We start from the raw sequence: 72,089 nt of genomic DNA on the forward strand, positions 1-72,089 counted from the left end.
GAAGTTTATACACTTTGGCGCTCTCCCTGGTGCAGTGTACTTTAGGAACAAAGACATTAAACTCGTATTACTTTGTTCAAATTCCATGTATAAATACTGTAAAATAGGTTTTTGGATATTATTTCCCTAGTGATCTTTACTTGAAGTCATATGCCATAACAGTTCTACGTTCAAACTTGCAACATTACATTTAGCTTTAATACTGTATTAACAAAACAAAAGTTAATTGAGGTCATCTTAGATTTTACGTGAAGTATACTACAAACAAAAAATAAGGGAACATCCTAAAATTTGATAGTCGTATATAAACTGAAATGGGAAGTCTGTCTTCCACATGCACTAGGCTGTTGTGTTCGGGCGTTTGAATCAAACATGGTGCTGGTGTGTTTCAGCATCCTTGTTTTTCGCTGTTTTTAACAATGTTTCATTTCACTCAAACTCAACGAATATTGAATCAGTTGCTTCGCTGCATGTTCTAACATGTCGTTTAAAGTGCCCATTAAGCACACAAAAAGTTGCATTTACCTTAGTGTATAAATGACCTCACCACGTTTCAGTTTATATACGACTATCACATTTTAGGGTGTTCCCTTATTTTTTGTTTGTAGTATATATTGGAATAATCTGACACTGAAGCAATGTTTCAGTTGTCTCCACAAAACAGTAGCAAGTTACTGATGTCTCCTCAAGGAACCTCACGGCTTGAGGCCGACCTTGGTTTAGGCTTATTCACAGTAAAGTTTCATCACAGCTGAATGTGGAAATACAGTTGGGCAGGCTTAAGGCATTTATACTCCTCACAAAATATTAAGCAACAAGTATTTTCAGTGTAATGTCTTTATCAATCTCGATAGCGATTTTTGCCGACGCGTTACTTGAAAGGTAAATATTCAAAGAATACGTAACGTTTAGTGACTGTCAAATTGATTTATCTGATAACATTGACAAAATCACCCGAACACAACCACCCTCAGAAACAACATGCAAAGTGTGTGGCATGAATGTACTCCACTCTTCACGCATGCACCCTGATCGGTGTATACCTACCTGTAATCATTTCTCTGGCACAACAAGCGGGTCCTAACTTCATTTTTATGGATGATAATGCCCGTCCATGGATGATAATGTCCGAAAAAGAGTCGTTAATGATGTTGTTTAGATCAACATCACACATATGGACTTGCCTGCAAGGTCAACTGATCTTAATCCAACTGATCTTAATCCCACTGAACATGCTTGGGGCATTATTGGAAGTCCTGTTTACGGTCTCCATGTTCACCCCAGACTCTGGATGACCTTGAGCAGACGTTACAGAGAGATTGGCAGAACATTCCACAACAGTAACTTTAAAGGCTCATTTGGTCAATGCAAAGACGTGTACAGTAGAAGCTTGCACTTGTGCTCATGGTGGTCATACGCGTTACTGAACACTGCTTCACTGTCCAAAACTGACTTGAACCTTAATGTTAACATTTTGCTCCATCAATGCAGCACATTTTGCACGACTGTTTCACGGGTACATGCTTTTGATGATTTGTAAGTCTATTATTGTTCAATACCATTTCATTTCATTTTGTTAATCGTGTGTACATATGTTTCACCTTTTTATTGCATCATTCCATGATTTGCAATTTCAATAAATGAAAATGTACTGAGACTAACTACTTGTGTTGCTTAACTTTCTGTGAGGAGTATATGATTTTGGTGTAACCCACAAGCAAACAGAGCGCTGGTAATTAAACAAACGTAATTGGGGCCAATGCCTATTCAAGCAGTGCATCCAAGGGAAGTAACTATGCACAGTGAATTATTTCAATTTGTCATCGCATGAGGTTTCGCTTAAAATTTTCGTGTATGCAGTTGTAATGCTACGGACCCATAATACTGACAATTCATAGGTCTGGTTGTCCATGCCTCTATCTGGACATCCATTTATTACATCTTCCAGCTATGTTCAACATGATCCGGATCTGAGTGAGAGGGAGGGAGGAGTGAGCGAGCGAACGAACATGGTTTTACGCCACTATTTAGCAATATTCCAGCAATATCACAGCAGTGGCCACCAGAAATGGGCTTCACACTTTGTTCCAATGTGTGGGAATGGAACCCGGGTCTTCGGGCGTGACAAGTCAACACTTTAACTACTAGCCTTCCCCACTGTATCTTATCAGGATCTGATTGTATGCTAAGTATTGAATTACATTCATAATTAAGTAAAGTTATTTTCTCGTTTTAATTCAGTGACCCTGATTCTCAACCCTATCCAATAAAAAACAGAAAGTTGTCCAATCATAGTGTCAGTGTCTGTCAAATCCCAAGCAAATTCTGCAGGTCTTTGAAATGGAGCCTGTTCCATTATTGCTGGTTATCACTCATAATAAGCAGATCAATAACCAGAGATAAGTAATCGATCAATAATTGATTGTAATTGTAAACCCTACCACAAAACTCATATGGGCACACAATCACAACATTGCGCAAACAAAACTGGCCATAACTATCTTCGCCAGCATATTCACGGGTCAGTGTCACTGCACATTTTTAACATTCAAGGTGAGGTGAAATTGGTTTTAACATCCTGCTTGAGAATATTTCACTCATATGATGACATGCATGCGTGTGTATGTGTATGTGTATGTGTATGTGTATGTGAGGCTGCTTGTACTAGCCCCGTCTTTAGCTGGTTTTATAGTGCTAGCCCATTGATATACCATGCCCGCAGTGAAGCATGAATACCCCACGCAGACACATTATACTGACTCCGAGCCGACCAGTCCTTATTGTACCCATAAATGCCGAGCGCCGGGCAGGGACCAACAAGTACCATATTTTAATGTCTTTTGGTATGACACTGTCTGGGATCAAACCCGCGACCTTCCGCTCTCCAGGCGGACGCTCTAACCACTACACCACGGTGGCGGTCTTTTTGAACATTCAAAAGAGTAGAGACAACAAAAAACATGCTGTAATCCCCAAGATTTATTTTCACAGGAGCTTTTTACACGTCTTAATGTCAAGATGATAACAGCATCTGAAAAAAAGTAAAGAAAGAGATGAAAGACATTGTCCTGCAAGACATTCAGTTGAAATACATATACAGCACACTGATTAAGCTACATACCAAAGACTCATAATTCATGTACCGTATCATGTTTGTTTGTTACAGAAGTCTGTAAATAACTTAGTCTGGACCAGACAATCCAGTGAGTGATATGAGTATTAGTTAAGGCAACTGGGATACAATGACACTGCATCAACCAAGTGAGCCTAATGACCTGATCCTGTTAGTAACTAGTCTTGTACAACAAACATGGGTTGCTGAGGGCCAATTCTAACTCAGATCTTCAAGTGTCCATGTATAAATATGCACATCTTGGGATTGCCACACTCCAGCAAACATGTTTCATTTACTCATGCAGTTCAATTGACAATTTAATTGAAACTTGTTCGCTTAAATTTGAAGAAATCAGATTTAATAATATCAGATATTTACCAATGTGTTTATCCAAGAGCAAAACCCATGGCAGTGGAGTTCATTATCAGGAAGCATTGGGTGAGTGAGTGAGTTTAGTTTTATGCCGCTTTTAGCAATATTCCAGCAATATCACGGCTGGGGACACCAGAAATGGGCTTCACACAAAGTACCCATGTGGGGAATCGAACCCAGGTTTTCAGCATAACAACTGAACACTTTAACCACTAGGCTACCCTACGTGACAGTATCCTAGTAATCAAGCAAGTTAGATGTGGAGCATGCTGACCCACCTTCAACACACAATAGGTGGAGCTGGAGTTGCATCTGCTGAGGGCTTAGCTCCCTTCTGCTCACTGTAAGGTTGAGCTGGGGCGGGCTCATCCTTGGGCTCGACGATGCTGACGTGATCTGGGAGAGGGCGACGTGGTCCGATCTTTCCAGTTGGATCCCAGGGCAACATGATTTTTACCTTGATGCCCAACACACCTACGGAATACATGGAAGGAATGGAGATCAGTACAAACAGAAAACTTACTGATGTTTATCTGCCTCTTTAGTCACATCTGTATAAACCTTAAAATGAACCAATTCACTGCCCGTAATGAAGAGTTACTTCCCTTGTTTTGATTCCACAGAAATTCCAATTGTTGTTCCTGTTAAGCATTGCTCAATTTAAAGGGATAAGGATTACTGTGAGCATTTGTAATGTCAACTACGCCGGAAATAACAATCAGCTGTGTGCCTGTTTTGCTCAAATTTACAGGTGACTACAACTAAGTTAAAAACAAACCAATATTATAACTTTAAAGTTTAACCGAGACTGAGGTATCACAATGGGTTTTATTGCAAGGTATGATAAAATAGGTCACATGCAAACAAATCTGAACTGAAGACAAAAGTGAATTCCATTTCTTAGTGCATCAAAGGAGTGAGTGAGTTAAGTTTTATGCTGCTTTTCACAATATTCCAGCAATATCATGGAGGACACCAGAAATGGACTTCACACATTGTACCCATGTGGGGAATCGAACCCCGGGTCTTCAACGTGAAGAGTGAATCCTTCAAACACTAGGCTACCGCCCCATGCATCAAAGGAAAGCATACAGGGACACCTTACCTTGTCTGAGCAGGACGTGCCTGACAGCTGTGTCCACATAATCATTCAGAGGTTCACCACTGTGGATCATCAAACCATCAACGAACTTCATGGACTTTGCTCTCTGTCCTCTCAGTTTGCCGGATACGACCACCTCACATCCCTTGGCACCACTCTCCATGATGAATCGTAGTACACCATAGCACGCTCTACAACATGGAACAGGACATCCGTTAGAGATACATGCCAATACTGGATTCATAAACCTGTTTCATTTAAATAGCTCTCATAACTCAGGGATAGAAATGTATTAGTCTGAAGAATTCACAGTCAACTCATTAAGATACCTGGATTAATAAAGATGGTACTACGTGTTCTTTAAGGCTGCACCAATAAATAATAAGGCCAAGGGCAGGCAACCCAGTAGTCTGTCTACAGACCCTGAAGCAAATATATCCAAGAAAGCCCACGCAAGTCTAGAAAATGTGGCAAGTCTAGATTTCCTCAGCTTCAGGGTCTGTACCAATCTGCTGAATTCACAAGCCAGAATATGGCTTGTAATTATCAGTTGATATCTAGCTGTCACTAGTGTTGAATATTAACTCATGGGGAGCCTCCCCCACCACTCCCCAAGACCCCACACTGAGCCAAGACCTCCTGCTTCTGCCTGTGATTACACTAGAGACCTGATGACTGATGACTTATAAAATCTGAGTATTTTCTTTAACTGTTTCATTTTACACTGGCGAGGAGAGGGGATCATTTCGAAAAGTTTTCCATCTCAGGGTAAAAATGAATTGGAACTTTGATGAGGATGAAAGCAAATATACATAGCATTTGTCAAAATCAGAATACAGTGATTGAAAAGTACTTAAGTGGTGAAGATGTCTTGTATTGTTCTCCATCCAGGAGTGGAAAATCACTGACATTCGAAATTCTCCCTATTCATACAAGTCAGTAGAAAATACAAGCCATGCTACTGTTATTGTTGTGTCATCCTTGATTTGCATGATGAAGAGAAAAACAGAGAAATATAAATCATTAGGCTCAAAGCAGTGTACCTCAACGATGTAGGCATTTGTGACTTTATCCATAAACTTTGAAAAGATCTGATGGCATATTGTTTTCCCAGCAAGAAAGCGAAGTTCTTGGGAATATAAAACGTGTTCAGATCCGTCCGTGCATCCGTCACGCTTTGTCCAAAGCATATCTCCTAAACTATTTGTGATAGCTTAACCAAACTTGGTACACATGTCAACCATGATCCCTAGATGTGCCTTTTTGGGGTTAGACCCAGATATGATTTTTATTTTGAACTTGGCACATAGATAGGTCTGGCGATATACTGGTGCCTTTTGGTAGTTTTGGATTTCTGAAGAAAACATATTTTGCGTTTTCATGGCAACAAGTTTGACTTTGACTGAAATTGGTAGTAGTGCTCTTTTCTGGAGCAGAACTTAAAAAACCTTTCAATACTCTCCTTCCACTTTGTAATATAGTCACAGACTTGGTTGACACATATCATTGCATCACATTTGTGTAGATTGATGCTCATACTGTTGATTACTGGATTATCTGGTCCAGATTCTATTATTTACAGACAGCTGGAATATTGCTGAGTGTGGCATGAACCTAAACTCACTCACTCACTGCTATATACACACCAAAACATTTGACATAGTCTTAACTAACTGACATATACATGAAGAGTCATTGCGGGGGATATTGATGACTTTTTCCCCTTGTTACATTATATATATGCGACATCAATTAAACTTCCACATATAGTGCAGACACAACCTTTGGATTTTGGAGAATATATATAAATTTTGAATTTTTTTGGGTGAGATCCAGTTGTCCAGCCATATGAATATCAAGAGATGCTACCCTTAGCTGGTATCCCTGCTTGCTCTCAAAAAAGATTTGGCGACACTTGATACTCATTACCCCAAATCGGCCCACACCACTGACAGTAGACCTGGAGGCGGTGGGGGCAGTAAATACTCCTGTCACACACAATTAAAGCAGTAATGGGTGATAAGAACCTTTGTACATGTTGTGAAATTCCAAGAAATTATCCCTCTGCAGATTTGTTTAGTCTCTGAAAATGAAGAAAGTCTCAGGGCTCCTTTTCATTATATTATATATTTTTTTTTACTATGAACATTTTTCAGTAAAATATGTTCATTTCAGAGACTAGTTGTTAGTCTAGCAACCCAGTAATGGCATCATGAACATTGACCTGCACAACTAAAAGATGAAGACATGCATCAGACAGGTGATGGACATGTCAACCTCACCCACCTCTTATAGAGAGTAAAATGGTTCTTGAAGATACACTGTTATTTACTTTTCATTGATTAAAATAGATAATACTCAAATGATATTAACATTTCTAAATCTGTCCAGTTTTATTTGTTCAATCAAAGTGTTTATGAAAAGTGTTTTCAATAATTTAGCTCATGTCTTGTTTATGTAATCTGGAGTAAATTGATCATGATTCAAACAATAGCCCATCAAGCATCAGGAACTTATTTTGAATTCTCACTACTTGGACCAAAATACAATGAAATCCGAACCATATATTTCTACACCCATGTCTCTAGCATAAGGGACATCAGGCTAGGATATTATCATCAATGATTTGCAGTCGAAAGATGGTGTTAGCTTTGCATCATTTGTCCCTTAGTCTGTTATGAGAATGTGATCTGTGAATGGATGGAATTCACTTCTGATGTCAATTTCTGAAGTTAGCTGGAAATATTTTTCATCTTACCACAGAGATAAATTTATATGAACAATCCAAGTTCCCATTAAACACACAGAAACTGAAATGCATGTTTTGCTTCACAAAAGCTACTGTCCACAACATTTCTTTATACATATTTGACACTTGAATTTCAAATGCGAGTTTAATGGTATTAAATGGGCATGTGAAATGTCTTCTTCAACTTGTTAAAAATGTGAAGAGCCAATTGCATCCTGGTAATAGTTTCAGAATCTGTCTTAAGGTACAGGGACTTATGACCAATCAAAATGTGAGTGTGTGAGGGTTTTATTCTGATTTTGGCAATATTCCAGCAATATCATGATGGGGGACACTAGAAATGGGCTTCACAAATTGTATCCATGTGGGGATTCGAAGCCAGGTTTTCAGCATGACGAGTGGACACTTCACCATTAGGCTAACCCACTGCGCCATTCCAATCAAAGATGTACCAAACATTGAAATCAAGTGATGGGTGTTATAAATATAAGTGTTGGGAATATGTTTCAATCTCATTGATGATTGGTTCATTACAACCGATCAATCATCGAAAATAATTGGTTAGCGTCAATTATCAAATTTTCCTGGTTATGTTTGTTAATGCACAAAAGGTAAAGAAAAAAACATGTATTTTTTTTCGTTTTCTTTACAAATTGCACAAAATGCATTTGCAAATTCACATCTTTAAAGGATGACTAGCATGTTAGGAACATGATTTTCATGGAGTCTTTAAAATGAATTCAATCATGAATTAGAAGAGCTTGTAGTGCTAATGAAATCTAACATACAAAACCAACCATGTGAAAAATATTGTTATTGCAAACAAGTGTTCCAAAATTGATTGTGTTTGATTATGAGAAAACATGATCGATTGCTTGGTCGTTTTGTCATTGCGACCAATCTTCGATTATTTCAATTAATCGGACCACCACTAATAAATATTAGTTTGTTGTTTTCAGCCAGTCAGTTATTATCCACCTGTATCACTATCCTGCAGATAATATAGGCAGGGATAGACAAACCACTGTTTTTTATCACAAGTGTTTCAATTCAAGAAGGGTCCCAAGGCCAGCAGCTACTAATGGTTACCAAGTTCATAAAAATTGGTACTCCAGGTATTAACAATGAATTCATTATAATTCATAGGTTAGAATAGACCTCTCCCATTTCCCCGAGAGCATATATATATATTGTTATAAAACTTGTTGTGCTTTGTAACTTATTTCACTAGTAGAAACATCATCCCTATCTTTTACCATGAGTCTACATTCTGACAAAGAGGGACATCAGGCTAGAGTGGTGTCATCAACAATTGTTGCAGTCGAAAGATGGTGTTAGCTTTACATCATTTGTCCCTTGGTCAGATGTGACATTTGTAAAATATTTATATCCAGAGTCTTATATCTCCATTCCACTACCACAAATAACCTGGAGCCATTTGTTGCCATAGGTCCACCTATGAAGTGTTGTCAAAATATCCAATATCAGTAATATCACACAGATGTTTCTCAACTGCAAGTCAAAAGCTATCTTTAGAACTGTATTTGTGACTCCATGCGAATAGGTCCAGGAGTGAGCGAGTATGATTTTATGCATCTCAGCTGGAGACACCAGAAATGGTACCCATGTGGGGAATCAAACCCGGGTCTTCAACGTGATGAGCCAACGCTTAAACCACTAGGCTACCTCACCGCCCCAATAGGTCCAGGAGACATGTCAGGACAGAATGGGTGTATAATACAATGCAAGACTGAGTACGGTGCCTTTTCAAATGTTATTCAAGATTTGTATGATGCAATAGTTTACCTTCTGACGGCAAGTCCTCCGATCAGCTTGTATCGAAGTGACTCGCACTGAGCGATGGCGCACAAACCACGGGTAGCAACTTTCTCTGCATACAACTACAAAAAGAGTTCAGAAAATGAATTATGATAACACAATATTTACTTCAATAAACACACATGATAAATTCTTCGGTGAAAACAATCAATTCAGAATTCAAATAATATAGCCAATGATTTAATGTTTATTTAAAAACACTATTGATTCAGACGTGTTTTACAAACTAACTCGGAAGTGAATGTTCTCATATACTCTCGAAAGCAGTATTTAAGCCACAGCATTGCAACCTGTACATTCAGGCCAGATAAGCCTGTCATTGTGAGTGAGTATGGTTTTACGTCGCTTTTAGCAATTTTCCAGCAAACTTTTTTTACCGGTTAAAAAGTCAAAGGACCGGTATATTTATGGCAAACAAGTCCTGGGGACCGGCAATTACTTCACCTGGTTAAATGATTTTCTCCAAATAGACAATAAAAATTCCCAGCAACTTTTCAGATTTAAGGAAACTGCCTTGTACATTCGATCTGCACCATATGCGATATGCGTATGGAATTTCGTGTCTATTTTTAGTAACAACCCCTAGCAATTATTGTCATTCGCTGGACACCTCGCTTAGCCTCGACCCAGATGAGAGGCATTTTGGCGTGAGGCTATAATGTATCAGATAGCAATACTCTATCGGGCTTGACGATAGGGAATGGATAATTAACCCATTCAGCACTGCACCGTAGGCCAGGCAGTAGTCGCATCAAAATGACATATAAATTTAAGAACCTAACTAACGTATGATTCATTTATTAAATCTATCACTTTTCACAACGCCTGAAAACACCTATTATGATACATTTCAAATGACCATATATTATCGACAGAATTAGAGTTATGAACTAATTTTCGCACTGTTATTGAAAAAAAAGAAGAATTCTCGGACACATGCTTCGGTAAAGTTGTCAAACGAAACATAACTAATTCCATATTTTTGTGTGATCGTGCAATGTAACTCAAGTGACATCTCGGCTTTTGTTGCCTCGAACTTACCGTTCATACACAATGTTTAATGCTAAAATATATGCTTAAAGCATTTTTGTCACAGGTCATAACCTAGCACAATACGTCCACAAAGTTCCATACTATATGTACAGGTGAGGATTTTTAGCGCAACACATTCAGATTAGAATGAATTTACCCGTAACTTTCGTCTGAATCACAGTTTTTGTTTACGAGGCCGGTATCCATTGCTGAAATATGATTGGCTGCCTTAAGCTACGTACATGATTTTGACCAATCATGATCCTCATTCAGACTGTCAAAACAGCGTCATTAGAAACCAATCTTTATCCAATAAATTCGCTTCTTACAACTGTGAAAATACTCTTGGCAAGGGTAAAGTGATATTGTTGATGTTCAGAGCTTACGAACGATACCCGCCATCAAACGAATTGCCTTACATGTTATTTGTACGAAGCATCTAAAACTGAGGTATTTCCTGCTGTTGTATCACGTTACCAAGCGGAAAGCCACTGATATCGTGAAATAGACGACCATACACATTATTTGAGAACCCTTCTTATAATGATTTTCCGATTACATAAAAAATAAAATAAAAAGGGGTAAAGGCTTGCATTTTCCTTGATAAACATAGGCTTCTGTACACGATTACCGCATAAAGAGAGGAAAGAGAGAGAGGAGAAGGGTGTCAATTTTGTACTTAAGGATATATATTACAAATTTAAGCTTAAAAATTATGGGAAGGGACAGGGTCATTGATGTTGTACATGAATGAAAGGCAAAGAGGGGTGGGTTGGTCATGTTCCTATCTTTATTAACATGGAAAAGAAGTGGACTGGTAAAAATAATAAGGAACTGGTTTGAGGTTTAGCAGTCCCATGGACTGGTAAATTTGAAAATCACCGGAAACACTGTGCGTGCATGATACGCTTGTAATCTTATATATGTTGTACTTATTGAGTTTTAGGCGTACATTACGCCTCTTATCTATAGCCCTGACTTACCTCAACAGTCCCTTCGGGGAAGTTGAACCTCTTCTGGACCACTGAGGTGAGTTCTCGGATCCTCCTGCCCTTCTCCCCCAACACGTTCTGTGTCCTGGTGGCCAGGATGATGATCTCAGTCCTGGTAGGGGTCACACGGACCTCCACTCCACTGTAGCCATCCTCGGCCAGCTCACGAGTCAGGAACTCATTCAACTCGGCCTTGAATATTCCATCAGCCACAAACTAGAAACAAAATGAGGGTTCAGATGAAATGCTAATTGTAATATTTAATCCATTCAGGATGTCGGCCTCCTCACAAATTTGCTAATTTAGTCTTACAAAACTGGGTTCAGAAAAAAAATATCACATCCTACAGAAAGGAACATCCAGGGCTTACTACAAACTAAGCAAAAAGGAAAGCTTCAGGCCATTACAAGGTGCAAGTGTCAGGGAAGCCGTCATGTAAGTGATGGATACTTTGGTTTTGACAAGGCACTTGGTTCCTTATCAAGTCACACAAAATAACAAAAGGGACATCAGGCTAGAAGGGTATCATCAACAATTGTTGCAGTCGAAGATGGTGTTAGCTTAGCATCATGTGTCCCCTTTGTAGAGCTTCACAAACATTTGTGCATGCACTGAGATTGATGTGTCAGGACATTTTCTGGATTAACTTCTGAATCATACTTATATATTAGTAACAAATTTGACAATGCCTCCAGGCACAATTTGTATTTGAAAATCTTAAACCAGAAAAATACCCTTAAAATATGCAGAGCCTGCTATGAGTACATCTCCAAATAGATTATATGCAAATAAATCACAGTATTCACAAGTAGGGCTGTGTGTATTAGAAACTAACCAGCCTCTGACACTAATCCAAATACAGGTTAATAATTACAGCAAACACATATCTCAGTGATATATGAAGTTAAATGTATGCAGAGGTCATCCGAAAGACAAAAATTTTGATCAACGGACATACTTTACATCAAATATGCATTTTATTAATGTATAATTATGTTATAAATCGATTCCTAATCTAAAAAGATCATCTGTTTATCTCAAGACGACATGTTCTTAAAAGCCCTGCACTAATTACTGATAATGATTTCACTGTTAGAAAGAAAATTGGCAACACCGAGACACAACAATATTAACTGCAGAAGGAATATCCATGAACACATACTGACAAAGAGGGACATCAGGCTAGAGTGGTGTCATCAACAATTGTTGCAGTCGAAAAGATGGTGTTAGCTTTACATCATTTGTCCCTTAGTCACATGTGAAAATATCATTAGATGTTTGGAAGGATCTTATCTTCTAATAAAAACTGAGCTTTACAGGATGTCCAGTAACAGCTCAAAGAGTTGCTGAGTTCTTCATTCTGTTACCCACTTCCAGTTTAGTCATGGTTTCTTGTTTGTTTTGACGATTGTTTCAAATGATTGAAGAGCAGATACCCCAGTGTAATGTAACAATAGTACAACTAGTCAAATAGAAACTAACCTCAAGCATTCATTACACCAAGTAGCTGCTGTGTACAACAAACACATTTCTTTGATCAAATTTGAAATATTTGAAACCTCTTTCAAGTAACTAAATGGAAATCTCAGGCGATAAAACAAGCCAGCTACTTCTGAACTAAGAATTATTCAAGATAAACGACCACTTTTTTCAAATCACATGGGAAAAGCACTGACAATTTAACTATCACGTGTATCAACTTTCGCGTATGTGAATGGGATGCAGCAATTTCAACACCGCATTATTTTAATGTTTACTCATCTGTTGTTTTCTGCTACGGTTTAAAAAGCAAACTAGCAATTTAAATATAACTATGAATCCATACTACCAGAATCTCACTATGTCATGGGTATGTAACTGAACATTTACTAAAAGCCACCTGCGTCTTCGTGTGGTTAATAGATTATCCTTTTTGGACAAGGATAGTTTCGATTTATAACATACTTGTACAATAATACAATGCATATTTGATCTAATTTAATAACTCTAAGTCTAATATGATAAGTAAAATATGGTTGCAACGTCGGATGCACGAAATTAGGATACAGCAGCGATTATGTGGATGACAATAAGTGTTATTAGCACAGTTGGTCGGGTATTACTACATTTGTACAATTGACAACTACTGATACATAGTGAAACATCACATAATTAACACGGACATATCAACAGCAGTATTATCACGTTAAGTGTACTGCTGTAAACACGATATCGCCCATGCCCCGTAGTACGGTAGCTTTACAAATCGACTAACATCTCATTACTAAACGACCGAACACACGTAAAACTTCTAATTTATGTAGAGCGATGAATAAAGTTTAAGTATGTATGTTTATTTGGATATACAAATACTCAGATTACTATATAATACTGGTCGAACCTTCCTTTTCTTGGAAACTTGGTGTGCCATTTTGGCTGGCAATGTGAAAAGGAAGTTGGGGAAATGCGCGCGCAATACGGAAGTATAAATTACTATCGCTGGGCTCAAAAGGAAATAGTAAAGAAATAGTGTCTTAAATATTGCGTAATATGATGATTTGAACACTTTAATAATACTGTGATTATTCTATATTTGCTTTGAATACTATCACCTATAACCATCATAAGGTTATCAAAAGATGATATTGAAAAATAATTCCCGGTATCTTCGTCCCTTTTTTTGCGGATACACGATACCAGGAAGTTAAACTGTGTCATGTGATAAGTCAAACTCATGGATGTTAAATATTTACAGTTTCTTTTGCCAGTTTATTTTGTTTATACAGTGTCAGTGGCATTTGCCTGGCATGACACATACTATGAGCAGTTTGTACATTTTATGCACACATACAAGAAGGCCTATGATGCAAAGTCACCAGAATTTTGGCATCGATTTGAAATTTTCAAGGTTTTCTGCTTTTCAAATTTGATCCTGTTGCCGTAGTGTTGGTTCATTATGCTGATCAAGACTGTTTATCTGTGTGTTTATTTGTCTATAGTTGTGATACCTAAATGTCTGAATTCACCAAATCAAAGCCTTCGACGTATATTTTACCAATCTCACCAAGACATTTTCAAGCAATTTAGAATAAATCTTCCTCTTGCTTCATTACGGATGTTAATTAATTTTTGATTCAATAGGAGATAACATGTGAAGAAGTCAGGTAGTGTAGACTAGTAGTAGTGCAACTACTCTGAACTATTTTGTAAATATGCAAACTGTTATATGGTGCGCAAGGACCTGACACTTTATTGATGTTTTAATGTTTTAGAATTAAATTCCTAATTCCCTAATTTAAGATTCATGCTAGATCTATCAGTATAAAAATGATTTTAATAGACAGTAGCTAAGACTCCAGGTTTCCGTAATAGCATATATAAGTGTGTGAAACATTTTGAAGCATATTGTTCATCAGAAATCACTAATGTAATGGGAAGCTGTCAGATATTGGGAGATTGGTGATTGAAACATAATAACTATTGGTATGGTATGTATAGTGATTAGTTTCATGTATATCATATGGCATTTTAAAAACTTTGAGGATGCATGTATATCATAGGCATACTAGTGTGCAGCAGTGTGGCTAAAACAAATCTGCTATGACCTTGGTAACATAGCTAAACAAAACTGAGACTTTTAACTTGATGACATGTAACTTGTAAGTTTTGATTTGGTACCACACATATTGTTTTTTTCAGAATAATTTGAAACATTCTGCTGAGCTGAATAAGGCCCACCAAAATGAAACAGCTGTTTATGGGGTCAACAAGTTTTCAGATCTCACACAAGAGGAATTTGAAAGTGAGTGTCTAGCTTGCATTAGTTATAGCCACACTAGTAGTAGTATAGAGGGAATAGTGGATCCAGGACCATAGGTACACCCAGCCTAGAAGCTCCATACTAGGCAATTGGCTCCCACAGCCACAAAAAATTAGTGTTTTTCACAAAACTATATCGGACCACTTTTCGTCTCTCAACGCAAGTGCACTCGAATTAGAGATATATATGCGGGTGTATGGATAGACCCATCTGGATATCTCTAATTTGACTGCACTTGCGTCGGAAGACGAAAAGTGGTCCGATTTTGTTTAGTGGCTGTGGGAGCCGAATTGGCTAGTATGGAGCTTCTAGGCTGGGTGTACCTATGCGGTCCTGTTCCACTATTCCCTATACTACTACTCTAGTCGCTGACTTTGGGTTGAATCTCACCCTTTATTTACTCCCCAGTTTTATTAATACCCTGATTGGATGTAGCAAAGGTGGTAGATCCGTAATTTGTATCCGTTCAAGCCTGTAAAATCATCTTGAAATTTTAATTCTTAATCCTTATCATGCTTACAGTACATCTGTGACTCCATCTATGTGGTATTTGTTGTCAATCACATGTTGATCTGTTTGATTGGCATTTTAGAAGTTGATGGATAATAGGAATGGCATGATACTGTATATGACAACATCTAATTTTGATGCAACTTGGTGATTCTAATGCCGTGAAGCCCCATTTCTGGTGTTCCCTGCCATGATATTGCTGGAATATTGCTAAAAGCGGCCTAAAAATAAACTCACTCACTCACTCACTAATGCCGTTGTCAAGTACATGTTGTTGTTTTTGTTAATCTGCTGCTATCACAACTTACATATACCTCTTGCCACTTATTCAGCTTGAAAACAGTTTGAGAATCTGCATTAAACATAGGTCATGCAATAAACCTGAAGTTGTTAACTGTGTAAGTAAACGTACATATTTTCTGTTTTAGTCGCTAATCAGTAAAAGATGTAATGTGTATGCGAAACTGCTTAACATTTTGAATGCCAGTCAGTTATTATATATCTGTGTTAAAGTATGGGAGTTATGGTCACCTCACCCCAGAGGCCGTCTTGTAGGTGAGGGTTCTGGGTCATGTTGTGCTTTTATTCCTCATAGTCCCCCCAAAAGTAATGCAAGAAAATTAAATTCAAAACTAGCTGTGGTAGTACTTATAACTGAGCAGAGCAAATTTGGCCTATTGATTTAAAACTAACTCTTAGTCTCTGAATATATGTAATTTTGATTGAAAGAAACGATTCCTTTTAAATTGATATGGAGTCCCAGTCTGAATGGAGATTCAGAGCGTGAGGAAATCTAGGCTTGTTTCATTTAGAGCTTTAGCATTGCTGGGAGGGCTGCATCAGAAGGGAAATAATGCAGGGTTCAGGGACTGTTAGCAGGGTTAAGTGGACCCGCATCCACGCCTTGGCCCGATAGTTATTTACCTCCCTTTGCTGGCTCCTCATTCTCACACTCGAGCCCGACGGGTCATACCGAAGCATGCCAGTTAAAATATGATACTTGTTGGTCCCTGTCTGGAAATAATTTTGACGATCTGAAACTTTACAAAACATGTAAAGAACTTAATGGGTATAACAAGGACTGAAGTGAAAGTCAGTATAATGTGTCTGAGTGGGGTATTCATGCTTCACTGCGGCATGGTATCTCAGTGGGCTAGCACTATAAAACCAGCTTCAGTCTGGGCTAGAACAAGCAGTCGCGTATACATGAAACGCATGCATGTTGTCATATGGGAGGGCTGGGAATATTCTCAATGATGCACATAAAACCCAATTTCACCTCAGGGTTAAGTGGTTGAAGAAAATGCCATAGAACAATTGTCTTCTTGTCTGTCTCTTGACAACAGAGAGCCAGTTTCAACACAGTAATGCTACAACCAGATTTCAGTTTACCATAGTGTAGTTAAATTGAAAATGTAGATTTTTGATGTTGAAAAACAATTGTTAGAGATGTTCTGCAGAACATTGACATGACTGTTACAGAACAATACCTGAGAGGACTGAAGTCTTCAAGTCTCCATGGCGATAGGATCAAGGTTGATGTTGCAGTACCTTCACTGAAGTTGCTGAAGAAAGCTGGTCCCCAGTATGTGGACTGGTAAGAGTACATGTTGTGAAGATGTACATGTATGTCTAGAATGCGTCTCTGTTGCTATGACCAAAACACGTTAAAATATGGTACTTGTTGGTCCCTGCCTGGCTTCGGCATTAATGGGTACAACAAGGACTGGTCGGACTTCGGAGTCAGTATAAGGTGTCTGAGTGGGGTATTCATGCTTAACTGTGGCATGGTATCTCAGTGGGCTAGCACTATGAAACCAGCTTCAGTCTGGGCTAGTACAAGCAGCTGCACATACACATACACACATGCATGCACATTGTCATATGAGCGAAATATTCTCAAGCCGCGACGATAAAACCAAATTTCACCTCACCTCACCTCACCTGACCTCACCTCTGTTGCTATGCAGTCATCTTGATTTTCTTATGCTGTCTGTGTCCATTTTACAGCCTTAAGTTATGCCTCTGACAATAATGTTGTTATGATGCCACATCTCAGTAATGTATCATGATACGAGGCACACAATATGATACATAGATTTACAACTCTTGTGTCACAATACATATGTGTCACAATACCCCTGTACCACAATACACCTGTACATGACTGATGTGAGTGAGTGAGTCAGTGAGTATGGTTTTACACCGCTTTTAGCAATATTCCAGCAACATCACAGCGGGGAACACCTGAAATGGGCTTCACACACTGTGCCCATGTGGGGAATCGAACCCGGGCCTTCGGCGTGACGAGCCAACGCTTTAACCACTAGGCTACCCCACCGCCCCTGACTGATGTGAAAACATGGGAAATATGACAGAAAGTATTGAAGAATCAGTTAATGCAGATTCACTTGGATTTTCTAACAGTTAGATAGCAGAATTTGTGCACTGCCCCCAAGTCTATATGTTTCTCCCATTGAAAACTAGTGATTAAGGGTTGTGAATGTGATTCGCAAAGGGCGTGAATATGAACTTATGAAATAAAAGTACTGTATCGGGATACAAATGATATCACACACATATCATTGTATTGTGGCCTCACTGTTAATACTCCTCTTTGTGATGCTGCTTTTGCCAATGGTAATGATACAGATTATTGATGAATTAGCAGTCTGGACATTTAACGTGATCAATTTTTTTTTGTCCGTTATTTTTTTGTCCGCAGTAAGCACATATCCTAATTTAAACAACAGATTATCATGATTATATCACTGCTCTAGTATGCATAATATGAATTAATTTGCCTCAGAGATCATTTGAATTTGAATAACATGTCATAAAGAGATTGTACAGTCCAAATACATGGGTCCTTAACGATCGAAATAAGCATCAATATCACGTACATGTATTTGTACAAAACTCCTTCTTGTGAACCCTTTAAAATTCAACCTGTAATGCTGTGCATGATCAAGACATTCCTCTGTCCGTCTTAATGCATCTCTTCAACTGTGAGGATACTGGGTAAGAACTGCCTCCCAGTAACCTGTGCTGATTGTAAGAGGTGACCGTGGATTGGAGTGTTTGTTTAGTTTTATGCCACTTTTAGCAATATTCCAGCAATATCATTGTGAGGGGTACACACCAGAAATGGGCTTCACACATTGTGCCCATGTAGGGAATCGAACCTGGGGTCTTCTGCGTGATGAGCGAAAGGTTTATCTACTAAGCTACCCTACCACGCCCAGTGGATTTGAAGGTTCAGCTCAGTGATTTGGTTGGTCAAGTTTCATAATACCATGACAACGTGGATCCTTACTAATAGAATCAATCATTTGATTGTCTGATCTTCATTTGATTATTTATAGGCTGCCACCACATGACTGGAATATTGTTGAGTGCAATGTAATTAAAATACCCCCAAACTTCATCTTTCCAGCTTATAGTTGATAAAGCAGTCTCCTGATTTTGCTCATAGGAGAACCTATTAAAAAGGCATTAAATACTTGGAGCAATAAGGAAGGATAACAAAATATGGATGAACAACTCCTTTATTGTGTTTCTATATTTTAAGTACCCAAAGAAATATAACCTAGCATTGTGTAATTTTAATTACAGTTTTTATGTAAAATATATATAATCAACACTAAGGTTATAGGGACCCTCATGAGCGTGGTAAGCAGAAGTTGTTCGCACATGGAATGGGGTAAAATCACGGAAGCCATTTAAATTCACACATTTTACCGATGTTACTGTAAACTAGCAGTCAATGGAAAGCGAGGTGGTAATCAGTTCGTGATTGTTGAATGGGGTAAAATAAGCAAGCCAGTTTGTTGCTACAATAAATATGATATTTAGAAAAGCAAAATATATTATGCATTTTCTGTCAATTACACTTCGTTTCGATCCGTGAGTAGACACAATATGATTGTGAATTCTTTGAATAATGTAGACCAAAGTTATAATTATCGGTAACTGACAGTTGTCTGTGGTCTGTGTTTACATGATTAGGACCCCATCGTGGGGGATCGACTTATGCACGAAACATACCATTTTGACACTGATTTTAAGGGTCAAGTTTGGGGGTCGTCTTATCCATGGGGTCTTCTTATAGATGGTCATATCATGGTATCATGTAACGCTTATTGGGGTGGTGGGGTAGCCTGATGGTTAAAGTGTTCACTCATCAAGCCGAGGACCCGGGTTCGATTCCCACATGGGTACATTGTGTGGAACCCATTTCTGGTGTGCCCTGAGGCGATACTGCTGGGATATTGCTAAAAGCGTCATAAAACCAAACTCCCTCTCTCATTTGATTTTTTAACTAGTGTAGAGGGAAACTAGCGTTATACATTTGTTGCAGGCGAAACAAGAGCATCATCTCCCCGATCAAGGATCAGAAGTCATGTGGAGCCTGCTGGTAGGTCACGTTGACCTGGGATATCATCCTTCTATCATGTGTGACAGTCATGACAGCCAACCTCGAGTGGAGTCACTGTTATTAATATTGACAGTTCACGGTTCACAATTCACAATAACAATCTTATCACAACATATTTTTGTTATGCATCGTCATCGGTGATAATCCAGATGCAGTGTTTGTAAGAGGCGACAAACATGATCGGATGGTCTTGCTGATTTGATTCATGCATGTCATCATTTGCAAGTTGCGTAGATCCATGTTTACGATGTCAGACACTTAACTGACCCAGATTTATTTACAAACTGTAAACATATGGCTGTAATGTTGACAAGCGCAGGGTTAAACAACAAACAAAAAAATCTTGTTGTGATGCTTTGCACACATCAAGACATCCCACGGAAAAGAAATAACAACTTTTAAGTGATCCACACCTGTACAAGTTCCGAAGTCATTGCCTGTGAATCTGTTGTTTTAGTTCAAAGTGGAAATATGTATGGTTGACATTGCCCATCTGTAGGTCATAGCAGTATCCTTTTCATTACAATAATTATCTGACACAACCTTACATTCTAAAAGAAAGAAAATACATCACAATAAATAATATGAAAATATTCTAAAGACGTAAGCTTAACTGGCAATTTATTCTGTAGCAGGAAATGATCTCTGTCTATGGTCAAATTAACCTTTTTCATCAATATATATTTTTTTGATTCAAATGACTCCTAACATGCAAAATCTGACTATTTTGTAAACATTTCAACTAATGAATGATTCTTTTGAACCAATTATGTTTATAACAATTTGTGTGATATTAAGTGATTGTCAACAGCAAGGCAATTTGTACAAAAACACTGCCCTGAAATCCACAAGTTTTACTCCCTACCACAAGTTTGTTGTCCTTTAAATATTTTCCTTGTGTGTGTCTTCCCTCCAGGGCCTTCAGTGCTACTGAGACTGTGGAGAGCATGTACGCCAAGACCACTGGTCAACCTGTCCCTGTCCTGTCCGTACAGGAAGTCATAGACTGCTCGGAGAACAATGGCTGCCAGGGGTGACACTTGTTCTGCTCTGAACTGGATGACGAAAGTATGTAAGACTCTCTTCCTTGGTGAGACTAAGATCCAATCACAGTTCAAGTCAGTTGTTATTTGATATGGGAGTGAGTGAGTTTAGTTTTACGCCACACTCAGCAGTTTTCCTATATGGCGGCGGTCTGTAAATAATCGAGTCTGGGCCAGATGACCCAGTGATCAACACCATGAGCATCGATCTACGCAATTGGGATACGATGACATGTGTTAACCAAGTCAGGGAGCCTGACCATCCGATTCCGTTAGTCGACTCATACGACAAGCATGGGTTACTGATGATTAATTCTAATTGGATCTTCATGGATTGTTTGATATGTAGTCATTTAGATCTGGCATGGATATTTGCAAACCTGTAGACTGAAAAGTGAATGACAGTTGTCCACAAATAGGGCTTCTCTGGATTAGAACTGGGGCGGTATTCATAAAGCTTCTAAGAATTTTCTTAACAGTTAAGAATTCTTAAATCCACTAAGAATTCTTAAGTTTCCATAACAACGTTCTTAACTTGTAAGAAAAAACTTAGACAAGTCATTTTGTTCTTAGTTTTCTTCTTAACTTTAAGAAACCTCATGAGGACACCTAACTAGTTCAGAAAATTCTTAGTTATCCAATATGGCGGCTCATGGAAACGCAAACTTTCACACTAGGAAGAATGTTTTGGATATGTACACTGATAGAGAGTTATTACGACATTATCGTCTTGACAGAAGAGGGATAGAGTTTGTGACAGGCTTGATATCGGATGAAATCGACGCTGTTACCTTTAGAAACCGGTCCTTATCAGCCCTATACAAAGTGCTTGTAACATTGAGGTTTTTGGCTACAGGCAAAATGCAGCTTTGCAATGCAGATGACATGGATATTTCACAACCAACCGTAAGTCGGACTGTAGCACAGACTTTAGCTGCTCTAAATGCACCTCATACTGTGCAGAGATTCGTTTCATGATGCTCATGATGTCAATCACTGGACTGTCTGGTCCAATCTTAATTATTTGCAGTCTTCAGCAACCCATGCTTGCTGTAAGAGGCAACTATCAGGATTCGGTGGTCAGGCATGCTGATTTTCTTGATACATATTATTGTAGCATAGCATAGATCAATGCTAATGATGTCAGTTACTGAATTGTTTGATCCGAACTTGACTTTCGTATTTGCAGTCTTCAGAAACCAATGTTTATAGTAAGAGGCAACTAACGGGATTGGGTGCATATTATTGTTGCGTAGATCAATGCTAATGATGTCAATCACAGGATTGACTGGTCCAGACTATATTGTTTAGTCTTCAACAACCCAGAGGTGTGGTAAGAGGCACTTATGGGATCTTTAGGTCAGGCTCACTGACTTAGTTGATGTAGGTCATCATGTTTCAATTGCATATGTATGTGCTCATGATGTCAGTCATTGGATTGTTTGGTCCAGACTTATTTACAGAACTTTGCCAAAGACTTAATGCTGAATGTGGCACAAGAATTTAACAAACAATGTCTCTCTAAACTACTTAACCTTGAAGGTCAGGGTTAGAATATCGATCTTCAGTAACCCATGCTTGTCGTAAGAGGCGACAAACGGAATCGGGTGGTCAGGCTCGCTGACTTTGTTGACACATGTCATCGGTTCCCAATTGCGCAGTGTAAAACTAAACTCACTCACTCTAAACTACTCACACCTGCCATAGATCTAAGTAATACACATATGCTTCCTGTTTGGTCAGACCATGAACTTACCACTCATTCATTTTGTAATTTAATACTTCTCAAGAAGCACTGATAATCTTTTCCTTCAACTTTGCTCTGACACTTTAAAAATTAAAATCTGTATGATGAAAATTCGAAATGTTTCAATATCAGTTTTAAACATGTTCTGTTATTTTTGCCTGCCAGTATAACAAGACGATAGTTTATGAGACAGACTACCCCCTTGTGGACAAAACACAAGTTTGTCACCTTGGCAACAGCACATCACCCGGGAGTTAGAGTCGCCAGTTCCACTTGTCAACAGTAAGAGTTTATATCTCATTTGTTTTATGTTTGGTTTTGCTAACCAATCAGCTTGGTCAAATACATAGTTTCATAATGCAGTGGGTTCAGGGAGGCCATTTTTTAAAAGTAATACTTGTTGCAGTTTGACTATGATATACCAACAAAGTTTTTGTGACCTTGAGCAGGGGGACCTCATTGGTGACTTGTCAAATAGCGCCGTACACTAATAAAATCTGATAATATCAGATGCAAGAAAGTACTTTGTATATGTATATTTTATATATATCTTTATTAAAATTTGCACCAGAGTTTGTGGGGTAGCGTCGTAGTGGTTAAAGCATTTCCTTGTCACGCCAAAGACACGGGTTCGATTCCCCACATGGTTGCAATGTGTGAAGCCATTTTCTGGTGTCCCCTGCCGTACTACTGCTGGATTATTTCTCTAGCAGTGTAAAACCATACTTGCTCACTATAATTTGTACCAAAGAAGATTATTATCCCCCGCAACGTGTTTTGCGGGGGTATTAAAATGGACTCTGTCTGTCCCTCCGTCTGTGTGTCCGTGCACATTTGTCTTTTTTGGGGCATAACTCTATAACCGTTCAATGTTTCTTCACCAAATTTGGCACTTAGATACATTTGGTGATGAACTGGTGCCTTTTAGTAGTTTTGGATTTCTGAATAATATGTTTTTTGCATTTCAATGGCAACAAGTTTGACTTAGACCGAAATTGGTGGTAATGCTCTTTTCCGGAGAAGAACTTTAAAACCCTTCACTATTTCCTCACCAAACGTGGCACATCGATAGCTCTGGTGGGGTACTGGTGCCTTTTGGTAGTTCTGGATTTCTGAATAAAGTTTTATTGGCGTTTCCATGGCAACAAGTTTCACTTTGACTGAAATTGGTGGTAGTGCTCTTTTCCGGAGCAGAACTTAAAAACTGTTTACTGTTTCATCACCAAGTTTCATACATAGGTAGGTCTAGTGGTGTACTGGTGCCTTTTGGTAGTTTTGGATTTCTGAATAAAATATTTTTGGGGGGTTTCCATGGCAACAATTTTGGCTTCAACTGAATTTGGTGGTAGTGCTCCTTTCTGGAGCAGAACTTTGAAACCTTTCAGTGCTCTCATTCCACTTAGCTCTATACACGCCAAAACATAACTGGTAGACTTATTCATGAAGAGTATTTTGCCATTGCGGGGGATATTGATGACTTTGTCTTCTTGTTACCTTTGTTTGTTTCCATATTTATGTTTCATGTACACTTATTGGGGTGGTGGGGTATCCTAGTGGTTAAAACATTCGTTTATCCCGCCAAAGACCTGGGTTCGATTCCCCACACGGGTACAATGGTGTCCCGAGCCGTGATATTGCTGGAATATTGTTGAAGGCGGCATAACGCTAAACTCACTCATATACGCTCGTTATTAATGTAAAGTAGAGGTAGTATTTCAGTATTATAGATGGTATATGTGAGGAAAAGGATATTGTTATACAAGCCTTCAGCAAGTATTCTGCATCTGTATAATATATGTAGTGTATAAGTTGTTATTATGTTGGGGCAGTGGGGTAGTATAGTGGTTCAACCGTCGGCTCGTCATGCCGAAGACCCGGGTTGGATTCCCCACTTGGGTACAATGCGTGAAGCCCTGGTTTCTCCCACTGTAATATTGCTGGAAGCAGCATAAAACCATATTCACTTACTCACTCTGATGATCCCAGTCTCCCAGGAAACGAAGACAAGATGGTACAGATGCTGAGTACAGTTGGACCGCTGACTGTGACGGTAGACGCATCTACATGGAACAACTACATCGGGGGCATCATCAGGTTTCACTGCTCCAACGTCAACAACCATGCTGTACAGATTGTGGGTTACGACCTTCGGGGTAAACTTGCAATTTTGAAGTATTTGCATTACATGCAAGAGTTGTCCTTTTCTATGGTAACTAAGTAAGAAGTATAAGCAGGGAATCACAAATATTATTTAAAAAATTTAAATTCTTTCATGTTTGTAACAAAGCATGACAACTGTAGGATTCTTTGTCAAAGGATTATGTTATTCCATGAACGCAGTATGTCTTAGGTCTTGTATGTTCACTTTGTTCTGCAATTACTTGTGAATACATACCACGCCATTGTATAGTACTCATGAATACACAATGTCTTTTGACCCATGCAGATCCGGGTTAGAATTGGTCTTTAGTAACCCATGCTTGTCGTAAGAGGCGACTAACGGGATCGGGTGGTTAGACTTGCTGACTTGGTTGACACATGTCATCGTATCCCAATTGCTCATGATGTTGATAACTGTTTGGCTGGTCCAGACTCGATTATTTACAGACTGCCGCCATGTAGCTAGATTATTGCTGAGTGTTTGGTATTACACTTTTCTTCGACTGTCTGTAAACATGCCAGCACTTTTAATTTGAGTTGCATCTGCTTTTCAAGGCTACGCTATCAGAGTGGGGTACTTAACTGCCAGTGAATAAAGTCAGCAATCTAAACTGATCAACCAATGGGGCTTCTATGAAAATATAAGGCCAACAGCTGGTTATCTGGATTATGTTCTTGGTGGAAAGTGTTCCCAATGTACAGGAATTTTATTTTTTCTTATCGGTTATTTTGAGTTATATTTCAAGCCATGCTCATCTTGGCATGGAGAGGGAAGCCAGTTATAGGGAAAATATACATTTAGTGCGGCTTTACGTGGGTACTGGGATCATTTCATACTTCTTGTTCAAAACAAAAACAGATATCGTCTTCGATCTTGGTTGTTGCTTTATTTCGACTGCCATCATTTTCTACACATCTCTAATTACGTCATCATTTCTTGCACACACAGAAACTATTTCTAAACAAAAATGAGACTAATCATCATTGTGACAGTGGTTGTCTGCTGACTGATGTAAATGTAACAAAATATAATGGTGTTAGATTACATTATAAGATAAAATAATGAGGGTCTATTTTTACATACAGCAGAAAGTCCTTACATCAGAAATATTACCTACCTAACTTGCAAAACAAGCTTATAGACTATTAGTCATTTTATGTTTACTGAAGCACTCGTAAAATATTCACAAAGTGAATAAAAATAAAATCTCACTGTATAACACAGTGTATGCTCTGATCAGTGTGTGATGGGACTGCATTGTGAAAACAAATGTTTCTCACTTGATGTTGTTTGCATCATGTAGATGTACCACAGCCTTGTTGTGGGGTAGCCTTGTGGTTAAGTGTTTGCTAGTCATGTCGAAGACCTGGGTTCGATTTCCTACGTGGCACAATATGTGAAACCCATTTGTATCTACTCCACACATTGCCCCAGTTTCTGGCATTAGTAGGACTCACATAACATTCATGCACAGCATGGTTCCTTTCATTTCTGAGTTACTCATCGTCTTGTTTCTTAAGCTGGTTTCTTATGCATGGTCATTACACTGCATATTGATGAAGCCTTAGTTGACCAGGGATGAAAATTTTCCTCGGATCCGCGGAATTCCGGGAATTTCATAAGGCCAAGGGTCATTTTGTGAATCGTCTTAATCAGATAGATGCTAAACCCCTGGCTAGTTTTCAGAGTTTTTCTCAAAACTTCATTCTCATCCCTGGTTGACAAAAGGATGCAGTGTACACATATTAAACAAAATACTGATGTTTTGATGCAGCCCTGTTTGTGATCAGAAGGATGATCAGATGATCAGAAATTGAGATAACGAAACACCATGGAATGGAGGCAGGAGGAGGTGATCAGTGTGGTGGGTGTGTGGTGGTGGTGGGAGATGAGGGGAGAAGAAGGGGAGAAAGTGAATTGTTGACAATGAAACACCAGTCAAATTATGCAACTCATGAGCGATTGCGTTGATTGATTTCGGCCACGGCAACTACTGAAGCGAAGTGTTGTCTGCTACTGTGTGATCATGTGACATGACCTAACACCAAGGGAGACAACTGGAACAACACTACTCTAGATGTTTTTACAAAAAAAATTTCAATTTCTGCAGCTTGGAGATCAAATTCAGTCCAATTCAAAACAAATGTGCTTTTCCCGATTATTTAGCACAATGTCATACTTTGCTTACACTACCCTCTCTATCCACGTATCACAGCTACCTGGTATATGATCTCTGAGTAAATATAAACCATTTTTCCAGGAGATGTGCCTTTCTACATTGTGAGAAACTCCTGGGGAACTGACTTTGGTGATAACGGCTACCTGTACATCAAGATTGGAGACAACTTGTGTGGTAAGCTTGTCCGAAGCTAATATTTTCTGTGGAAACCATTCAGCATTTTGAACAGGTAGGGACTGCTTCCATAACATGAAGCTACAGTGGGGATTCTTTTGCAACCATAGCTGTCGTACTCAATGGGTCATCACCAAGGTACACCAATTTACATAATTAAGGATTCACTGACTTTTCTCAATGTGACACACTTTGCATTGTGAGTTCATGTAGCAATACAAATTGATAAAGGTATTTATGGGAGTGCCTGAAATAATTGTGAAATACTATTTCTATTTAGATAAACCCATTTCTAGTGTCCTCGGCTGTGATATTGCTGGAATATCGCTAAAAGCGGCGTAAAACCCAACTCACTCACTCACTATTTAGGTACAAGAGGTCTTAGGTCACATTAATTAAGGGACAAGGGCTGGTGCGGGTCCAAATTTTCTACCCGGGTACCCCACCCCCTATTACCCTACTCTACCTGGATACCCGTTATGTTAATTCCTGACATCATATTTGCAAGAAATGGCAATATTTTCTTCAGCTCGGAGGTTAAAATTTCGAACTTTTCAAATTTTTAAACTTATCCTATCTCACGACTTGCACCTCTCTCTCTTCATCCGACCATGAGTGGAAACGAATTTAAACTTTGCTCCAGGCCTTCCTTGTCCCTGTCCCCGTGCTGTGCATGCCTTCCTGCCTTAGCCATGCTCACTAGGCCGTGACAGCACGTGGCATGCGCAGTCCTCACCCACGTGATCACCTTCCATACTCATTCTCTTTCTTGTCACTCCACAGAGTGGACGTGAATTTTTTTTTTTCGTCTGATAATTGCTCAACATGGTTAAGCCTGTTCAGGCCAGAAACGAAGTTTTGCGCTCAGCGTAATAAAGTTTTTTTCAGCTTGGGACCCACACACATCGTGTGTTGATTTTGTGGGTTGTTGTGATTAGGACAAACGTTGTCCTAAGTGTTCAGGACTTGTCTAATGAGGATTTTAAAGCTTACAAACGTGCTTGTGCCAGACGTTTGGCAGAGAGGGCCAGGAAAGCGTATGCGGGATCTGGTCCATTTCCCTCTAAAAACAATGTTTACATCGCCCCACCCTACCTGCTCGCCGTTCTAAATCTCCGTCTCTCCTAACGAAGATTTTATGGACGCTTCGTCTGATTCCTAATTGTCTGAGAATGTTAAAGGCGCTTTGGGACGCTTTCCTCGCCTAGCTCCAGTTCTCATGGGCATGCAAGGTCGGTAATGACTGATATTTCCTCTACACAAGACCGGCGATCTACTTCATCTCAGATCCGCTTCTCTTCGGACCGTTCAAAGTCCTCGAAAACTTCTAAATCCAAGCATTCATCATCGGCGTGGATCGGGTGTGGTTGAAATATAACATTTCTCCTCTTCGTGCGGTTTCATCCCACCGAAACAATTCACCCACACGAAAGTCACCGTCTGGTTCGATTCGATTTCCTCTTCTACTGCTGGGAAGTGTCGAGATCTCCACGCTGAGGTCTCGGTCCTTCCGATGTACCAGTCCTTCACCACCTCGATTCTTTCACCAATCAGGGAATGCAAGTGTTGGTTCACTAGATCGGAACCATTCACCTAGCCGAGGTCATTGCTGGGTCCTTCACGATGTCACCAGACCATAATCGAATGGGTTCACCTGACCAACTGATTCACGTAATCGAATGGGGTTCACCAGGACGAACCGTTCACGTTCACATTCCCGACTCAGTTCACCTCAACATAGGTTTCAGTTCGACTCACCATCTCATAGTCCTATCAATTCACCACAGCGTTTTGATCCAGTTCACCTAACCGGTCGGCGGTTTGTTTTGTCCAGTGATTCGTCGTTTGTTTTTGTCAGTGATTCTCGTAGTCGGTCTCATTCACCTCAGGTGAATCAGGATATCCCGTCTTGTCAGTCTAGAGCTAGTGAGCACTTGTGGTCAGCACCTTTACGTGATAGTTCCCCTCATTAACATCGTTCTGTGCGGGTGGTTTCACCTGCTAGGCTGCGTTATGGTTCAGTGGATCGGCGTTAACCTTCACGCCATGTCACTTCTACTTTGCCTCGGTCATAGGTTATTGCTGAGTCTTGGAATTCTGCGCTTGATCCCTCTCCAGCACCGGGTAGAGACACCATGCTTCTTGCTGTTGACCCTAAATAGCGTAATTTTGCGCACACTGTAACAATATTTACTTCTTCGGATCCCCCCTCGTCATGTGTGGGTTGTACTGACCTGTGTTCCTGGAGCAAATGTTGTCGGGAATATGCCCCCTTATCAAGGACGTTTTTAGAGCATGTAGACATGCTTGCTCCCGTTGGCTGGCAGACAGAGCTCGTTACACTTCAACAGTTGATCACCCGACAAACCCCCGCTTTTAACGACCGGTGTTAACTGCTCGTCATCGGGAGATTCCCATGTCTAACGGTGATAATTTTATTGGCGCATCATTAGATGTCTTCTCGTGGTTCCGCCTCATCAAAACGCTCTGTGTTGCCAGCTGACTCACACATCCGATCTACATCGTCAAATCGCCGAACCGATTCACCACACCGAATCGGTTCGCCATACCGAATGGATTCACCAGACCGAACCGTTTCGCCATACCGAATGGATTCACCACACCGAATCGGTTCGTCATACCGAATGGTCTCACCAGACCGAACCGTTTCACCACGGCGTATGTGGAATACGACATCGACTCAGTTTCTTATCGCCGAAACGGTTCACATCATCGATTCAATTCACAGCACCGAAACGATTCACCTCGGCCAGAACATTTCACCTCGCCTCACCAGTTCATCTGAGCGTTCTAGATCTCTCCATCAGCTGAGATCATTTAAACATTTCGGATTACCAAACCGATACAGATCACAGTCACGATCCAGATCATAACGCCGATCCAGATCTCGGACTGATTCAGATCACGTCAACATTCCGGTTCACCACCCTGAACCGATTTACCAGCCCGACTCGTACCGTTTCACCAGGCCGAAAAGCTCCTTATCGACGAACCAGTTCACCTGGCCGTTCAAGTTCACTGAATTGTCAGCATTTATCGAACTGTCAGCTTTCGTCAATAATCCGTTCCTCAAACCTTGCCAGCAATTGAGCTTATTCATGAATTGGGTGATTCACCACTCGTGTTATTTCCAACACGGCGCATCTTACCAGCCTATCAGAGCCTATGCCAAATGTGTCTGGGATGCCTCCCAAGACACTTAACCCACATCGAACCTCGTCTTTGTTTTCATGGTTCGGGCTACGCCAGTCGCCTATAAGAGGCAGGAATGGTTTTGGTTGATTCGACACACATGATCGCATGGTTCGCCGACCACCTACAGCTACCTAGAGCAAGATACCAGATGTTCAATTGATTGCATTCAACATGAAGGATCGGGACTTGTCAACATTGGTTTTCCACATCCTCAACGAGGTTCGTGAACTTGCATCTAGATTGGGCCAAATTTGTCGAACTTTGATGATTAGAGTGACTATGAAGTGCCCTTGCAGACTTGTCTTGGTCCCACGAATCGGATACCAAGTCCAGCCTTTAAATGTTAGTAACAATGAACGCTGCCATTCCCCTTTAAGAGTGAATGTGTCGGGATTTTGACAGCCAGTCGAGAGAGACTGCTTATCGAGGGTGACAGACAGAAGCACCCGTGAACGGTTTGACTAGTTCAAGCACAGAGTTCAGAGGTCACTGCAGTTATGCAAGGACTGTCACCAGGCAGCGATCTACTACCTTTATACCTCCACTTGGCGCACCATTATTTTGTTCCGCCAACCGAAACGTTCCTGAGGTCACCGATCGTACGAATTTCTACAATTCGTTTACAATGTGAACGTTCCTGTAGATTGACTGACAATCTCCTTTCCCCGAACATACTACATTGAGCACTCCGTCAGAACTGACGTAGTTGCTCGACTTCTTGAACGTTCTTATAACAGGAGATATCTTTTTGTCAGAGGCAAGAGTGGTTAGACCTCTCATTTCCCTCGACCTGCGAGGGCCGTAGGGTAGCCTAGTGGTTAAAGCGTTGGCTCGTCACGCCGAAGACCCCGGTTCGATCCCCACATGGGCACAATGTGCTAAGCCCATTTCTGGTTTCCCTGCCGTGATGTTGCTGGATTATTGCTAAAAGCGGTGTAAAACTAAACTCAGTCAGTCAGTCAGTCAGTCAGTCAGTCAGTCCCTCGACCTGTGAGACGCCTACCTTCACATCCGGATACATCCAGACTATCGGAAGTATCTTCGATTTACTTTCAAGGGGCGTCATTGATACCAATGGAGGGTCCTGCTGTATGGGTATATGTGCAGCCCCGTGGCTTTTTACTCAGATACCCATTCCGATAACAAGCTACCTGCATTGTCGAAGCGTGACATTTGACAACAATATCGACGACTGTGTTCAAGCCCAGCAGGATCCAGTCGTCCTTCCTTTCCACAGACAGTTCATCATCAAGTTGCTCATGCAATTAGGATGGCTGCTAAATTCGGAGCAATCAGGGGTAACACCGACCCGATGATTTCTTTTTATTGGGACAATATTCAATACGACAGGTCATGATGTTTGTGCCCCAGGAGAGGTGGGACAAGATTCAGTGCAACGCACCACTAGTGTTGGTCCAACCCACACCTTTTCGCCAGTGGCAGAAGTTACTAGGGTGGTTGGCGTCGGCACAAGCGCTGACTTACAGGGGCCAGCTGCAGCTTGCCCTCTTCAGATGGTTCTGTGCCCATACATCGGGGACGACAACCCCAGGGAGTTGATTCTTCTTCCCTCACAACTACATTCAGTCTTTCGTTGGTGGCTCAACAAGTGGAATGTTTGTGTTGGAGTCTCTAGGGTGCCCTTCATACCGACTCAACACCTATTCGTTGGCACATCTTGCAAGCTGGGGCGCTCACTTTCTCCATCAAGAGGCCTAGCAGTGGTCATCAGGAGAAAGGGCCCTTCATCACAACGAATTGGAATTCAGCACTGTCATTATCGCCTGTTCGGCACTCAGGACAACCATCAGCTTCAGCGCAGATGATCACCAGTTGCGATCGTTTCTGCTTTGTGTACAATCTGAATAAAATTCTGAATTTTATTTCTGATTTGTGTCTTTGATTCTTCTGGGACTTGTGAGTTTTCCGATTCAATTACCCTTTCACCCTCCATGGGACGGTGTCTGTGGGGTTGTTTCGAAGCAGGGGCTGGCCCGATACTGGTCGTCAGACCTTGGAAATCGTGGTTATGCGACTGATTACACTCGCTAAGCTGCGTCCTTTCACTTTCGTGAAGGTAGTGACTGAACACCACATTGCTCTAGAATCCCGGTCCCTGGAGCACTTGTGTTTAGTAAGTCAATGGGTTCGAACTGACCATCGCAGGTCTCGCTTTGGAGACGCTGGAGGGTCGCCACCTCACTTACTGTCCTCTGCTCCACGAAGTAATTACGTCAGTGAAGTGAGTCATTCCCGGAGTGTTACACTTCATAGCGTTCATGCTCCTACGTACCTATACACATCTATGTGATCTTACTGTGGTAAGTAGTGGAAGTCATAAGATGATGTTGTGGTACTGAACGTTAAAATTGTGAGATTTTCCGATTCAATTACCCTTTCACCCTCCTTGGGACGGTGTCTGTGGGGGTTGTTTCGAAGCAGGGGCTGGCCCGATACTAGTAGTTAGACTTTTATTACGGGGGTACCTTGGAAATCGTGGCGATGCGACTGATTACACTCGCTAAGCTGCGTCCTTTCACTTTGTGAAGGTAGTGACTGAACACCACATTGCTCGGGAATCCCGGTCCCTGGGAGCACTTGTGCTTAGTAAGTCAATGGGTTCGCACTAACCCTAAAACGTAGTAACTTTGGTAGTTATTGGCCTGCCTTGTAGTTGCTTCCTACGGTTGTTTTGGCATAACGCTTAGCTGTTATTGCTTGAACTTCGGGTAATCTATGACCCACCTTCCTACCGTGGGATAAGTGCAAGTCGTGAGATAGGATAAGTTTAAACATTTCGAAATTTTAACTATAAATTGTATATTTATATACTTATCCTATCTCACGACTTGCACCTCTCTCTCTTCATCCGACCATGAGTGGAAATGAATTAAAACTTTGCTCCAGGCCTTCCTTGTCCCTGTCCCCGTGCTGTGCATGCCTTCCTGCCTTAGCCATGCTCACTAGGCCGTGACAGCACGTGGCATGCGCAGTCCTCACCCACGTGATCACCTTCCATACTCATTCTCGATCTTGGAGCCATAAAAGGACAACAACGGAACGGTGGTAATCTAAGTAGTGGGGAGGTAGGGTGGGACTTTATCGCGTGAGATAGGATAAGTATATAAATATACAATTTATAGTTAAAATTTCCAATATCTTAACCATGTATTATATTCAAATAAAGTGACTGTAAATTATGTCTAAATCTTCAAAGACAATGCAACCTTTTAATCATGAAAGAGTAACATATTACATTGTATAATCTATTAGTCACATGATCATAACGGGTCCGGGTACTGAGACGGGTACCAACTCATTACCCACCTGTCCCAGATATCTGGGTTACCCGTCCCAGCCCTATAAGGGACCACTTCAAGAGTTTACTGTTGCCTAAAATTCATAATACTTAAGTTTAAAGGTGTTTGGGGGCTTTAATGATGATGCAAGATTTCCCTCTGAGAAACTCAACATACCTGTTGTTACAGTGATCTAAATAGTAACTCATGTAGGCAAAGGATCTACTCCTATTTCACCAACCCGCTTTTACTATAAGATCATGTATGGAGGAAAAGTGGAGAGAAAAGTGTTTAACTGGTCATGCAAGCTTTTAACTGTTACATGATAGTGACGTCATAATGCCAAACTTTCTGTTGCCACCTCAATATTTTACAATATCATGACAATATTTTACATATCAAGCAGTTTTGACCAAATTTGTCAACCAAACAAAACATTAGGCTCGTGGATAATTTAAATTCAATTTCTGTGTCCTAGGGATTAGTATTATTTTTCAATTGTATATTTTTAATTGTTAATTTTATCTATTTAGTAGTCATGACAGAGTTACCTCCCTTTCGTTTTGTTTACATTTGGCATCGTCTGTTTGGTTTGTAATAAATAGATCACACAACTCGTGGATGTTCAATATGGAAAATATTCAAACTCAATATTTTCAATTGTTTTGATTTATTCACTTGTTCACTCATGAATACATCAAAACATAAAAATATTGAGTTGAAATATTTTCCATATTCAACACACACTTGTTTTTGTAATCTCTATGTATATATCATACATCATGATATATACACCCAATCTATGGCAAGTACTGTAGAAACAACATGGGTCTGGTAGTCGCTACAGTTTTTATCTCAGATTGTTTGACTGTGACGTATTACCTGATTATCTCCCTTGGTGAAAGTGCCGTCTTGTCCACAGTGTGAAAGATAATTCACATATTGTCTATTAATTTGTAGACTTGACACACAGTTCTAGACATGAATACTTTGTCACACAAATCATGTGCAAATTGTTGCTAAAAACAAAATTCTAGCTTGCCAATGAAAATGCTTTTGACCCTGTTTTTAAGCCTTGTGTAAACTGAGACCCACTTTCTCTGTAATATCACTGATCTTTAATGCCTACAGTTTTATAATACTTTATGTTAGAGTCATCCTACATATTATGTGTTTTATGAATCACTTGATTTAAAGCATGAGGTTGGATAAAGGATCTTCTTGTTCTCATGGAAATGTCAAACTTTGAATTTTTTGTTGGAAAATTATTTGACATATTCTCACATAGCTGGCAGTTTTACTATTCACTTGCACGTTTTGGATTTCTGAAAGTGTGAAAAGACATGTTTTTCAATTCAGAAGATAATTTTACTTGGTGTGTAAGATTGCTCATTTTCGATATTGAAAAATAATCTTTCTGAATTGCTCTTAAATCTTAAGGTTTGCCTATTCCCAAGCATGCATGGATTGAAGTAGACATAGTTTAATTAGGAGATAAACATACTGTGTGGAAAAATCAGAGGTATGTAACGAAATTATAATAGCTCTAAATTTGATTTAAAACTGAACGCGTAGCACACGGAAAATCAGTGAGCTGTATAACGTGATTATATACCTCTGAATGAATTTTATTAACCAATCACAATCAAGTATTTACTGAAGTCATGATAGAATTCTTATTCATCTGGACAAATGAATAATTTTCATGGAAAAGCTTTTCCTCTTTTTGTTGCATCTCCAGGGCCGTCATATAAGATGCTATATTGAAAGAGGCTACCATAAAATATGTTGTGTTCAATGCAAATGGGTAATCCTCACCAGTAAATTACAAGCCATTTCAGGGCTACAGATAAGGGGCGTACAGGCGTGATGTACGCCTCAAAATCAATTAAGTACGACATAATATAAGATTTCAAGCTTATCGTGTATGCACATAAATACCTTTTGTACGTCTATCATTTAATTTCCGTGCGTATCGTGCAAATGGAAATCTGTTTCGGATAAATACTTGTCAAGTTCTTTTGCGAAACACGATTTGACACATGAGGAAACCCCAACAGTAGGAATCACTTGCGTTGCCATGCAACAATATGCGTCACTATTTTTCGATTGGCTAAAAACTACACTGTTCCTATTTATATCCAGTCGGACCTGACATTTCGCGCATCACACGGTCGCTCAGTTATTTCTCACGCGTCTTCAAATACAAATACATGGTTGGAAATAGTGATCGATGAATCGTCCAGACAAACCACATCACCAACTCGCTCACACAAAAACATGTCAGTACTCCTTCAAAATTCTCAGTACACCTCCACTTGCAATATGATGTGTAAGTACACTTGCACCCCCAAAAGTTATCTGGAGCCCTGCCATTTGATTCATTATGCCTGAATAGAGCAGGAAATTTGAGGTGTATGTATTAACATGAAAATATAATAAAGTTTTGTTCCTGTGTTATAGATTGATTGGAAATCAAGTGTCCAAACTAAGTAGTTTGTGTTACCAAGCCTTGTAAGATATCAAGCATCAAACTGAATAATTTGATGGCAGTCATTCAATTTACGTTATGGTTGTGGTTTGGGTCCCTGGATGTGACCTGGCTGATTGTGTGTTATTGTACCTTCATTGCTCCTGCCTATACATTCAAATACAGTGGAAGCCCTCTAAAACGGCATCTGATGCCTTAAACTCATTGACATTTAATTCTGTAGCAAACTGAATTGCTTTCTCTTTCAAAATAGGACCAGAAATAGGCCGAGATACGTGATGCTGATTTAGAGAGCGTTAATTACTGTCCAAACAGTCAATTGGGCGGCCTTTGTTATGCTGAAATATGGAATAGACTGACAACTGATTAGAGGGCGTGTAAATGATCATAAATTAACTAGCTTCTGCTGGGACCAAATTCTAGTGCCGATATTAAGAGCATGCCGGATTGGGGGGCTGCCGGTTTAGGGAGCTTCCACTGTACTGGCTTGCTGGCAACAGACCGCTGTGATTTACAGGTATCATAATGCTCATCCACATATTTTATGTGTTGCTCATCTATAACCTCAGCCAGCGATAGAGTGGGAGGGTGAATAGAAAATAGAAATAAAAAATAAAATGTTTGACACTTATTGTGGAACTTGTTCCATGAAATTTAGAAATTTAGATATTTTTTATAAAAATTAATTTTATTATGTGTATTGATCCAATTTACTTTGGAACCTAACTTTAAAAAAATGCAGATGATGAAATATGAAGCTGACCTATTTAATTAGTGAGTATAGGACATAATATAGGACATAAATTTCTACAGCAGCATGAAAAATTAAGATGAAAAACGTTTCATTGTTTCTTGTTGGAATGAAAGGAGCCCAGGCTGAGAGGTACTTGTAGGTAGCCAATGCACATTTATCAGAGGTCCTCATTATCCTCAAATTATATAGATATACTTACTCTAGAATATTTGGTGTTTTAATCTTGAAGATATGCCACTGATTAAAAGGCTGAAAGACCTCTTGTCATTGTCTTATTTAAGTCACATGTTACATTTGGTCTACAGACTTACCAAGGCCAGCTGGTCATGGATTCAGACACATTCCTGAAAAAAAAAAACCCTCCCCCCTATATTAAGTGGGTGCTTTGAAAATGCCTTTTGAAAGTCTGAAATTGAGTGACCTGAAGTTTGTGAATCAGAACAGAGTATTGTGTTGCAGGAATTGCTGAGCGGGTCTCCACACTGACGGTTCAGGACTGAGCAACACTGGACTGCTAGTACTTACGAGTTCGTATTCCAAATGTGTTCAAAGAAATCCACATTCCAGCACACTTGAAGATGCAGAAGATATGTTTATATGTATTGTGACTTGAGTCTCTCTCGACAGAAGTTGATAAGGTGACATCAAGTGTCATAGATATCTTCAAGAAACTGTTGCATGTACCTCAGAGATGTGAGAGTATGTTTCCTGTATTTCTTACTGGTGATACTTTAACACAATGAGTGTCTCATTCTAACTGTCTCTCAAGGAAGAATATAGGGGTTTCACGTGTTTCTATTGTCAATATTTGCATATTTGCCATATCCTTTGAAACTACAACTTCTGTGCACCTTACACTTTGCAAGACAACATCTACAACATGCTCATGATTACGATGATTAAAGATGAAAAAAAATTAGTTACAATATTTTTTTAAGAAGTTGAGATGACCATTCACGACTCACAGGCCCATGTGTCTTTAGGGTGATTAAAGATGAAAAAATAAGTTGAGATGACCCACGACTCGAAATGCTTCACAGTTCAATAAATCATGAGTCGGGGTCATCTCAGTTGTTGTTTTTATCAGTAAATGTTGCCTTATAAAGAGTACAGCCTTTGTTTTGGTGCATACCCAATTTTAGAAACGACTAACAGTTGCATGTCTTGAAGTTTCAATTATTTTATAAGATTTATGGTTGCAGAGCCTTCTCCCCTTTTTGAAAAACTAGATCCACATCTTCTGTGTTTGAATAATTATGTCTTACATATCCGAAACACTAGTCGTGGGCAGTGGGGTAGCCTAGTGGTTAAATAGTTCGCTTGTCGATTCCACACATGGGTACAGTGTGTGAAGCCCATTTCTGGTGTCCCTCTCCATGATATTGCTGGAATATTGCTAAAAGTGACATAAAACCCAACTTACTCACTAGTCAAAGTGGTCAAAACAACTTTAACTGACCCCATTATATCAGTTGCAAGGTCACACATGTTGGTTAACTGCAGGACCTCACAGTTACTTAGATAAAAAAACAACTTTTGTAACTGACAAAAGTTAATTTTATATCAAAAGTATTTTCTGTGTCAGATGCAAGATGCCACAGTGTCAAGTCTTCACACACAGACATCAACTTGTTTTTGTAACCAGTACTACATATACAGATATTTTCCATGGGTGAAAATTTCCCACCAAAGATCAATCCCTGGAGATATAAGTAGAATTGTGTAAATGCTTCATGTGTTATTCAAGGTAATATTTTGAGATCAGCTTCCTATATATGGATGTTGAAGAAGATTAGAAAGGACATGTGAAATAATTCATGTGGTTTAATCCATTTATGTTGTTATGTCTTCTCAATAAAAATATTCCATTTTTGTATAATTGCATAACAGATTTATCTTATTTTTGGAAAAGTATTTTTGTTAATAAAATATTTTGCTTTGAAACATCTGTTGTCCTTTTCTCTTAACTGACCAGTTAGTCATGTATTTTTGGAAGTTGTTGGTGGCTGTTGGTGGTGTTATGGTGCACTGAGGATCTGTCTGGGATTTAAAATGGAAGGGAACATGGTTGTCGTAGTTTCTGCAAAACTGACTTCCATTCATTTGTTGTGGCAGGTTCCTGTTATCAAAGAGCGGTGGCGTAGCCTTGTGGGTAAAGCGTTCGCTCATCACTCCTACACCCGGGTTCAATTCCCAGGGTTCGATTTCCCACATGGGCACAATGTATGAAGCCCATTTCTGGTGTGCCCAGCCCTGATATTGCTGGAATATTGGTAAAAGCGGCGTAAAACTCTCCCACTCACTCTGCTGGGTTGTTGGATGATCCGGATGAGGGCGTATATGTCCCTCCATTTCATCCCAGACGTGGTCTCTGGATGACAAATTAGGGAATCTTGTTTTACCAGGGTAACACATTAACGTTCTTTATTAACATAATGCTCTACAACTCGAGAAATGTGTGACAGGGAGCTATCGTGTTGAAACGTGTCTCACGCTCCTCTGTTGCAAAAACGGTAAAGCGGCCATTTGCAACATCTCTTCTCGGTACCTCACTGCGTTCAAGTTCCCCTCAATCACAATCATTGACGTCCTTGCCGCAGGTATGTTTTAACCTCACATCATACGTCACCACCTCCAAACCATGGCCTGATGTAATGTGTCCTGTTGTAAGCTCGGTGAAGAAGGAAACGTGGCTCATTGGTGAAGAGAACTCTTCTCCACTCACGTAGTCCCAACGCAAGAGTAGTCTGCTACACTGGAGACGTCGACGTCGATGATCTGGCATCTGGCAACATCTTCTGTTCTCGCAGACACACCTCTGTTGCCAGGTATGTTACGGGCTGTAAGAGGTACGGGCTGTAAGAAGTACGGACTGGGCTGTAAGAGTTACGGGCTGTAAGGGTTACGGGCTGTAAGAGGTACGGGCTGTAAGAGGTACGGGCTGTAAGAAGTACGGGCTGTAAGAGGTACGGGCTGTAAGAGTTACGGACTGTAAGAGGTTACGGGCTGTAAGAGTTACGGACTGTAAGGGTTACGGGCTGTAAGAGGTACGGGCTGTAAGAGGTACGGGCTGTAAGAGGTACGGGCTGTAAGAGTTACGGGCTGTAAGAGGTACGGGCTGTAAGAGGTACGGGCTGTAAGGTAGGGCTACGAGGCTGTAAAGTACGGGCTGTAAGAGGCGGGCTGTAAGAGGTACGGGCTGTAAGAGGTACGGGCTGTAAGAGGTACGGGCTGTAAGAGGTACGGGCTGTAAGGGTTACGGGCTGTAAGTGGTACGGGCTGTAAGAGGTACGGGCTGTAAGAGGTACGGGCTGTAAGGTTACGGGCTGTAAGAGGTACGGGCTGTAAGAGGTACGGGCTGTAAGGGTTACGGGCTGTAAGAGGTACGGGCTGTAAGGGTTACGGGCTGTAAGAGGTACGGGCTGTAAGGGTTACGGGCTGTAAGAGGTACGGGCTGTAAGAGTTACGGGCTGTAAGAGGTACGGGCTGTAAGAGGTACGGTACGGGCTGTAGAGGTTACGGGCTACGGGCTACGGGCTAAGAGGTACGGGCTGTAAGAGTTACGGGCTGTAAGAGGTACGGGCTGTAAGAGGTACGGGCTGTAAGGGTTACGGGCTGTAAGAGGTACGGGCTGTAAGAGGTACGGGCTGTAAGAGTTACGGGCTGTAAGAGTTACGGGCTGTAAGAGGATTACGGGCTGTAAGAGTAACGGGCTGTAAGAGTTACGGGCAGAGGTACTGTAAGAGGTACCTGGCTGTAAGAGGTACGGGCTGTAAGAGGGACTGGCTGTAAGAGTTACGGGCTGTAAGGGTACGGGCTGTAAGAGGTACGGGCTGTAAGAGGTACGGGCTGTAAGAGGTACGGGCTGTAAGGGTTGCTGGCTGGAATCTATGTCAGAGGGACGTGGTTCGAATCTATTGGTCTTGACGTGTGGTCGTAACTGGTGGGCGACCACTACGGGGGCGGCCGTTAACGTAATTCTTCAGCTGAAAACGTCGCCGTAAGTGCAAACTGGCGTTTCAATGGACGTTGAATCAATGCTGCGTGGTACCAGGCTGAAGCATACATATTGCTCTCCATCTGTCATTTTTCCCAGGGTGTGGCAATTTCCCCCTGTCATCTGAATCTTGAAAGAGATTGCGATTGGAACACAGAGATCTCACACTTGTTTGAGCACTGAAGAACCAGATATAATGTCAGCAAATCGCCTTACGTATTGATAGGTTTCAGATCACAGATAATGCTAAATTAAAGAGTAAGCTCTCAGTGTTTCTTTTCTAAATGAAATTTACTTTTTCAGTTTAACCTTTGAACAGATTCACAGAGATTCCGATCTGTCAGCACAATCACTTAGTCCATCTTCTATTGCGCGTGCAAACACAACGGTAGCAGCGGTGTCCATTCTCTTCAGCTATTGTTAATTCAAGCATAGTTGTTTGTACTCCAAGGATTTGCAAGAAATCAGCAAAGGTCGAAACTGAACTTAAATTCTACCGCAGATCACTCACAGCTGTCCACTCGTTCGTTTCTTTAATGTGTCAGTTACGTTCGTGTCTTGGCCTACCGTTTTGGAAAAGAGAATCACAAAACGTTGATATCTTTGTTGCTATATACTGGAGAAATGAAGTCGAGTTTGCCTGATTAATGTGTCAGTGACGACATCAAGGTACTTGTATTCTCCAAAGGAGATGGGGAGGTAGACCCAGGTTCGATTCCAGACATGGGTACAAAGTGTGAAGGCTTTCTGGTGATCTTGCTGGATTATTGCTAAAAATGACGTACAACCGTACGCACACACCAATGCAAGGCTTTTGTCCCACCTCGAATGAATTGGGTTGCAGGGAAACGTTTTCTTGTTGATATTACAAGATGTCAGTGAGGTTTATGTTCAACAATTCTTTAAACATTTGAGCAAATTGTTTCGCAGCATGAAAGTAGCACTACAGCAGGACATTCGTCCACTGCCAGCTTCACAGCATCATGGGTGAAGAGGGGACAGAATTGCCTCCAGAAGTACCTCCAGGGCTCGGTTTATCCTTCACACTTTCTGTCACCAACACATCAAGACTGAATGTGCTCTTAATTTGTATCGAATGGCACTTCAAAATATTTGTCCTTCCATTACATTGTTCCAGAGGGTTTAGTTTATATTTGATTATGTTCACCTCTAGCGTCACTCAGTAAAGGGCAAATACGAAGTGACACGAGGCTTGAAGTTGTTTCTCTGATGTGCTCTTTTCTCACGAAGGCAATGCGTCTATCATTAATGTTCTTCACCTGAGGCACCGTTTTGGATCTGTATTGCTATGGAAGGAACACTGCGAGAGTAACAGCACACGCCTTCTTAACAATCCCGGCATGTGATATGTATATAAGGAACTTGATGTCATGTTAACAATGTTGGAATGGCCACATCACTTTTCTGATTGCCCTTATATCTGGCCAGCAAGGAACCGGACCTGTGGTGGTCGCTGTTATACTTTCCTGCTGCTCTCGGTTTTAGAATTAAATTAGCTTGGTTACTCACCTGATGCGCTGTGTTTCAAGAGACGTAAAACATCCAGAATTACATTTGTTTTGTTACTAGCCTAATTTCATATATAGAAACAGCTCGTTGTAAATCTTCTATTAAATAGGATACATGTAAGGTAATTATTCTAAACATTAATATGCACAATTTCATTCATCGCCACATCTATGCTCAAATGGTGTTTAGATTTGTTTCCCGATCGGCTGATCCCAATGTGTTGCAGATACCATTCTCAACTCCATAGGGAGTACACAATCTACGCCTATGGGCGCTAAAAGGCTTTTCACCTACTTCACACATGGGGAGACCTCTCCTATATAGTAATGTCATTTTCTCTTTCTTTTCAGAAGACGACCTGCGTCATGTTGTGGTAGCCTTTTCATGAATCTTGTGTTGTCGGGGCGGTGGGATAGCCTAGTGGTTAAAGCGTTTTCTCGTCAGACGGAAGACTCGGGTTTAAGTGTCAGATAAGTTCGTGTCTTGGCCTTGCAGTTTTTGAAAAGTGGATAACAAAATGTTGATGTTTCAGTTGCTATTTATACTGGAGAAATGAAGTCGAACAATGCCTGAACAATGTGTCAGTGACGATTTCAAGGTAATTGTGTTTCCAATGGAGAGGGAGGCGGTAGGGTAGCCTAGTGATTAAAACGTTCGCACAGGCCCTCGTGTCTTTGCGAGGATTAAAGATTTAAAAATATTGTTTTTGAGATGACCCCCGACTTAAAATTCTTCATAGTACAATACGTCATGATGTATTGTACTGTGAAGCATTTCGAGTCGGGGGTCATCTCAAATTTCTATATATATTTAAAAAAAAGTAATCCTCGCAAAGACACGAGGGCCTGTGGTCCCCCGCCATGATGTTGCTGAAATATTGCTAAAAGCGGCGTAAAACCATACTCACTCACTTGTGTTGTATATTTACGTTCATGCAAGTGGTATTAACAAATCATAGAAGGTTCATGTTAAATACGTTGTAACAACTGATGACGTTACAGGAGAAGACACATTGAGGAATTGGAAACTACAATGTAACATTACGAGATATTAGTAGCTGGTATATTTTCCATCCCTGCTTGATTCATTCATTGAAACTAATTTGGGTTTTATAATTACCCTGGTTTTATCTATCTCTACTTTCAGTTAACCAGAACGCTGGGGTGCGGATTTTTTGCACGCCTTAATCATGTCAAAATCAATTCGCCCTACCCTCTTATAAGAAAAGTAGTATACTTTATAGATGGCAAACTATTTAGTGTTATATTATGAGGCGACGTTTCGGTGTAAACGAATAGTGCTTGACAACGGTATAAGAATACATAGCAAAACGTCGCAAAATAATATAATAAAGACGTTGCCATCCATAAAGTGCCCTACATTTCTTTTCATTCATAGTGCTCATTAACTTCTGAAATGAAAGTCAAACAGAACTAATCCCTAATTCATGTTTATGAACCTTGGTTTGTCCGTGTCATATCCTCTGTTAAACATGTACATCTGCGTCACTTCGGTCGCCCACACGAAAGCCACGTCTTTGTACTAACGAGATCGGGTGGTAAGGCCCTCTGACTTGGTTGACACGTCATCGTATCCCAATTAGGTAGATCGATGTTGATGTTGACCACTGGGTTGTCTGGTCCAGAAGCGATTATTTACAGACCACCGTCATATAGCTGGAACATTGCGTGAGTGCGGCGTTAAACAACAAACAAACAAAATGCTCTTCTTAGGATGTTGTATGCAAATACACAGGGCAAGATTACACTATCACAAAGGCAGCACTATGTACGATATATCTACAGCTCCATTTTAACGCCTTTAGCCGTGTTGATAGGCGACCGCATGAGCCGTCGGGCAGACGGGAAGACAGGGTTGACAGTGGTAATTGCAGTAAATGTAATTTGTCAGCTAATGCCATCAGCTAATATGACAGAATTACCACCCTACACTTAGCTCGGTAGATGTAAACTCATTTCTCATTCGATTTTCTACTGATGCTGGTCAATATTAATAGTGAAAAATGTTGCAGTAACGAAGGTCATTATCGAATCAAGTCACCAGCCTAGCACCTGCTCACCTAAGTGTTTCCCTAATGTAGGCCAATGGCAATTTATCCGGTGTACGGAGATCTCGAAGATTATTCCTGTCACATAAAACACTCACATGTCCTTCACGTAAGTTGACAATTAAAACGCCATGCATCAGCGATGAATATATGAATATAACATATGTTATATTTGAGATTACACTTTCTTAGTACTGTAAGGGGCGGTGGAATAGCCCAGTGGCAAAAGCGTTCGTTCGTCACGCCGAAGACCCGGGTTCGAATCCCCACATGGGCACAATGTGTGAAGCCCATTTCCGGTGTCCCCCCGCCGTGATGTTGCTGGAATATTGCTAAAAGCGGCGTAAAACCATACTCAGTCAGTCAGTCCACTTCAGCAGCTTTTTTTTTATTCTTAATACCCGCAGACCTAACAAGACAAACGTTGTTTTGTATTACGTTGTTTGACGCACATTTATGGTGGAATGGTGGTGGTGGAATTGGGTTTAACGTCGTGCTTGAGAATATTTCGCTCATATGACGACGTGCATGCGTGTGTATGTGTATGTGCGGCTGCTTGTACTAGCCCAGACTGAAGCTGGTTTTATAGTGCTAGCCCACTGAGATACCATGCCGCAGTGAAGCATGAATACCCCACTCAGACACATTATACTGACTCCGAGCCGACCAATCCTTGTTGTACCCATTAATGCCGAGCGCCAGGCAGGGACCAACAAGTACCATATTTTAACGTCTTTTGGTAAGACGCGGTCGGGGATCGAACCCGCGACCTTCCGCACTCCGGGCGGACGCTCTAACCACTACACCACGGAGGCGGTCTATGGTGTAATGACTCGGGAATACAGTTCCAAGCTGTGACGTCAAATCTGTACGTGCGGGGCCTCGTTCTCATCTCCTTGTGTACAGTGTATGACACTCATGACTTGTGTCCCACACTTTGATATTACTGAAACCTCACTCATCCGTATCTGATGCAGGATAGCATAAACATCACAAGAGTAAAAGCCAGTTTTTGAAGTCACCAAATCGTGATCGTAAGTGAATTATATCATAATCTATGTATACACCCGTGCATTAATTAAGCACCACCCTATTTTGAAAATAAGACGCGATGCTACGGAAAAGTTAGGGTTTAGCCATCAATTTAATCAACCTACAGTTGATATAGTTGAAGCTTTATCCGCTGACAGTTTTACAAACACCATAGCCCTTTCTATTCCTTGTGAAGAACATTTTGATGAAAATGTGATGGGACTGAATTTTTACCGAAAATAACTATTCCTCTCTTGCTCAAACTACACAATTAAAATAAGTTTTGACTAAAAATAGCAATTCTGTTATATACCAAGATAACATTTACACATCAAGTAAGCTTTAATTATGCATAATCAGGAAGAACCCGAATTTCAAAGATTCAGAATGTTTTCCAACAATTCAGATTGCTAATTGACAGAAACTGAAAATGGCAACATTAATAACATTTGGAATAAATCTTTTATGATTTTGAGTTTATTGTGTTGAATAAACAATTCACCTTGCCGGATACTGATAATTACAGCTAAAATCTGTTTGTTTTGTTTGTAAAGCAACTTTTACTGCATTTTAAAATTTTACTTTTTGTTAGTTTGACTAACTTTTCCTAAATCTTAGTTTACAAACTTTCATCCATTCACAATAAATAACGAATTTATTGGCCACATAACAATCAATTATTACTTTCACTTTTCAAAATAAGGTAACTTGTTTTAGGGCAGAAAAACACCTGTTTTAAATATAGGCAATTACCCTAATTAAAGTACATGGTAATTTCAATGATGTTTTCGTTTTGAAATGTTAAATGCTTGCTCTATCAAATTATAAAGGTTATTTTGTGTAAAGAGTTTAGAATTTCATTTCAGACAGAATTAATTGGTAAACATGCAGGGTGGTGCTTAGTTTATGATCGGATGTATATAATCCTAGTCAATCAAAGTATCGTTTTATAGGTGGAACGTGCATCTAAATTAGGGTCAGTGGGGTTCGTGGTTAATGCGTTTGCTCGTCACACCAACCGAAGACTTAAGTTCTTTTTATCCTAAGGGCGCAATATGTGTATATGATACCCATTTCCGGTGCCCGTGACTCTGTATTGACGGCACATTACTAAAAGCGGTGTAAAACTATACTCATTCACTGAGACTAAATCGTTCACATTTACTTATAAAGTCGCCTTACACATACATACATACATACATATCAGCCACAAGTTGCCATAAATCGACATCATCGAGTCCAAATCAGTCACATTTAGATGTTTGCTTTTCCCAAGCATTGCCTTCTGTAGGTCTTTCCGGTTACACAGTTACCAGAATAGATTGCAAGAACTGGGCATGTGTGCCCCCCAGCGTCAAAGACATCGTTAAAGGACGGCATGGAATCGACACGAATGTATTAAAGCATGCTGGTTTAGTTTAACGCCGCAGTTAGCAATATTCAACCTATATGGCTGGACCAGACAATCCAGTGATCAACAGCATGAACATCGATCTACACAATTGGAATACGATGATATGTGTCAACCAAGTCAGCGAGCCTGACCACCCAATCCCGTTAGTCGCCTCTTACGACAAGCATGGGTTACTGAAGATCAGTTCTAACCCGGATCTTCACGGGTCGCCACTACCGTGATACAGCTTTGCAAACCCTGATGATATTTACATCTGAATTCTGTATTCTACACTTAAGGGAAGAAAATTGATATGAAGTGTAAAATATTCAGAGCTACAGATAACTTTTTGGGTCATTGAGTTATGTACTCGCTTGTGTTCATCTCAGTTGGTTATCCTAATTTTCTTTTGAGTAACCAAATAAATTGTACCCACCTCAACTCATTTGGGTATTTTGCCATTTTCCATTAATTGTAAAAATAAAATAAAGTTTAAATGTTGGTTTACGTGTTTTTTATTTATACATGTATGTATTGGATCTGTTTTATGAGACACCATAAGAAAGACTGCAAGTTGCCAAGTTCCAGTGCTGAAATAGAACCTCTCAATATACCCCAGTTATTTTATCTATTTTGTTGTATGCATATAATATCAAATTTATTGAGTATTTACAAAACTTCAAGCGTACCTGTACGCAATAGACTTAATAGGAATTGAGTTTTCACATAAATGTTTGTGTAATTTACGCAGATACACAGTTTATCTGTACCTGTGAAATATACACTGTCAGGTCAATGTTATTCAGTTACATGCGTCATCAGAATTTACAGGTGGAATTTTCACTTTTAATGATTAAACCGCCCACACAATGACCTACATATCATATTGAGAGTTATTTTCAGAAATGTTCATTATTTATACACTTCGAATGGCTGGCTATCTGATCTGAAACGTTCTTGCGTGCATCACATCTCATGTTATCAAATGTTAAAATAAAATACAATGTCCAATCATAATAAATATTTCAAATTTGTTGCAGATATCATATGCTTCATACGTTGTTTTGTCTAAAGTCGAAAATAAAGGCAAACATATTACATATCCTTTTTTTTTTTGGCCAAACCTAAATTTAGAGCTAAGGATTCAATATGTAAGGTATATAATTTCAACATAAACACGTTATCTAATAATATACCCATTCTGGGATTGGTTTATGTTGAAGTGACATGACAAATATGATCGATATCATTATTGTCAGCCAGCATAGATCCGGCGTTAACAAAAATGTTTCCATTTGTGTCTACCAACATTTCAATAGTGAAAATCAACCAGTCATTGTTTAGTAGTTAAGACATAAGAACAAATATTCCGGCCATTTAATGATCTTAAATGTAACTGACCTTATTTGGTTTCCGAAGAGAATAATTGGATTTTGACCGCTGTGTAAAGCGGTTATGTACAAGAATGATAAATGGTATCGATCTTCATAGAATACATTAAAGGTTCATTCTGATAGATTGTCAGTCACACGGGGAACATAAAGGTAGTTTGTGTGTGGTCCTACGCATAGGGCGCAGGTCACAAATCAGTTGAGCAACGTTTAGCGCGGAGAGTCCTTGGATGGGTGACCGTGTTTGTCAGCTTGACTCCTGAGAGTTTCTAGGACTTCACTCCTGCCCCACATATGATACAGGTGGTTTCACCTTAGGCAAGTTAGTTTGTTCAAAATTGCCTTTGTTCACCCAGCAGAAAAAGGGTACTCGGAGGGATATGTCATGTGACTATTAACCTTCTAGCGCCTCACAGGCAACTTGGGTTATCCGGGGACCCGTGAAGGTCCGGGTTAGAATTGATCTTCAGTAACCCATGCTTGTCGTAAGAGGCGACTAACGGGATCGGGTGGTCAGGCTCGCTGACTTGGTTGACACATGTCATCGGTTACCAATTGCGCAGATCGACGCTCATCCTGTTGATCACTGTACTGTCTGGTCCAGACTCGATTATTTACAGACCGCCGCCATATAGCTGGAATATTGCTGAGTGCGGCGTAAAACTAACCTCACTCATTTGGTTATCCGGGGTAATAATAATCAAATTGTGATTACAGCGTCCAGTGAGCAACTAGACAGATGGATACTAGGCGCTATGAAAATGAATTATTTTATTATATTATTATTATGGATCAAGAATGAAAAGTTAAAAACAATGCGGTGATGTGTGAAAGCCAGTCTGACTGCACAAAAACTGGGTAACTGACATTTTCAGTAGAATTTCCAAAGTGACTGTGTTATTGATTATCAGGATACAACTTCTTTGAACAACGGGGAGAATTCTATGGATATACAACTTTATATCGTCGCTCATATTAATAATAAATAAGTTGTATATCCATAGAACTCTCCCCGTTGTTCAAAGAAGTCAAACAGGATACATCTGTTTGCGTGAACTATACACCTTGTATGCAAAGGTTTCCCGCTATCTGTACATTACTGATATCCTTAAAGCAATTTATTTAAAACTTTCTGTTAACGAGTACACACGACAGCATGAGGAATACAAGAGAACTTTTTCTGTAAAGAAAAACAAACAAGTGTACAATCGCTGAGCACAGAGAAGGACTAGTGTCACTCGACAACACCATTCAACCTTTCGATGAGGTTCACTTTGCAGGTTTTCGATATGGAAAACAGTGGAGATTGTTAGATATGTTCCAGTAATATCAATTTCATGTCTGTATCACAACGCGTGGAGATCCGGGTTAGAATTGATCTTCAGTAACCCATGCTTGTCGTAAGAGGTGACTAACGGGATCGGGTGGTCAGGCTCGCTGACTTGGTTGACACATGTCATAGTATACCAATTGCATGGATCGATGCTGATGCTATTGATCATTGGATTGTCTGGTCCAGACTCTATTAATTACAGACCGCCTCCTTGTAGCTTGATTATTGCTGAGTGCGGCGTACAACTAAACTCTCTCACTCACGACCGCCTCCGCGGTGTAGTGGTTAGAGCGTCCGCCCGGAGAGCGGAAGGTCGCGGGTTCGATCCCCGACCGCGTCATACCAAAAGACGTTAAAATATGGTACTTGGTTAAAATATGGTACCCTGCCTGGCGCTCGGCATTAATGGGTACAACAAGGATTGGTCGGCTCAGAGTCAGTATAATGTGTCTGAGTGGGGTATTCATGCTTAACTGCGGCATGGCATCTCGGTGGGCTAGCACTATAAAACCAGCTTCAGTCTGGGCTAGTACAAGCAGCCACACATATACACACGCATGCATGTCGTCATATGAGCGAAATATTCTCAAGCACGACGTTAAACCCAAATTCACCTCACCTCACCTCTCACTCACACTCTATATCACAACCTGTTCCCGGGGTATGCGAATTGTATCAGTTTATTTATTTTGGTTTCCTAGGCGCTTCAGTGCCAGCCCGGCTGGTTCCGTGCCATTGAGTTTTCAGTTTGGGAGTCTGGATTTGGCTTCTGTAAATTGTATTCTGCCAGGGTATACTCGTTTTTGAAGACTTGTATTAAGACCAAACAGCTGTAGCTCCTCAGATGACGACCCGTCGAGCATGAGTGTTGACGTATTTTTTGTCACTGAGGAAAACAATGAAGTTATGCCAGATGAACCACTGAAACATAAGGAATCCTGGAAGGGACATTGTCGTTTTGTCGCGCCTTTAAACAACTTTTTGTATACATTTTAAATGGGGGCATATTTTGACTTTGAAAACTGTCGCGTCGCGATAATACTCAAAGCACAACAATGCGATATAGCGACAAGGCGACAAATACACAAAATATTGCGTTCGATAAATTTGGACAATTTTTATTTCGTTTTGTCAGGGCGACAACACGACAATGCGACACCTCGACAATGTCCCTGCTGAAATGCAGTAAAAACCTTATCCTGCCTTTGTCACGAAAAACTCTCCACAAGGCTGTATAACAAAAGGGATGATTTCAACTTTCCAATTGTCAACTTGCCTTTCATGTCGAGCAATATTCCAACACCTCCAGCCTTTGGTGTTTACATTTCACAACTCTTGAGGTACAATGGAGCGTACTCTTTTTATCAGGATTTCAAATAACGTCATACTACTCCTGCTCAGAAGTTGTTGGATCAAAGCTACAGCATTCAAGGCCTCACTAAAGCTTTCAAGAAGTTTTATGGTAGACATGTGGAGGAAATTTCCAAATTTGATGCATCAGTGACAAAAATGATGTCCGATGCGATTCCCTATTTTGACTTATACCATACGTTCCCGAATTATGTCAGGTGAACAAATGTCTAGACTTTCATAGTGATTCATAAACACATGCACTGTCATCGTATCGCATGGTGACAATCACTCGATTGTCTGGTTCAGACCTTATTTGTTTACAAACAACATCATCCAGCTGTAATACTGCTGAAACAAATATCTGCTCATGATATAGCCACAACTGTACAATTAACTCTGCTTTTGGCGGAGATTTCTTATGAATGTGTAACCGTGAAGCGTGGATGCACATACGCATTAACTCACATCTAGTTTCATAATATGGACTCAATTTATAAATTAAGTACCCTACCTAAGCATGTACATTTGATATATATATATATATATACATGCATCAAAATCACGAATCGTTGTTAATACAGTCAAGTTGATTGACCACTCACTACGTTCAAAACCAGTTATGGTTCCATCAAACAGAAAGCCTATCTGCCCTCGGATTGGTGTCCACAATTATTTGCACTAGAAAGTTATTATTTCTTTGGCTGGAAATCCTATTCATCCGTTACGAACAATCTGCAGATTAGCAGGCCACTTATTCCACATGGTTGGAAGATGGACTCGGATCTGTCCAGATTAGAGTCCAGATTTCCCGGTAATGAACCATTGGTCCCCCGCAGCATGTTCTCCATGGATGAAGCTGAACTAAGTAGAAGACAGAACAAATGTCCCTAGGGCTGGCTACAGAGGGACAGATAGAACAGGATGAAGCTGTTGTCATCAACAGTTAGTTATGCTGCCATTCACTAGCTCAGAACCAGTGGATCCCAATAACATGGAATTATATTGATCCTGTAGTTGGAATTAGAGACGTCATGGGAAAACACATAATCCACGTGTTCATATTTTGCTCCCTGACCGCTTTCATGGGATTGTCAATGGGAATAACTAAGAAATGATCCAATGGTTAATTTCAGTGCCCCTTCAAGGGGCCAATTCAGGTGGCTGAAATCCAAAATAACAAGGACATTGTGTGCATTCAACAATGAGTGAGTCAGTGAGTTTAGGTTTACGTCGCTTTTAGCAGTATTCCAACAATATGACGGCATAAAATGGGCTTCACACATTGTACCCATGTGGGGAATCGAATCCGGGTCTTCAGCGTGACGAGCGAATGGTATAACCATTAGGCTACCCCCCGCCAGCATTCCACAATGAACCACCTCAACTAAACAATGTTACAAATAAAAGGCGTCAGTGACATTCAACTATTTTGCTGACAATGGTTTTCTTGCTTGATAGTCTCCAGATATTCCATATCTTCCGCATAATTCATATCGACTGATTCAAGAGAGCATTAACCTGTGTAACGAACTAGAATCGTGACCATAATAAATTACCATCACTTTCCGTGCCATATAGAACGCGGACATAAGACATGCAATGTAATGCCTTTCACGGGTGGTCCTGGTAAGTGGTTGATTAAATATGTACATGTCACAAGTTGCTGAGGATAATCTTTTTCATGATATTATATAATTACAACATAAATGAATGAAATACCCTGGAACCTAATGATGTCATGTGTGATCTTAATTTCCTGATTGCCAGACAGAGACATGACGTCATTGGAAAGACGAAAAACCTGTCTGGATGTATGTGACGGAATCGTTGCACATCATTATCTATCCGTGAAATTCCGGGTTAGAATTGGTCCTCAGCAACCCATGCTTGTCGTTAGAGGCGACTAGCGTGATCGGGTTGATTAGTTGCTTGACACATGTCATCACGTCCCAATTGCGTAGATCGATGCTCATGCTGTTGATCACTGGACTGTCTGGTCCAGACTCGATTATTTACATACCGCTATCATATAGTTGGAATATTGCTGTGTGTTTTAAACAAAAATTAAAATTACATAAGAAACAAAACATCATTATCAGAATGAGGGAAGGAACATTTGCTACAGAGGATTGTGCACTTATGCAACCAGCGTCAAAGACATAGTTCAAGGACGGAAGAATTAGGCAGATGCATAGGATTATTCTAAACTGATGAGACAATATCATGCTACAAACGTCTTTGGTGTCCGCCAAAGTGCGACTAACTAGGAGGGCATGAAATCAGCACGAAATGTTTGGATCAACTACCCAGTGACATGTTGGTATTAAGACATGCTGGAAAACACGACTGGTGCATACTTGCTTACATCTTTGGAGGTCAATGACTTCTGGAAGTCATGAGAGTAAAATCCTTCTGGAAGCCGCGATGACGAATGTCTACAACGAGCCGTTTTGGGGATCTGACTATTATATTTACTTGAGAGTGACCAGTACGAGCCATGGTAGTTAATGCAAAATATAGATCGCTCTGGAAAATGTTTTATACAGAAGTGCCTGTTAACTCGGGGTCGGCTTGGTATTACACACCTGTATCAAACAGGCCCTAATCATATAGTTTACCTAATACTATAGGAGCAGAGTAGATTGTTAATCCACTGTCAACACCATTACTGAAGCATCTAGCTTGTATCCAAATAGATTTTTTTTCCATCATATTAGCAAAATTCCAGTACAGAATCAATTGATATTAACTCAGGAAAAACAGTGTAATGCTAGTCAAACATAGACACATTAATATTATCTAGAACTGGCATTATCTTACACATTGTTTTTTCCGCATCCAATCACTAATGCCACATTCCGCCAAACAGAAATCATATCGACACAAAGTAATTACTCCTATCTACGCAAGTGAGTGAGTTATTATTTAACGTCACATCGGCAATATTGCAGCCATATCGTGACGAAAACATATTTGACATTGAAATGGAATATATGTATATTATAAAAACCTGTCGACGATGGACAGTAAAACAACTAAAATATCACAATTAGAATTAAAACTAGCGTGGAAAATTAAAACTAATAGCAGTATTTGGACAATACAATATAAAAACAGGCTATAGATCGCCAACAACTGAAGGTAGATCACCATACTAGGAACCATGGGGACTTACATTACTTTTGCTACCTACATGGAGCCTAGCTGGATTTACACCATCCCTTCAGCCGCTGGCGATTTTTGAATAATTTAGCCGAAATTTAAAAGAACAAAAATACTACGTTTAAAAACTTGGTACGTGAAAATTTTACTTTGACCTATCCACGCAAGGCCGATGTTTATGTAGTAAAGACAAAGCAACAACATTATATGGGTCTTAATGAAAACCATTTCCCATAAGACTTGTGATCCGTTTATGGACCAGAAATCATAACTGCAATTCGAGACAGTTTATTGATTTAAGCATTAAATCGGAGCGACGTAAATTCCCATGGGAGAGCATTATGAAACGGTCTGAGAGATTGAACATGAACGAAATCCATATCAATATATTTCAAACGTGTATGGCATATTCAACAACCAGTTCATTCTTATGAAACATTTAAGAGATGTTTGTGTCATATGTAATCATGAAGAGAATCATGAGGAGAATTCATCTAGAAATACGGAAACATAATGGAAGTTGGTTTTCTAGATCCCGCGTATTGAACGTACATTTGTATATCCCTGAAACATCAAACATCAAATGTCAAATGACATTCGTGTTCGTAATTCACATTTCAAATTCGGATTATATGATATATCATATCATATATCTTTATCATATAGAAATATTCATATATTTCTTAAATGCCCCCGGTAGTTATTGGAATAAACCGTCAACATGAATGTTTTAGCGAATGGTACTTTATATCATATTTGACAGTTTCCGCTCAAAAATCATAATTGTGCTACACGCGTTCATGTCGTTGGATATTCTGTATTTGTAAATGAGGTGTCGTTTTCGTTCCCTGGCCAACGTGTCCTTAATCTTCATGAAGGATATGCGAAATGATATACGAATCTTGTCATTGTTGCTGCTGTTCATGACAGCTTCCGATGTCAAAAACTAATCAAAATCGCTTTCTACTCAGTTGTATGGTTCCAGCTGGAGAGTGGTAATGGTTGTGTTTATACTGTAGGCAGTTAAGCGATACCACAATGACGATGAACAGATTCACTGGCTGGTTGGAAACATTTATGAAAGAAAATCTCTGAATCTGAATCATGCTACATGTATTTGTTAAAGTTAACCGACATCTCTCACGTAATGCTGTTTTGGGGCTCTCTGTATCTGGTTTGAGAGATACTTTCTTCACATTCTCTATGAATGAAGCACTGTACATATGTCTGACGTTGTGGTTTTCATTAGGTTTTACCTTGTTTATTCTCTTAGAATTACAGACATAATTTCAGTACACACGATTGTACGTTTCCAGAGCTCCACTTTAGCATGTATAAACATCTTGTTGAAAATGATGTTGAAACGATAATAGATAAGTTGACCCAAGACTCTATACGCAAATGAAATCAGTGTGAAACCAACAAATACCAAAGCAGTGTGACATAAAACCGCTCGTAGTCTAAAATCAACTTCGTTTACATATCAATATAATTTCTGCAAAGCAATTTCGCTGGACAACACAGACTTGTCAAAAATTCAATGGTAGTATACTTTTACAATGACAGTAAAAAATAAATATCATATGCAATAACAATAAACTAGACGTGATAACAGAGGAAGAGACTAAATATCCGGGCGGAAGGTATAATCCTTGAACAAGAGCTGCTCTTGGTGTATTGTGAGATGACAGAGGCAATGGTAGCTCATTGTAAAGTATTAAACATTAACTATTCTTTACTGTGCTGCATTAGGTTGTGCTATTCTTGAATGAGGGAGCGAAGTTTTACGCCGTACTCAGCAATATTCCAGCTATATGGCGGCTGTCTGTAAATAATCGAGTAATAAATAATAATTGACCAGACAATCCAGTGATCAACAGCATCAGCATCGATCTACGCAATTGGCATACGATGATATGTGTCAACCAAGTCAGCGAGCCTGACCTCCCGATCCCGTTAGTCGCCTCTTACGACAGCGATATTAAATAATTGTGGAATAGGTTCTTTCTCTTTTATACTTTGTATATGGCACAACATTTCTACACGAGACAAGTATAAAGGTATTTGACAACACATGCATCTATGTAACCGATACCCATTGATGTCACATTGGAATTGTCTACTTGTCACTCAGACTTTGGTAACCTATCAGGGAACATAATGAAATCAACTACAATAGTCCTCGCGTAGTGATGAATTCGCTCTATATTGGAAATACTAGCCTGTGATCTTAACAGTATAAATTGATCAGTGTGACTCTCTTTACGTTTGATGAAAACAAAGCGATACACTAACATCCCTCATCCGACAAATACGAGACTTTCATGATAATTGAAAATAACAGGACCTTTTCTGATTCCTTTAACATTCAATTTACTCTGGGTAAGAAGATATATGAGGTGTCCTTACCATTCTGTCAGTAGATCCATAAACGTGCTTGTGATATAGTAGAAATCGTACATTGGAGTCTGCAGTATGAAGATATTTCTTATAATAATGGATATGTATTTGTGGCTAATGTTACAAGCTACTAATGTCATAATTTCAATTATTTTATTCATGCATGTTATTTTTCAGTTAATCAACTGGCATCACCTACTAACATCTAGTTTCGTCTAGTAACTCCTAGCATCACCTAGCAACAACAAGTATCACCTTGTATCATATATGAACACAACGTAACACCTTCTATCACCACTGTTTGATAGCAATAATTAAATACAAGCTTATTATATAGTCTGAATCGTACTACATGTATATACTTTTCTTTCAGCAAATCATTGTCATACGGAGAATTAAACGGAAACGTGAAGTGAAGTTATGTTGTCATTATTTTACATGTTTGAATCATCAAACTAGTTCAGTGTTCCTCAGCGTTCTTATGTGTAGTTAGTAACGTAAATACACATATTGCCTTTTGTTCCCGTATTATACATGTAGGTCTAAAAATACTGACTAAACTCACTGACCTTTTGCAGCGAATGTGTTTACGTCGCGGATCAGGAACAGAGTAACAAGCAACAGAAAGGTGTACAGTGTACGTCACGAATCAGGAACAGAGTAACAAGCAGCAGAAAGTGTACCGTGTACGTCACGAATCAGGAACAGAGTAACAAGCAGCAGAAAGTGTACCGTGTACGTCACGAATCAGGAACAGAGTAACAAGCAGCAGAAAGGTGTACCGTGTACGTCACGAATCAGGAACAGAGTAACAAGCAGCAGAAAGGTGTACAGTGTACGTCACGAATCAGGAACAGAGTAACAAGCAGCAGAAAGGTGTGTACGTCACGAATCAGGAACAGAGTAACAAGCAGCAGAAAGGTGGACGTGTACGTCACGAATCAGGAACAAGAGTAACAAGCAAGCAGAAAAGGTGTACAGTGTACGTCACGAATCAGGAACAGAGTAACAAGAGTAACAAGCAGCAGAAAGTGTACCGTGTACGTCACGAATCAGGAAAGAGTAACAAGCAGCAGAAAGTGTACGTCGTCACGAATCAGGAACAGAGTAGTAAAGTGTAGTAGTAGTAGTAGTAGTAGCAGTAGTAGTAGAAGACATATAGACATCGCTACATTCTTACAGTGTTGTTTCACAGCGTATGGTAATTGGCAGATACGTCAAAGAGTGTCATTGTAATCGTTTGCGGTATTTGCTGGTGTCACTCATTGAGTTTGAATACAGTTGTAGTTCTCGGAAGAATGTTAGTATATCATTCCACATTTGCACTTGTGTAAAACTTTACGTTCAGTGTTCCCCAAAAGACCGGAGCCAAAACGTATTGAAGATTATAATATTATTAAGTGTAACCCGTGTGCTTGAATATGGCATTGCTAATGTTATGTTCACTATCGAGTGGGGACGTCCACAGCCTTCTTGTTTCCTTCTTGTATGTGTATGCTGATCGTGGGTTCGAATCCCGAGTGACATAAAGAGACAGCTGCTTATGCCAGCTCAGTTACTTGCCATTTCAAATATTTTTTCTTGTGATTTCTTCAGTCAAGCTCAAGTTTTATCGAACTCTTTGAAGGGACTGGATACTGGAAGCGTGTTCAGGATCTTACAAAACATATGCATTCTTGACATGCCTGAAGTGCAATGATCCACCCATTTAGTATTGATTTTCTCGGGATGCTTTCAAGATATATACTGTTGCTGTTTAAAGAGACATGGTGGGCGAGCTGGCTAAGCGCCAGGCTTGTGATCCAGCGAGCATGAGGTGCCGGGATCGAGCCCACCTGTGACCGAGTGTAAAAACCTTGGAGTCAACTTTGTGTGCAGACTCTTTCAGTGTTGTCACAACCCCTAGTGTACAGTACACAACCCCGTGCACTTAAAAGAACCCACGAATCCGTTGGTATATGACCAGATGGTGGCCACATGAATACGTGCAAACACCTAGTTGCGGGTATAGCAACGTGCAGTAAACTTGGACAAAATACTGTGACTATGTGTCCCAGTCCACCCAGCTGTGAATGGGTACCTCGTACGGATGGGAAAGCCGCTATAACTCGGTGCGCCTAGTGGCTGCAAGAGTTGTATGATCCCCAGGGAGTTGAGATTGATAATAAGATGTGCCGTTGAGATTGACATCCAATGATCGAGGGAAAAACTACCAGCGCCTTGAGCATGCACTAGTGCGTGGATATGTGCGCTATATAAATATCCAATAATAAATAAATAAAAAATAAAAATAACATATGGCGCACCTAGACTGTCGTGTGGTGAAACTGTTCACGGCAGAAGACCGCAGGGAGATGAACGTACCCAACTTAAACGTCAAACTTAAACCTTTTTAAATACAGTAAAAACTTGCATGGATAGTGACAATTTACATTTCATGCGTTCATTATGAGAACACAAAAGTCAAGGGGGATAAGTCATGTCAAAAGAAAACTGTTGTATTTCTGGGAAAACTCAAACATATGAAAAACGAAGTGTCAGCAATATTTATATGACATGCTACATGTGTTTCTCTATACCCGATATCCTTTTTAAACAACACCCAAGCACATAAACAGGTTTAGATTTTCTTCTGTTTGGTGTCAGTCACGTAACTATTTCCGATATATTCATAAGTGTATATAGACTTCCGAAACATTGTTTCCAAACTTAAAACATTACTCTGATGCTTTATGCACAGCATGAAGATCAAGACTTAAATACAGCTATCTTGAGTGTGATAACCAAAGAAACGTTCGACTTAAAACCACATCACAGAATGTGTCTCTTGTGGATTCCAACCTGTCTCTCGGTTTATCAGGCAAACTCGTCAACTACAGAAAATGTGCTGGTAATCGCACGAACAGCGAGCATTCTAATGCCTTTAATACGCTAATACCACCCTGGGCATGATGAAACCATTCCCTGCACATCTAGATGTTCAACTGATGTCGATGTAAAAGCGTTATGATAATTGAGATCTTTACTGAATGAAAACACCGGCCTAGCAACATTCTTTCCATTGTCTCCCACTGTTGGACGATGACCCTCCATCACAGTCCGGGACGCTTGATGATCACTACTCTCTGAAAGGAACGATCGGTCTGTTATTCGTCGACCAATGTGACCGCTTCACACCAACAACTGAATATATAAGCATTACCTAACGCCAAATGGGCAGTTTTGTGGCTCATACGGATAATTCATTCCTGCAGGTTTCCTTTTGAATGAGAAGGATTATTGCTCACCCAAAGCACATATCATGAGTAATGGGTAGTGAGGACGCTTTGGCTCTTGTGCTTAACGCTCAGACGTAATTTCCCACGCTTTTTCAATATGTGTCAAGGTTCGGTTTGAAGGATCGCCCACTTGTTCTTTTTATTTTCTGTGTATATCAAACATTTAATTCTCTTGGGCTTTCTTCCACGTTTTGAACGTAATTGAATAACCTCACGGGCTCTTATTGCGTATATATTATGGTCTTAAGTGCAAACACGACACCATGGTATCGTGGTCTTGTACTTACGGGAGTAAAAACGCCAATCCGTTGTATCGGATTTCATTTTGTTCACCTTGGCGCTTGTGCTGAAAGACTACCGTGACGTCCGTTCTTCACGCCATTTCGAATAATAAAACTAATGCTAATACAAGTAAATTTTATTGCTACAAATAGGACTTTCTTCTAAAATGGTTTACAGGTTATACAACCAATCCGGTGCCCCGAATATAGTTAAAAGACCGGAGCCAAATGACAGAAGCTTGTCAGGTAACAGGTGGTTTTAGACAATGTGAGTTAATCAATTAAGACTGAGCCTGTATTAACATACACATTCTGTGTATTTAATCGAGTGAGTAAGTGAGCGAGTTTGGTTTTACGTCGCTTTTAGCAATATTCCAGCAATATCACGGCGGGGGACACCAGAAATGGGCTTAACACACTGTACCCATGTGGGGAATCGAACCCGGGTCTTCGGCGTGACGAGCGAACGCCTTAACCACTAGGCTACCCCACCGCCCCGTATTTAATCGAATCTCCTTCAGTGAGAGAATATATTTTGTGATCAGTGTAGCCTTAATGCTTTAGCTTGGTGTATTTCTCAGTGTACAAAATCCTTAAACTTGTTTGTCATTGCTTTCTTTGTCAGTGCGTCTCAATCCGACTGTATGTTTTTCGTTTTGGACCTCCTCTTCTGAAAATGTGATGTTAATTGCACATGAGCAGATTTGAACCTTGGACCTTTGCGTCCCGGACACGTCCACCACCAAGGTCAACTTCTCAATAAAGGTACCCTTCTTGGAGTCCTGCAGCTGCAACTGGTCAAGATCTTCCTGATATCATCCCGGTACCCACGAAAAACAAACAAAACTATAACAAAGGCATCAACCTGGCCCGGCGAATTATCACAGATCAGTTCCCCTTTTACTTCCCTGCAAATACACACATTTCAAGATCCTTTTTGGAGTCCTGCAGGTATCACAATTCTCATATTGTTGCTAAAATCTTTGTTGACCATTTCTTCCATTAGGGCCAAGAAATACCAATTCTCCATCAAGACATCATTTTATGAGTGAAACTCGAATCCAAATCAATCCCATTTCTCTGTCTATATTTCCCCTGCATTACCTTCTGTAGATGTTACAAGAACATCAATAGTAACCAGTGTCCTTTGGCAAGTGACCACATCAGTGAAGTGCATGATCGTTCTCCCGTACATCAGTTAATCTAGATGGACGCAAACGATGTTCATCTTATGTTCTTTGACCAATTTTGGCAATCGGCACAACATCGGCAAGTACGTTAACACCAAAGAGCCTCTCAACCATCCATTATCGAGTAAATTCAATTCCAAATTGGGAGTCCATTTTCCGCCATTGCTGTATGTAATTTTGTGAATTTTGACGCTTTCGTTGGTCCCATAGCGAGTTAGTTTCGAGTGGAAACTGCCAAATATACAGCGTAATGGCAACGTAAACGGGTATTGGTAGCCAGCGGCGATGTACAGTTATCGAAGTCTTTGACTTTACTTTGGCCCTCCAGAGAAATGAAATGGATGGAAGCTACTTTCAACTTCATGAAATACTGTAATTGGTTCTCTCTGCATGTACATGTATATCTACTTGACCTTTCTTGGCAAAGAGGGGCGGTGGGGTAGCCTAGTGGTTAAAGCGTTGGCTCGTCACGCCGAAGACCCGGGTTCGATTCCCCACATAGGCACAATGTGTTAAGCCCATTTCTGGTGTCCCCCGCCGTGATATTGCTGGAATATTGCTAAAAGCGGTGTAAAACTAAACTCAGTCAGTCAGTCAGTCTTGGCAAAGAATAGACGTTATTTCCGGATTTATTGCCAGAATCATCGATGACCAAACATCTCTCAAGTAATCATCAAATAGTCGCGATCCTCAAAGTAACATTATGACCACTGATTTTCCACCTTTGGCCAATTACTGCCTATTTCACATGTATAATGGGCATTGCCATGTACTTCGTCAACCATTAGGCTTATCACGTGTGTATGAAAGTATTAATTGCCCAAGCTAAGTCAGTCCTTGATTGTCTGTTTCCAGCAAAGACATGTTTATCAATGAATTATCGCCATGATGTCTTAACTGGTTGTTCATACTTTCATTACACAAGTTTGAGCAACCCGCACAGACCAATAATTTATGGATTATAATGCAACAATGATTAACGGCATTCCAAGACCAGACATGCATCAAAGAAGATTAAGAAACCCACTTCCGCACTTATCGCATTGTTTATGGCTTAACTTCGAGAGAATTTTATGTCTTTACCTTCTCGTTCTGGGCAGTTTAAAAAATGTTATCAGACATTTATTGAGAACACAATATCTTAAGTGCTGGACATTATGCATCACATCGACGTAAGAATGTGGTTAAGATATTTAGACAATAAGAAGACACTGTGCGCACCAACTGATCTCCGCTTTTTTGCTGAGCTGTTTCTATACATTCTTATGGCTCGGAAGTTCCCGACGGACCAATAGAACTGACTCAATTGTTTAATATTTCGATCTATGCATACAGACTAGCGTGACAACAGTCTCCAGAAGAGGGATGACTCCATATGAATCAGGATTTCTTCTTAGGTTGGCAGAACCAGAACAAGGGAGTTTAACTTATGTTTACGGTATATCGGTGATCTAATATCGTTCAATAGTCATCAAGGTTGTATGGCAATAGGTATTATTTCAACTTTCCAATTGTCAACTCCCATTTCGTGTCCAGCAATATTCCAACAGCACCAGTCTTTGGTGTTTACATTTCACAACTTCTGAGGTACAATCGAGCGTGCTCTTTTTATCAGGACTTCAAAGAGCGTCATGCAACTCTTGCTCAGAAGTTGTTCGATCAGTTACAATATTGAAGGCCTCAGTGAAGCTTCGAAAAGGTTTTATGGTGGACATGTACATGACATTTCTAATTTTGATGCATCAGTGAGAAAAATGATGTCCGATGCAATTCCCTATTTTGACGTGTACCACACGTTCCCGATATATATCAAGTGAACAAGACTTATTTAAGACGGGTGCCACCGGTGGAGCAGGGTATGCTCACCTTTTTGCGAGCACCTAGTATCATACATACTGACTGACTGAGTTTGGTTTTACGCCGCTTTTAGCAATATTCCAGCAAAAACGTCGGGGGACACCAGAAATGGGCTTCACACATTGTACCCCACCGCCCCACCTAGTATCATAATTTCTTGATAGGTAATATACATACGAACGATGTCATGTTCTGTTGTCACGTCTGTTTTATATCATTCCAAATGTCAGCAAAACTGTACTGACGACACGAACATATAAATATTCGTTTAAATATCCTGGTACATTTGACGATCTACTTAAACTCCAAATAATCAAAGTGGAGTCCTCTCCTAGTGTCATAATAATAATGACCATGAAAATTCACACGTGACTAGATCTACAGCCAGGGCATGATTTGATCAACTGTTCATTATACCTGTATATTAATTCATTTATGGTGTCATAAGTTTTGTCCGTTCTACAATATTAGACTCTCGCAACCCGTTCCAAATTCAATTTAGCCAGCTTAAACCTATTAGTAGCAGCATCTGTAAGTAGAGTTGGTAGTCGAAAGAGGGAAACACCGACATAAGCCTTTAAACAAAGTATGGCGTTGAATACGGCTATATTTGTCCGCACTGTGAAAAAAATGTATATTGAAATCATAGTAACCGCAACTCGTATTATTGTACCTGCAACTATTTCTACATGTCAACAATGAATGAGAATGAAGAACTTGTCTTTGACTGTCAGTCTTAGTAGTGATGTGGCCATCAAACACGTTTAAATACGACGTTGGTATTTAGATTTGTAACTTCCGATGACCTATCAGCAGCAAACATTTTAGTAGTTCAACTATCTTTTTAAACAAGGCCCAGAAATTACAACAATTCCTTGTGATTCACATTAACATGTGCCTTATTGTCTCTTTAAAAGTAGAAAATTTACTTTGGCGCTATTCAACTATGCAATATATATTTCCCTTTAGATAAGTCTCATCTTTTCTAAGACATACGATGGATATATATGTTCATGATACATACTGTAATCGGTGTTGGTGATCGAAATCTAATTCAGCCTAGCAAGCGAAAAAAAGGCTAACAAACAGCCCAAAGTCACACAATGACAGATCTGACCGTCTTCGTAAAACCCAATAATAATACATACGTGCTCACCAGTTCACCATGACGTGATGTCCTGCATCGCAACGCCTTCATTAAACTAATACACTCAATACATTCACAAAAGCACTTTCAGTAATGTAATATCAAAATATATTAGGAAGCGATGCTGAGCAGCATTCTGTAACCGCCAGACGAATGGATGACAGTAGGACATCCGGTCAGCATCATGGTTCAGTAGACCTTCAGAAACATTACAGGCGCAATGGCCGGCCTGGTATCCTCTCACTTCCTGCTTCCCACCCACACAGCCTGAATGTTTATTGAATGGTGGCACTGCGGTACATCATTTGCCTCTGCATTGTCCTTCTATCGATTTACAATTTGTAATCCTTGGCTTGAAAGCACCTTCAACTCGTTTTCGTTGTCTTCATCAAATTGTCCAATGTCCGTTCACTTGCGTCACTGCTGTCATCTCACAATCCATGTCCCACCAACTCAAGAACTGTTAAACACAACTATTGCTATTTCAAGGTGCATCGATTTCTTTATTTGAAATATATTTGTTTGGTTTATATATCCCGTGAGACAGCTAAAGTATTTGGGGTCTCAGAAAACATACATATTGCAGTGATCCGACAATTTCGGTTACTGATTTTTGCGTGCTGTTATTGAACGTGATACGTGACGCACCGATTTTATCGTGAAGTGTAAATCTCTGGAGGACGAACGGAGGTAGCGAATCGTAATCATATACATACCAAACACTGTTCTGAATACGAAAATACCTTTCAACGATACAGCACCATCTCATGTCTACCACACGCCATTATAATAAAACTGTCTATTTAAAATTTACACGAACATGTGACAGGTTACAAATATCTGCTTTTTGATAAGATAGTTTGAACTATTTTGATCACATCAGTCTCAATTTATAACAGGAAATTTGTAAATTTAGAGAACATTTACTCCAATCGTCACATAAAACATCCATACATTTGATCCACGTGTTACCATAAAATCTACCATTACATGATTGAGTCTAAATCTGTTACATTTACTAAAAGCGTCATGTAACACATACACACACTTAAGCCATGTGCACCCATAAATCCACCATAACATTCCCGGATACAAATCTGTCACATCTCCCCATCTATATTTTCCCCTACATTAGCTTCGGTGGATGTTTGCAATTAGCCAAGCGCATGAATAGTAACGAGTGGCCGTTGGCCACATGGCCATATCAGAGGAGTACATGATCTCTTTCCTCGGACATCGGTTAATCTTGTTAGACGGACATAGCGTTCGGCCTTTTTCTTTAACCAACTTTGGCTATGGGAACAAAAACAGAGTATATTAACACCAGAGGCCTCTCATCCATCCATTATCAGATAAATTCAATTCCTACCCCCAGCCGACCTAATGGCGTTGCTGTGGTGTTTTTGCCGTTATCGGTGTATGTAATTCTGTGAACTCGACGCGTTCATTTTGTACCAAAGCGAGTTAGTATCGAGTGAAAACTGCCAAATAAGCGTGCGAGTACTTGATAATGACAGAGTAAACGGGTTACTGAGGTGCCACACGGAAGCGTCACTGTGAGTAACCATAGCTCGCGGCGATACACTAATATCGACTTCATGGACGACTCGTTTGCCTTCAAGAGAAGGCAAATGTGTTTGGAGGTCGAAGTCAACTCACAAGACAAAATACAAATTTGGGAAGATCCTCTGTACATTTATGGCTACTACGAGAGCCATGTCAAACAGCTGGCTGGCATGTTTACATGAATCAGCAAATATTGGATGCACAATACTGACAGAATTTTATCAATCTAGACTATAATGTAGATTGTCCTGGTCCATGCTAAGTTGGACAGGCAAGGTATTGGTTCATGACACGTGCACAAGACACTGAACTTAGTGGGTTAAAGTTGAAGTTAAAATCTTTGAATGTCGTTTCCAAACGTATAAACAGCTAGTATAATATCTTGTGCACGCGTAAGTTCTAAAACAATCACCAGAATCTGGTGGGTATAATGTATTGCTATGTGTAGTAATATATATTTATGGTTATGTGCTAGTTCTAAAATACAAATGTGACAGTCTACATATTAATCCGCCCTTTGATTAGAATTTTTTAGATTATTATTTGCAATCATTTATATATAAATTGTTGGAAAAAATACTGCCAATGTGACTGTAAGCATTTACTTTCTACATTTACACTCACCTAAACACTGTATTTTCATTAAGCTAGTCGAATGTGTAATCAATTGAGCCGGTGATTGTAACTTTTGAAGAGAATGTATTATTTAATGTTATTATAATCAGACAAATTAAACACCTTTGACCATTTTGTCCTATTGAAAATTACTAGAAAGAAAGAAATTATATCACCATTCTTCTATGGTAGAATAGTCAGTTGTCAGAAACAGAATCGTAAGAGTTTGATTATTCCGAGGTAAGAATCAATGAGCGAGTACGATTTTTGCCTTTGGGAAGTTTGATCATGCGCTGTTTATAATGGGAATACAACGACTGGTGGAACAGGTCATGTTTGATTTTAAATTGATTGTAATGTCGATTTTCTGGATAAATACCTCCTTTCATGTAAAGTAAACACGTGCTAACTGTAATGAGGTACTTAGTTTCTGGTTCTGTGTAGTTCTCAAATCCTTTAAACCTTTGTTTATTTTCTGTTCGTCATGTGTTTTCCATTATGGACAGGTAATGGGAACAATTCAGTCTAATTTGATATTGCCGTAACATAATGCTTGAGTGTAATGCAATAGAATGGAATTCTCGTGAGAAATTGGCATGAAACAGCATTTTTATGTGTCCAGTAATCTGCTTTGCATTGCCCAAGATGCTGAGGACTTTTTCAACATACAGCTCATGACGCTCGTTCGGCAACTCATGGCACAAGGGGATAACTTTACAGGGTTCATGACGAATTCTTAAAGGTGAGTGAGTGAGTGTCTTTAATTCCCCCTTGATAAATAGGAAATATAATGATTTGAACAAAACTGCAATTTCACAGATATGAGGCTAGTGTCATGTTGAACATCATAAGGTTCTATGATATTTTAACAAGGCCATTTTGCAAACACTGTGTGCATTTAAATGAAATTTGATATTTGTTTGTTCTATGTGGTGATGTTTTGTGCTTCTGCTGTGTTTTGACTTCATACTTTTACCTTCCCTGTTATTTACCTATCAAGATGAGATTACTGTCATTCACGTGGACAAAGTCTCACGCTATTATCGATGCAGTAAACCAGTTCCATACATTTGATATCATGATCCGATAGATTTATACGTAACGTCATAGGAAGTATGTTTAATCTTCACGATTCGATCTAGTATATCCAATGTCAGCATCGTTTCTACCATTCCAAATACCTGCAGCCTCATTTGTACATGCTGTTTTATGTGATCAGTGAAAATAACAGTCTGGCAAAGATCAGATATATAATAGCCCTACCCAAGTGTGCATTCTTGAAATAACTTTTGAAACATGTGCCAAACATAGTCATACCCCAGTAACCTCATAGGAACTATGTTTAATCTTCACGATTCGATCCAGTATCCAATGTCAGTATCGTTTCTACCATTCCAAATACGTTTAGGTTGTGGTTTTTACAGTTTTGGATGATCGAAGAGTCAAGAGTTTAGATTCAGATTTCGGCGATCGTGTTGGAGTGTGGTTAGCAGGAGGCATATATAGTGTGCATCATCACATAAATGTTGATGTATAGGCAGGCAATACATTTAAACAAGGTTGACTCAGAACTTTTCTGTGCTGAGGACGATAAGGTATCTGAAAGAGGTCCTGTAAGTCCTGAGAGGCGTTCCCTGATTGCCCCATTATGAGCTTGGCTACAAAGGGCAGGTGAGACACATGACTATAGTTCCTGAGATCATGTTAACGTTTCTGGAATAGTGGCTTGGCGAGAGCAACATTCTTGAATTGAGATACATTATACTGTCCCCATTATACAAGCATACAATGAGATTCTTGAGAGGCATTTAGAAGTTGGTGAATATATAAAACGAGTATATGGATGGCAACTTCTTCTTTATTGTTTAACACAACGTTTCTGGGAGACTGCTTGCCTTTTCTTCAGGTAGATGATACAATGGTTAAATGCGGTAATGTTAATGAACTCGACCATGGTATACATACGAAAATGACATTTGATTGGCATTTAGAAATGATACACAAAATCGGAAAACTTATGGATGTCTGTCTTTGGAAGAACACGACGTTTCGGAGTATATTCTTACTCCTGCACCACCTGATGGACCTGATGAAGGAGCATGGATATACTCTGATACGTCGACGTGTTCCTTATCAAGCAGAACATCCATAAAGGTGAACGGCAACTTTCCCAAATATGTCAGGGAGACGGCAGCTGTTGGACATGTCATGGCTATTACCTTCATGTAACACTTGTTTTCTGGAAACGGCAAGATTTAGGCGGAGAAGAATGAGTTACAGACTGAATCTTTTTGCAGTGTCAGCGAAGGGTGCATTTTGATTTTTGGTGTGTTTAATACCGAAAAAGTGCTCGTCTAATAGGTATGACAACTTTAAGTTGGGTGAGCAGGAGTTGGATTCCACAACTTTAATTGAAATTCCCCGACAGTCCGTGGTCATGAATAGAAACATTTCAGTGGACCTGGGTTAATATGTGGGAACTGAATTCAACAACACGTGACCAATTCAGCTAATAAAAACAGAGGAATCTCGATGAATACAAATACATATGAAATAATTATGGATTGTTTTATACTACGGGCGTAATTGCACAAAGTATTTCCACCTGTAGGTTGAGCAAGGATAAAACAAAACGATCTCGGGTACTATTGATGAAACGATCATAGATTCTTGTAATTATACGTCTTTACATACACAAAAGAGTGATCATCTTCCTTCATGTCAGTGTGAACCATTATTAGCCTTGGAAATCCGTTACACTTATAGTGGCTTGTAATCCTGTGCATCCATTTCAAACGATCCACAGATAATTACGTAAGCATTTCACTTATACTACATGGTTCGAAGATGGACCAGCATTTCTCCAGATTAGAGTCCGGATTTGTCGGTAATCAACTACCGGCTCCAGCATATTCTCCCTTGATTAAGCAGGACTAAGTAGAAAGCTGTAGTGATATCCCCAGTGGCTAGTTACAGAGAGAGGGATAGTCCAGAATGAAGCTGCGATCATCAACAGTTAGTCTTACTGCCATTCACCAGCTCTGTGCCAATCCGGAGTCGTCATCCATTTGACAATAAAATCTGTTATTATTCGTGATCTATTGCTGTGACATATCCTTGTGTCAAGAGATTCTTCTTATGGTTTCATGTTGCTCCCAGCAACTTCATTTGTACTTGCTGTTTTATGTGATCAGTGAAAATAACAGTCTGGCAAAGATCAGATATATATTAAAGTACTGTCGGAAATATAAAAAAACATGTTTTTTCGCATTTTTATCTACAATTTATGTAGTTAATATATGAAAATGTGAAATATTTGTTAAACTAAGTTCGGCCTAACTACAATCACAGTGGTAGGGAGATAGGAAACGTAGAAAAGGGACTTTACTGAGGAGAGATTAGTGCAGAAATGAGCAATGTGTTTTTTTCTCTAAGTCCATGTCAACTTATTTGGAACAGACCATGGATTTATGCAAAAAAGTGTGCGATGATATTGTATTACAAAGGACACTTTTTAAATGCCCATTTGGTAATTAAACTTAGCTTCATTATAAACGATAGCTGACATAAATAATAATAACTTTAACACTGAAACTATTAAGGATGTAGCTACCATGGAGTCTCACTATCACTATGAAAAGAAACAGGTAGGAGGGGTCGTCTCAAAAGCAAAACCAGGGCGGGTGTCGCAGATGGTGGTTGAGGTCGGGCTGGGGGAATATCAGAGATATCAGCTAAGATAAAATAATCCTTCAGGCGAATTAAACTGGGAGAAAACGGCATGTCATAACAATTTACAAATAATATCCAATCCTGTCGATCTTCTGGTGGTAATGCCACCTATATATTTTGAGACAGGTTCATACGATGGCTAATATATACTGTTCTGTGGGTATCTTATCACAACATAAACTTTATGAAAGAAAGACACGTAAGATGTCAATCTTATTCAGCAAATTCAACACACATAAAAAACCATAATATCTTTGAGATGACCCCTTGTGCCTGTAGGCAGCACGTGCATTTCATGCCAGGTGAGTCGACGGTCCGTCGTCATACCTGGCTGAGCGACCTAATTGTCATCTGTAGTCTGATCTATTGTTTTCAGCAGCCATTCGTATTTTTTATAAGTTTTGCCCGATTTTACGAGTAAACATGCTTTTCTGGATATCCTATTACGCATCCCACTGAACGCCCAGTTAGGCCGATGTGGGTTTTTTCGACATATGCTACTTGCAATTGTGTAAATTTTCGGGATACAGAGTGACAGCCTAAAAACAGCTTTTTCTATTTCCGACAGTACTTTAGCCCTACCCAAGTGTGCATTCTTGAAATAACTTTTGAAACATATGCTGTTGACAAACATAGTCATACCCCAGTAAGCACATGTCATGCTATCTGTTTCCTGCAAGCTGTGCTTGTGAATGTCTTCTACTGGAAAACAATGACTACAACAAGCAGCCCTGGTACAGCCTTCTAAATATCCATCGCAATGATACTCTGTGCTTGTAATTGCCTGGAAAAATGGACTAGATACACAAGAATTTTATTTTCCGTGAGAGCCAGTGTACATTTCCACGCCACGAAGTGCTGCAGACACCACTGCATTCCTAATTCTTGTCTTTCGTTACCGAACGATCGATTATAACTGATATATAATCTACTGTATACAGAACCCGGAACTATATACCCGCATATCTGGCGCCAAAATGTGTACTTCGTCCCTGTATACAAACATACCTTTGAGGTACCCAAGTGCGCATTCTGGAAATAACTATTAAAACCAATATTGTTGCCAAACATAGCCATACCACAGTAAGCACATGTCATGCTGGCTGTTTCCTGCAAGCTATGCTTGTGAATGTTTTCTATCGCAAAAATGACTTCAACAAGCAGCGCAAGAACAGCCATCTCAATATATTATCGCGGAGATACTCTGTACTGGTAATTGCCTCCAACAGTACTAGATGTACAAGAAATTCATTTTCCTTAAGAGACAGTGTAAATGTCTACACCACGATGCGCTACATACACCTACTGCAGTCCTCACAGTTGTTGGACAAAGCTCTTCTTTTCTTTCATTACCGAACGATCGATTATAAATAATATATAATCTACTGTTCACAGAACCCGGAACTATACGCCGCATACTTCACATAATGGGCATATCTGGCGCCAAAATGTGGACTCCGTCCCTGTATACAAACATGCCTTTGATGTAGTCACTAAAACATCTTGATTATATACGACCATAACTAGTGCTTCATGGCATAGGCAGGATGCAGTTATAAAGCCGATTCACCTCCAATTTCATGATTTCTGTTGTTAATCATATATTACTATCACGTTTCATATCAGGCTGAGCTTTTAACAGACAGCGACTAATGATACTGTCGCGGTAATGTGTTTACTAACCCTGTGTATTCTACTCGCGTCTATCGCATATCCAGTTACCTTAGATACCTGTACCTATTTGTATCTCTT

The 72,089-nt window shown here is 39.9% G+C and overlaps 2 protein-coding genes across 2 annotated transcripts; one reads left to right on the top strand and one right to left on the bottom strand.

Annotated features, from left to right (window-relative positions):
* Positions 1–2,964: 2,964 nt before the first annotated feature.
* Positions 2,965–13,714, bottom strand: LOC124263290 (40S ribosomal protein S3). Its single transcript, XM_046697876.1, has 6 exons — positions 13,582–13,714; positions 11,193–11,417; positions 9,145–9,239; positions 4,593–4,780; positions 3,766–3,961; positions 2,965–3,031 (listed from the first exon to the last, which is right to left on the bottom strand). Exons 1-5 carry the CDS (start codon positions 13,609–13,611, stop codon positions 3,768–3,770), a joined length of 732 nt encoding a protein of 243 aa, XP_046553832.1. The 5' UTR covers positions 13,612–13,714; the 3' UTR covers positions 2,965–3,031; positions 3,766–3,767.
* A 151-nt stretch (positions 13,715–13,865) lies between these two features.
* Positions 13,866–37,780, top strand: LOC124263291 (cathepsin O-like). The gene is given in 11 exon segments (XM_046697877.1): positions 13,866–14,088; positions 14,880–14,982; positions 16,993–17,107; positions 19,871–19,927; positions 20,865–20,978; positions 20,980–21,016; positions 22,904–22,991; positions 23,188–23,200; positions 24,725–24,891; positions 27,160–27,252; positions 37,472–37,780. Coding segments are annotated over 11 exon segments (1,002 nt in total). The 5' UTR covers positions 13,866–13,914; the 3' UTR covers positions 37,513–37,780.
* Positions 37,781–72,089: the final 34,309 nt, after the last annotated feature.

This window comes from Haliotis rubra, unplaced genomic scaffold (genome assembly GCF_003918875.1).
Source record: "Haliotis rubra isolate DU_JTF1 unplaced genomic scaffold, ASM391887v1 Scf878, whole genome shotgun sequence".
Taxonomy (NCBI): Eukaryota; Metazoa; Mollusca; class Gastropoda; order Lepetellida; family Haliotidae; genus Haliotis; species Haliotis rubra.

What these genes read in the sequence shown, in the direction of transcription:
- LOC124263290 (XM_046697876.1), bottom strand. Translation starts at nt 13,611, where the DNA reads ATGGCACACCAAGTTTCCAAGAAAAGGAAG. An exon ending in GGAGGACTTGCCGTCAGAAG is followed by an intron (nt 4,781 to 9,144) that starts GTAAACTATTGC and finishes TCCATGTTGTAG; the next exon opens with AGCGTGCTATGGTGTACTAC. An exon ending in GCACGTCCTGCTCAGACAAG is followed by an intron (nt 3,962 to 4,592) that starts GTAAGGTGTCCC and finishes TGTATTCCGTAG; the next exon opens with GTGTGTTGGGCATCAAGGTA.